This window comes from Chelon labrosus (genome assembly GCF_963514085.1).
Source record: "Chelon labrosus genome assembly, chromosome: 3".
Taxonomy (NCBI): domain Eukaryota; kingdom Metazoa; phylum Chordata; class Actinopteri; order Mugiliformes; family Mugilidae; genus Chelon; species Chelon labrosus.
Genome location: NC_140339.1, coordinates 32,564,294 through 32,636,382, shown reverse-complemented (window position 1 = coordinate 32,636,382; position 72,089 = coordinate 32,564,294). Strand labels below are relative to the sequence as shown.

The following is a 72,089-nucleotide window of genomic DNA, read 5'->3' as shown; positions in this document are numbered from 1 at the left end:
GAGCAAATCGTAACAATTGATCGTTAATCATAATAATTTCAACAATAAAACTCATTACTCCTACCTGAGCAATAGTTTAACAGTTTACGGCACAGTCTTACAGTTAGAAAAACATCAATATTAAACTTAACACATCCAGGCTGTAACAAGGAATCAGCGATGAAGTGAAGACCTTCAAATTGTCCTGTGAGTCCAGCTCTTTGTCTCATGTTGGACGTCACTGCAGTCTGTCTGGATAAGCTGGAGGAAAACTATATGCAGACAAATAGACATGTCAAATAATGTTATGTAACATACTGAATATAACTCTTATGAGTGTTCAACAGCTCATTATTTATTTCATTAAAAACATCATATTATATTAAATTACTCCAATTATATATATATACTATCATTAATGTTGTTACAAGCCATAAACGTTTCGTACTTTATGTGATGGAATAATATATTTTTCAGTTTGACACAGTTTTAGTGGCTAACCCCACTAGCCTCCACGTTAGCTCGCGGCAAACTCCCGCGGGTCTGCGGTTAAATCCCGGTTAGCTCGCGGTTAAGTCCCGGTTAGCTCGCGGTTAAATCCCGGTTAGCTTGCCGTTAGCTCGAGGCTAGCTCGCGGTTAGCTCGAGGCTAACTCCGCGGTTTAGTCTCCCCATTGTAACAGTCTGAGAGTCCCTAATGTTTTGTCAGTCTGTGTCTGTAATGCTATAGTGGGAGGGGAGGTGGGGGGGTTGGAGTGGGGGGGTCATAGTGTCAGGTTCTGGCTCCCTACTATAGTCCTGTAATGGGTTTAGGGGGTCATAATGTTTTGGCAGTCTATTACTGTAATGCTTAAATGGAGTGGAGGGGGGTCATAGTGTCAGATTCTGCAGCCCAACTATAGTCCTGTAATGGCTTAAGTGGTCATAATGTTTTGGCAGTCTGTGTCTGTAATGCTATAGTGGGAGGGGGGGTGGGGGGGGGGGGGGTGGAGTGGGGGGGTCATAATGTCAGGTTCTGGCCCCCTACAGTACTGCAGTAATGGTTTGAGGGGGTTTTAATGTTTTGGCAGATCATGTTTTCCAGCAGCTGCGTGTGTGAACGTGTGTAAGCTGGTTGGGGTCTGGTTGTCATGGCTACCAGGGTCAACTGCTCCTGTCAGAATGTCAGTTGGAAGACGGGGAGAGAGAGAGAAAATGCTGAAAAAACGCCTCGAACAGGAAGGACTTGTGGCCAAACCGTATTTCCAATCATTGAACCGACTTAACTTTGGGCATCTTGAGGCTTTCCTGAACGTCTACATATGCAATTTGTGGGTAAAATGAAGAAATGTGACCTATTTAAAGCGATTCAAAAAAGGTTACTTCTGCTTTCCTCCAGAAATTTCCCTGCCTTTTTAACATGGCAGTCTATGGAGCTGTGGATGGGTGTTGCTGGCGCATCTTTGTGTCTGACGCCAAAACTATAAGACTTACAGCTTTAGCAGACGGATATGAGTGAGAAGACAAATTTTCCTACGTTTCTATGTATAAATTATGTCTGTCGTGTGAAATTTGTGGCCATGGGAGCAGTTTCTGTACAGTTTTTTGACTAATTTTCTTCTCTCCTCCTCACTCTAGCTGATGATGTCATCCACTCTAGCACAAACATTCCGCGCAATACACACCCATTATAAACCCTGAAATTTGAGTAAAAACCTACACAACTCTGAGGCTTCATAGTTTAAAAACGGTAAAAGTTGTCGATAAGTGAAGTGAATCTCTGAAGAGAAGGCAAGAGTACCTACGTTTTAAAGTTCAAATGAAGTCTCTCGGTTAAAGTATGCCAGAGCAGTTCATTGTTGAAAATGTCTGTTGATTTATTTATTTTTTCGGGCTTCTCCATTCATTTCAATGGGAAATTTATCGCGGTTTTTCGCGAATAAATTCGCGAAAAACTCACGAATCCCTTATAAAAGTAATAGCACGGGATTCGGGATCAAAACACACGTTTTGATATATCATGTGTTGGGGTCCTCTCGCCGGTTCGGGCCGCATTAATCGGCGAAAAAGGGCGGAAAATGAATAATAAGTAAAAAAAATAAAACTGCAAAGAAACACGCAGAAGATCAATAGTGGCCTCGTGCCTATGGCACGAGGCCACTCCTCCCATAGCTTGCTATGGGAGGAGTGGCCTCGTGTCATAGGCACTCGGCACTAATAATAAGAAGAAAAACGTAGTGAAGAACAATAGTTTGCAGTGCTTCGCACTGCAAACTATTGACCCCCATAGCTTTGCTATGAGAGGGGTCAATAGTTTGCATTGCAGGCACTGCATCACTAACTAGACAATTCCCCTGCGGGAAATCGCGAGAGTGATGCAGTGGCCGCAGCAGTCTGCGATACCATGCTATATTGCTGTGATAGTACGATGCTACGATGCTACGATGATGCTACTATGCCAAGATGCTACAATGCTGAATGAATGAATGAATTTATTTATCATTGAGAGATACTCACGAGCACGAACGGGGGGACGAGCTTGAGAGCAGGGTCGGTGGGAAGGCTCCTCTCCGGCCGGGGGGGACGTCTGATGAAACATTAAGACCAAACACATACAGAACTCAGCAGTTAAGGAGAAAACAATAGATGTAACATTTCTAGAGCCATTTTCACGCAGACAGATGTCATTGTGGCACAGAAGCTTATCTACTGTGTAAATACCTCCAGGGGGGAAGGGGTGGACCTCAGCTCCTCCAGGTCGAGCCTCCTCCAGCGCTGCTTCACCGCCATGGAACGTCTGGACTTCCTAGGCATCCTGCTGACAAAAAATAGACAGAAAAAAAAAACAAGACAAAATACTTTTCAAAGCTTAACAGGCTATCAAACCTATCAAACTAACCTAAACCCTAACCTTTACCTAAACTCTAACTACCTAATGTAAAATAATCTAATCTAAGACAAATTAATGTAATATGTTATACTTAAATTAAATCTGTGTAGATGAAGGTGTGGTGAATGTATGTGTGTGGGTGAGGTGGCGATACTGCTCTGTGATGGTTGAGGGCGATGAATCAACGATGATCACTCTCAGCTGTCGAAGCACAGGAACCCTTTAATCCTATCAAAGACAATGCAAAAAAATTGAAATGTCTTTCAAATGTTATAAGTAAATGTAAGCAACAAGCTAATAACAAAGCAGACACATGTTAAACATCTGTAGTTGTCATAAAGTGTGTTTTTTCCTTATACTAAGATGCTATGATGCTAAGATACTACAATGCTAAGATGCTTTAATGATGCTACAATGCTATGATGCTAAGATGCTTTAATGATGCTACCATGCTATGATGCTTTAATGATCACCTGTTCATATAGTCATAATATAATCCTGGTGAAATTATTTGCGACTAACGTTGCAAATAATTTCATGTTTGACTACAAAAAGTAATGGTCAGGTCAAGACAGGTATGAAAGTATTCGCGACTTACGTCGCGAATGTCTTTACTAAGTAGCATGTCTTTACTACCATGAGCAGCAGCTATAACAAAAAGCACAACTCAAATAGTCATTTAAGGCCTGGTTCCTACTGACTGGATGGGTGTGAGTTTGATGTCATGCAGGGTACAACAAACCAAACAGGATGAGGAGGATGCAGTAGGCCTGGCTGAGAGAGAGAGACACTGAGAAGGGTCGTCCTTTATGCTTCGCCTTCTACAAACTGAAGGGCAGGTACAGGCAGCAGACCCCTCCCAGCTCCACCTGAAAGCCAGCATCAAATAAGGAAGAGAGTGGGACGGATCGTCACACCCCCACCAGGATTATATTATGACTATATGAACAGGTGAATTATTATGATTAACGATCAATTATTACAATTTGCTCGTTAATCATAATAATTTCAACAATAAAACTCATTACTCCTACCTGAGCAATAGTTGAACAGTTTACGGCACAGTCTTACAGTTAGAAAAACAATAATATTAAACTTAACACATCCAGGCTGTAACAAGGAATCAGCGATGAAGTGAAGACCTTCAAATTGTCCTGCGAGTACAGCTCTTTGTCTCATGTTGGACGTCACTGCAGTCTGTCTGGATCAGCTGGAGGAAAACTATAGGCAGACAAATAGACATGTCAAATAATGTTATGTAACATACTTAATATAACTCTTATGAGTGTTCAACAGCTCATTATTTATTTAATTAAAAACATCATATTATATTAAATTACTCCAATTATATATATATATACTGTCATTAATGTTGTTGCAAGCCATAAATGTTTCCTACTTTATGTGGTGGAATAATATATTTTTCAGTTTGACACAGTTTAATTTAAAAATATCTTCCCTTTAAATTGTAAAACTTCAACATTATTACTGTGATAAGCACCCGCTAGCAAGGCGGCGAATTAGCCGGCGGCTAACCCCACTAGCCTCCGCGTTAGCTCACGGCGAACTGCCGCGGCTAATTCGTGTTTAACTCCCGCGGGTCCGCGGTTAAATCCCGGTTAGCTAGCGGTTAGTTAGCGGTTAGCTCGAGGCTAACTCCGCGGTTGAGTCCGCGGCGTTAAGGTAGCGGCTAGCTAGCTCCGTTAGCTCCGCTAGCTTGCTAACATACATGAGCTATGCTGGAAGGCTAGTCGTCGGCTAAATCACTGGGCGGCTAGTCGTTAGCGTCTGTTAGCAGTGGCCCCCTACAGTACTGCAGTAATGGTTTGGGGGGTTTTAATGTTTTGGCAGATCATGTTTTCCACTGAGAGCTCTTTTCCCGCCTCTCGTCCCCTCCTGCTGCGTGTGTAAGCTGGTTGGGGTCTGGTTGTCATGGCTACCAGGGTCAACTGACGCTGAAGTCTCCTTCTCTCTCTCACCTCTGCCTGAGTCAGAGGGAAAGTGCAAACTAGGATTTGCCCTCCGAACAAATGCTCATAAATCAAAAACTACAAGTCCTATCGGGAAAACAAACACATCGTGAGCGTCAGCCAAGGGTTTTCTACAATTTAGTGTTGTTCCCACGCGCCTACTGCGAAAATTGTGGCCGTAGTCGTTTTAGAAAAAAAGTATGCGACGTGAAAAATCGTCGAAAAATCGCTCTCGCTTTCCACATACACACACATGGGGAAAAATTCGAAAACTGGTCGGCGCACTCCTCGCTCGGAGGAGCCTGCAGCCCAAACCGTACGTCCCACACAAATAAAACCCACACCATCTGAAAGCCAACAAAAATCCCTACGTTTTTACGTATTTTTTATCTCTGTACCTCAAAATCTGTGGCCACCACGTGAGATTGAACCTTTTTTTTTCAGAATATCACCGAAACTCTGAAGTTAGAGTGTCGGTCAGAGTGGGCCCATAGAGCCCCATTATAAACGCTGATTTTTAATTTTTTTCCCCAAATTTCACCAAAACGTAAACAGCGACCCTGACCAAACCGTAAAAGGTATCGAAACCCCGTTTTCAGGAAGAGAAAGCTACACTTCCCGTGCTTCGTACAAACTTCCAAGCAAGTTTCTACTACAAAGCATGGCCGAGTAATCACTCGACAAAGCCAAGCTGTAAATTTTGGAATGTTGCCGCTTTTTTCGGGCTTCTCCATTCATTTCAATGGGAAATTTATCGCAGTTTTTTCGCGACTACGTCGCGAAAAAATCTTGTTTGGAAGAACTGTATAGAAGCACACCGAGTCCGATCGAGACGCACGTTTTGATGTATTTTGTGTCTGTGTGCGACGAACGGTATTTGAGTTGAAAAGTTTCGAAAAATCGGGTGTGGAAAAAGTTTAATAATAAGAAGAAAAAACGTAGTGAAGAACAATAGTTTGCAGTGCTTCGCACTGCAAACTATTGACTCCCATAGCTTTGCTATGAGGGTCAATAGTTTGCATTGCGTAGCACTGCATCACTAATAAGAAGAAAAAACGTAGTGAAGAACAATAGTTTGCAGTGCTTCGCACTGCAAACTATTGACTCCCATAGCTTTGCTATGAGGGTCAATAGTTTGCATTGCGTAGCACTGCATCACTAATAAGAAGAAAAAACGTAGTGAAGAACAATAGTTTGCAGTGCTTCGCACTGCAAACTATTGACTCCCATAGCTTTGCTATGAGGGTCAATAGTTTGCATTGCGTAGCACTGCATCACTAATAAAGGAAAAGGTCATAATGTCAGGTTCTGGCCCCCTACAGTACTGCAGTAATGGTTTGGGGGGTTTTAATGTTTTGGCAGATACTGTTTTCCACTGAGAGCTCTTTTCCCACCTCTGGTCCCCTTCTGCTGCGTGTGTAAGCTGGTTGGGGTCTGGTTGTCATGGCTACCAGGGTCAACTGCTGCTGAAGTCTCCCTCTCACCTCTGCCTGAGTCAGAGGGAAAGTGCAAACTCGGATTTGCCCTCCGAACAAATGCTTGTATCTCAAAAACTACAAGTGCTATCGAGAAAACAAACACATCGTGAGCGTCAGCCAAGGGTTTTCTACAATTTAGTGTTGTTGCCACGCGCGTACTGCCAAAATTGTGGCCGTAGTCGTTTTGGAAAGAAAGTATGCGACACGAAAATCGTCGAGAAATCCCTCTCGATTTCCACATACACACACATGGGGAAAAATTCGAAAAGCTGGCGCCGCACTCCTCGCTCAGAGGTGCCTCCAGTCCAAACCGTACGTCCCACACAAATCAAACCAACACCATCTTAAAGCCAACAAAAATCCCTACGTTTTTATGTATTTTTTATCTCTGGACCTCAAAAACTGTGGCCACCACATGAGATTGAACCTTTTTTTTTTCAGAATATCACCGAAACTCTGAAGTTAGAGTGAGCATAAGAGGGAGGGATTTTAAATTTTTTTCCCCAGATTTCACCAAACGTAAACTGCGACCCTGACCAAACCGTAAAAGGTATCGAAACGCCGTTTTCAGGAAGAGAAAGCTACACTTCCCGTGCCTCGTACAAACTTCCAAGCAAGTTTCTACTACAAAGCATGGCCGAGTAATCGCTGGACAAAGCCAAGCTGTAAATTTTGGAATGTTGCCGCTTTTTTCGGGCTTCTCCATTCATTTCAATGGGAAATTGATCGCGGTTTTTTCGCGACTACGAATCTTGTTTGAAAGAACTGTATAGAAGCACACCGAGTCCGATCGAGACGCACGCTTTGATGTATTTTGTGTCTGTGTGCGACGAACGGTATTTGAGTTGAAAGGTTTCGAAAATCGCGTAGGAAAAAGTTTAATAAAAAGAAAAAACGTAGTGAAGAACAATAGTTTGCATTGCAGGCACTGCATCACTAATAAGAAGAAAAAACGTAGTGAAGAACAATAGTTTGCAGTGCTTCGCACTGCAAACTATTGACTCCCATAGCTTTGCTATGAGGGTCAATAGTTTGCATTGCGTAGCACTGCATCACTAATAATAAGAAGAAAAACGTAGTGAAGAACTCCCATAGCTTTGCTATGAGGGTCAATAGTTTGCATTGCGTAGCACTGCATCACTAACTAGAAAATTCCCGCAGGAAATTTTGAGAGTGCCGAGTGGGCTGTTGCCGGGGTTCTGCATTGAAAAAGCACACCTCAAATAGTAATTTTTAACATGTATATTTACACACATGAGCCACTAATTCTAGCATTAGCCACAAATGTTAGCAATTAGCATGTCTTTACAAAGTAGCATGTCTTTACTACCATGAGAAGGGTCGTCCTTTATGCCCTTCTACAAACTGAAGGGCAGGTACAGGCAGCAGACCCCTCCCAGCTCCACCTGAAAGCCAGCATCAAATAAGGAAGAGAGTGGGAGGGATCGTCACACCCCCACCTTTAAGAGGGCTGTCCTCACTAGGATCCCCAGACAAGGAACGAGCAAATCCTCGTCAGTCAAACATGACTGAGAAGTTGTCATTCAGTCAATGAGAGGAGCTATAGCTAGGAGGCCCAGCAGCTGTGTGGAAGCACCAACTGAGGAGGGAGGGAGAGAGGGAGAGAGGGAGGGTTCATGGGGTGTTCTGCCTCCCTACTGTAATGAATGTAATGCTGTGAGAGTCCCTAATGTTTTGTCGGTCTGTGTCTGTAATGCTATAGTGGGAGGGGAGGTGGGAGGTTGGAGTGGGGGGGTCATAGTGTCAGGTTCTGGCTCCCTACTATAGTCCTGTAATGGGTTTAGGGGGTCATAATGTTTTGGCAGTCTATTACTGTAATGCTTAAATGGAGTGGAGAGGGGTCATAGTGTCAGATTCTGGCTCCCAACTATAGTCCTGTAATGGGTTAAGTGGTCATAATGTTTTGGCAGTCTCTTACTGTAATGGTTAAATGGAGTGGGGGGGGGGGGGGGGGGGGTCATAGTGTCAGATTCTGCAGCCCTACTATAGTCCTGTAATGGGTTAAGTGGTCATAATGTTTTGGCACTCTCTTACTGTAATGGTTAAATGGAGTGGGGGGGGGGGGGGGGGGGGGGGGGGTCATAGTGTCATATTCTGCCACCCTACTATAGTCCTGTAATGGGTTGAGGGGTCATATTGTTTTGGCAGTCTGTGTCTGTAATGCTATACTGGGAGGGGGGGTGGGGGGGTTGGAGTGGGGGGGTCATAATGTCAGGTTCTGGCCCCCTACAGTACTGCAGTAATGGTTTGGGGGGGTTTTAATGTTTTGGCAGATACTGTTTTCCACTGAGAGCTCTTTTCCCGCCTCTGGTCCCCTTCTGCTGCGTGTGTAAGCTGGTTGGGGTCTGGTTGTCATGGCTACCAGGGTCAACTGCTGCTGAAGTCTCCCTCTCACCTCTGCCTGAGTCAGAGGGAAAGTGCAAACTAGGATTTGCCCTCCGAACAAATGCTTGTATCTCAAAAACTACAAGTGCTATCGAAAAAACAAACACATCGTGAGCGTCAGCCAAGGGTTTTCTACAATTTAGTGTTGTTGCCACGCGCGTACTGCCAAAATTGTGGCCGTAGTCGTTTTGGAAAGAAAGTATGCGACACGAAAATCGTCGAGAAATCCCTCTCGATTTCCACATACACACACATGGGGAAAAATTCGAAAAGCTGGCGCCGCACTCCTCGCTCAGAGGAGCCTCCAGTCCAAACCGTACGTCCCACACATATTAAACCAACACCATCTTAAAGCCAACAAAAATCCCTACGTTTTTATGTATTTTTTATCTCTGTACCTCAAAAACTGTGGCCACCACATGAGATTGAACCTTTTTTTTTCAGAATATCACCGAAACTCTGAAGTTAGAGTGAGCGTCAGAGGGAGGGATTTTTAATTTTTTCCCCCAGATTTCACCAAACGTAAACTGCGACCCTGACCAAACCGTAAAAGGTATCGAAACGCCGTTTTCAGGAAGAGAAAGCTACACTTCCCGTGCCTCGTACAAACTTCCAAGCAAGTTTCTACTACAAAGCATGGCCGAGTAATCGCTGGACAAAGCCAAGCTGGACATTTTGGAATGTTGCCGCTTTTTTCGGGCTTCTCCATTCATTTCAATGGGAAATTGATCGCGTTTTTTTCGCGACTACGTCGCGAGAGTGATGCAGTGGCCGCAGCAGTCTTCGATACCATGCTATATTGCTGCGACAGTACGATGCTACGATGCTATGATGATGCTACTATGCCAAGATGCTACTACAATGCTATGATGCTAAGATACTAAGATGCTATGATACTAAGATGCTACAAAGCTAAGATACTATGTTGCTACGATGCTAAGATGCTACAATGCAATTCTACTAAGATGCTATGATGCTAAGATACTACAATGCATCATAGCATTGTAGCATCATTAAAGCATCATAGCATGGTAGCATCATTAAAGCATCTTAGCATCATAGCATTGTAGCATCTTAGCATCATAGCATTCAAATAGTCATTTAAGGCCTGGTTCCTTCTGACTGGATGGGTGTGAGTTTGATGTCATGCAGGGTACAACAAACCAAACAGGATGAGGAGGATGCAGTAGGCCTGGCTGAGAGAGAGAGACACTGAGAAGGGTCGTCCTTTATGCTTCGCCTTCTACAAACTGAAGGGCAGGTACAGGCAGCAGACCCCTCCCAGCTCCACCTGAAAGCCAGCATCAAATAAGGAAGAGAGTGGGAGGGATCTCACTAGGATCCCCAGACAAAGAACGAGCAAATCGTAACAATTGATCGTTAATCATAATAATTTTAACAATAAAACTCATTACTCCTACCTGAGCAATAGTTGAACAGTTTACGGCACAGTCTTACAGGTAGAAAAACAATAATATTAAACTTAACACATCCAGGCTGTAACAAGGAATCAGCGATGAAGTGAAGACCTTCAAATTGTCCTGCAAGTCCAGCTCTTTGTCTCATGTTGGACGTCACTGCAGTCTGTCTGGATCAGCTGGAGGAAAACTATAGGCAGACAAATAGACATGTCAAATAATGTTATGTAACATACTTAATATAACTCTTATGAGTGTTCAACAGCTCATTATTTATTTAATTAAAAACATCATATATTAAATTACTCCAATTATATATATATACTGTCATTAATGTTGTTGCAAGCCATAAATGTTTCCTACTTTATGTGATGGAATAATATATTTTTCAGTTTGACACAGTTTAATTTAAAAATATCTTCCCTTTAAATTGTAAAACTTCAACATTATTACTGTGATAAGCCCCCGGCTTGCAACGCAGCGAATTAGCCGGCGGCTAACCCCACTAGCCTCCGCGTTAGCTCACGGCTAACTGCCGCGGCTAATTCGTGTTTAACTCCCGCGGGTCCGCGGTTAAATCCCGGTTAGCTAGCGGTTAGCTCGAGGCTAACTCCGCGGTTGAGTCCGCGGCGTTAAGGTAGCGGCTAGCTAGCTCCGTTAGCTCCGCTAGCTTGCTAACATACATGCGCTATGCTGGAAGGCTAGTCGTCGGCTAAATCACTGGGCGGCTAGTCGTTAGCGTCTGTTAGCAGTTAAGCTATTCACTGACCTAATAAGATGAAGGAAACGGGTCAGGGATGTTGTGTCAGGAGTTTCAGCAAAGCAGCCAGATATAATTTGTGTTTAAAATAAAGGAAAAGGTCAAACATGACTGAGAAATTGTCAGTCAGTCAATGAGAAGAGCTATAGCTAAGAGGCCCAGCAGCTGTGTGAAAGCACCAAGGGAGACAGTGATGGTTTGGGGGGTTTTAATGTTTTGGCAGATCATGTTTTCCACTGAGAGCTCTTTTCCCGCCTCTGGTCCCCTCCTGCAGCGTGTGTAAGCTGGTTGGGGTCTGGTTGTCATTGCTACCAGGGTCAACTGACGATGAAGTCTCCTTCTCTCTCTCACCTCTGCCTGAGTCAGAGGGAAAGTGCAAACTAGGATTTGCCCTCCGAACAAATGCTCATAAATCAAAAACTACAAGTCCTATCGGGAAAACGAACACATCGTGAGCGTCAGCCGAGGGTTTTCTACAATTTAGTGTCGTTACCACGCGCCTACTGCGAAAATTGTGGCCGTAGTCGTTTTAGAAAAAAAGTATGCGACGTGAAAAATCGTCGAAAAATCGCTCTCGCTTTCCACATACACACACATGGGGAAAAATTCGAAAACTGGTCGGCGCACTCCTCGCTCGGAGGAGCCTGCAGCCCAAACCGTACGTCTCACACAAATAAAACCCACACCATCTGAAAGCCAACAAAAATCCCTACGTTTTTACGTATTTCTTATCTCTGTACCTCAAAATCTGTGGCCACCACGTGAGATTGAACCTTTTTTTTTCAGAATATCACCGAAACTCTGAAGTTAGAGTGTCGGTCAGAGTGGGCCCATAGAGCCCCATTATAAACGCTGATTTTTAATTTTTTTCCCCAAATTTCACCAAAACGTAAACTGCGACCCTGACCAAACCGTAAAAGGTATCGAAACGCCGTTTTCAGGAAGAGAAAGATACACTTCCCGTGCCTCGTACAAACTTCCAAGCAAGTTTCTACTACAAAGCATGGCCGAGTAATCACTCGACAAAGCCAAGCTGTAAATTTTGGAATGTTGCCGCTTTTTTTGGGCTTCTCCATTCATTTCAATGGGAAATTTATCGCGTTTTTTTCGCGACTACGTCGCGAAAAAATCTTGTTTGAAAGAACTGTATAGAAGCACACCGAGTCCGATCGAGACGCACGTTTTGATGTATTTTGTGTCTGTGTGCGACGAACGGTATTTGAGTTGAAAAGTTTCGAAAAATCGGGTGTGGAAAAAGTTTAATAATAAGAAGAAAAAACGTAGTGAAGAACAATAGTTTGCAGTGCTTCGCAATGCAAACTATTGACTCCCATAGCTTTGCTATGAGGGTCAATAGTTTGCATTGCGTAGCACTGCATCACTAATAATAAGAAGAAAAACGTAGTGAAGAACAATAGTTTGCAGTGCTTCGCACTGCAAACTATTGACCCCCATAGCTTTGCTATGAGGGGGGTCAATAGTTTGCATTGCGTAGCACTGCATCACTAATAAAGGAAAAGGTCATAATGTCAGGTTCTGGCCCCCTACAGTACTGCAGTAATGGTTTGGGGGGTTTTAATGTTTTGGCAGATACTGTTTTCCACTGAGAGCTCTTTTCCCACCTCTGGTCCCCTTCTGCTGCGTGTGTAAGCTGGTTGGGGTCTGGTTGTCATGGCTACCAGGGTCAACTGCTGCTGAAGTCTCCCTCTCACCTCTGCCTGAGTCAGAGGGAAAGTGCAAACTCGGATTTGCCCTCCGAACAAATGCTTGTATCTCAAAAACTACAAGTGCTATCGAGAAAACAAACACATCGTGAGCGTCAGCCAAGGGTTTTCTACAATTTAGTGTTGTTGCCACGCGCGTACTGCCAAAATTGTGGCCGTAGTCGTTTTGGAAAGAAAGTATGCGACACGAAAATCGTCGAGAAATCCCTCTCGATTTCCACATACACACACATGGGGAAAAATTCGAAAAGCTGGCGCCGCACTCCTCGCTCAGAGGTGCCTCCAGTCCAAACCGTACGTCCCACACAAATCAAACCAACACCATCTTAAAGCCAACAAAAATCCCTACGTTTTTATGTATTTTTTATCTCTGGACCTCAAAAACTGTGGCCACCACATGAGATTGAACCTTTTTTTTTTCAGAATATCACCGAAACTCTGAAGTTAGAGTGAGCATAAGAGGGAGGGATTTTAAATTTTTTTCCCCAGATTTCACCAAACGTAAACTGCGACCCTGACCAAACCGTAAAAGGTATCGAAACGCCGTTTTCAGGAAGAGAAAGCTACACTTCCCGTGCCTCGTACAAACTTCCAAGCAAGTTTCTACTACAAAGCATGGCCGAGTAATCGCTGGACAAAGCCAAGCTGTAAATTTTGGAATGTTGCCGCTTTTTTCGGGCTTCTCCATTCATTTCAATGGGAAATTGATCGCGGTTTTTTCGCGACTACGAATCTTGTTTGAAAGAACTGTATAGAAGCACACCGAGTCCGATCGAGACGCACGCTTTGATGTATTTTGTGTCTGTGTGCGACGAACGGTATTTGAGTTGAAAGGTTTCGAAAATCGCGTAGGAAAAAGTTTAATAAAAAGAAAAACGTAGTGAAGAACAATAGTTTGCATTGCAGGCACTGCATCACTAATAAGAAGAAAAAACGTAGTGAAGAACAATAGTTTGCAGTGCTTCGCACTGCAAACTATTGACTCCCATAGCTTTGCTATGAGGGTCAATAGTTTGCATTGCGTAGCACTGCATCACTAATAATAAGAAGAAAAACGTAGTGAAGAACTCCCATAGCTTTGCTATGAGGGTCAATAGTTTGCATTGCGTAGCACTGCATCACTAACTAGAAAATTCCCGCAGGAAATTTTGAGAGTGCCGAGTGGGCTGTTGCCGGGGTTCTGCATTGAAAAAGCACACCTCAAATAGTAATTTTTAACATGTATATTTACACACATGAGCCACTAATTCTAGCATTAGCCACAAATGTTAGCAATTAGCATGTCTTTACAAAGTAGCATGTCTTTACTACCATGAGAAGGGTCGTCCTTTATGCCCTTCTACAAACTGAAGGGCAGGTACAGGCAGCAGACCCCTCCCAGCTCCACCTGAAAGCCAGCATCAAATAAGGAAGAGAGTGGGAGGGATCGTCACACCCCCACCTTTAAGAGGGGCGTCCTCACTAGGATCCCCAGACAAAGAACGAGCAAATGGTAATAATTGATCGTTAATCATAATCATTTTAACAATAAAACTCATTACTCCTACCTGAGCAATAGTTTAACAGTTTACGGCACAGTCTTACAGTTAGAAAAACATCAATATTAAACTTAACACATCCAGGCTGTAACAAGGAATCAGCGATGAAGTGAAGACCTTCAAACTGTCCTGTTAGTCCAGCTCTTTGTCTCATGTTGGACGTCACTGCAGTCTGTCTGGATCAGCTGGAGGATAACTATACACAGACAAAGACATGTCAAATAATGTTATGTAACATACTGAATATAACTCTTATGAGTGTTCAACAGCTCATTATTTATTTAATTAAAAACATCATATTATATTAAATAACTCCAATTATATATATATACTGTCATTAATGTTGTTACAAGCCATAAACGTTTCCTACTTTATGTGGTGGAATAATATATTTTTCAGTTTGACACAGTTTTAGTGGCTAACCCCACTAGCCTCCGCGTTAGCTCGCGGCTAACTCCCGCGGCTAACTCGCGGTTAAGTCCCGCGGGTCCGCGGTTAAATCCCGGTTAGCTCGCGGTTAAGTCCCTGTTAGCTAGCGGTTAAATCCCGGTTAGCTCGAGGCTAGCTCGCGGTTAGCTCGAGGCTATGTTGGGCACAAACACTTAACATATAAATAATTCTAGAAATTCACTTACCTAATAAAGTGATAGCACCAACAGAGGAGGGAGGGAGAGAGAGAGGGAAGGAGGGAGAGAGAGAGGGGGGGGGGGGGGGGGGGGTCATGGAGTGTTCTGTCTCCCCATTGTAACAGTCTGAGAGTCCCTAATGTTTTGTCAGTCTGTGTCTGTAATGCTATAGTGGGAGGGGAGGTGGGGGGGTTGGAGTCGGGGGGTCATAGTGTCAGGTTCTGGCTCCCTACTATAGTCCTGTAATGGGTTAAGTGGTCATAATGTTTTGGCAGTCTCTTACTGTAATGGTTAAATGGAGTGGGGGGGGGGGGGGTCATAGTGTCGGATTCTGGCTCCCAACTATAGTCCTGTAATGGGTTAAGTGGTCATAATGTTTTGGCAGTCTCTTACTGTAATGGTTAAATGGAGTGTGGGGGGGGGGGGGGGGTCATAGTGTCAGATTCTGCCACCCTACTATAGTCCTGTAATAGGTTGAGGGGTCATAATGTTTTGGCAGTCTGTGTCTGTAATGCTATAGTGGGAGGGGGGTGGGGGGGTTGGAGTGGGGGAGTCATAATGTCAGGTTCTGGCCCCCTACAGTACTGCAGTAATGGCTGGGGGGTTTTAATGTTTTGGCAGATACTGTTATCCACTGAGAACTGTTTTCCCGCCTCGGGTCTGGTTGTCATGGCTACCAGGGTCAACTGCTGCTCCTTCTCCTTCTCCCTCTCACCTCTGCCTGAGTCAGAGGGAAAGTGCAGACAAGGATTTGCCCTCCGAACAAATGCTTGTATCTCAAAAACTGCAAGTGCTATCGAGAAAACAAACACATCGTGAGCGTCAGCCAAGGGTTTTCTACAATTTAGTGTTGTTGCCACGCGCGTACTGCCAAAATGCTTCGCACTGCAAACTATTGACTCCCATAGCTTTGCTATGAGGGTCAATAGTTTGCATTGCGTAGCACTGCATCACTAATTAACCTAACGAGCATGTCTTTGGACCGTGGGAGGAAGCGGGAGTACCCGGAGAGAACCCACGCAGACAGAGGGAGAACATGCAAACGCCACACAGAAAGGCCCAGTCGGCCCATGGACTCGAACCGGTGACCTTTTCGGTGTGAGGCATCAGTGATTTATTAACCCCCCGAAACCATGACAACCCAGAGTTCAGACCAGGAGGCGGAGTTGTAGTCTTACACACTTCTCTGCCGCTTCTCTAGGACTGTATCACACCCTAAACTCTATCAACTCTATAGATGTTCTGTCTGCTCCCAGATTATTTAAACCAAAAAATAACAACAGAGGAGTTTCTCATAGGAACCTGATACAAATCAGTACAAGTTCATTGGTAGAACAGAAGAATAGGAAAATTAAATGTGGTCTTTTAAATGTCAGATCTCTCTCATCTAAATCTCTTTTAGTGAATGATCTGATAACTGATCATCAGATTGATCTATTTAGTTTGACTGAAACATGGCTACAGGATGATGAATATGTTAGTTTAAATGAGTCTACTCCACCCAGTCATAGTAATTATCATATTCCTAGAAGCACAGGTAGAGGAGGAGGAGTGGCAGCAATCTTCCACTCTGATTTATCTATTAATCCTAGACCTAAGGAGAGCTTTAATTCATTTGAAAGTCTTACTCTTAGTCTTCCCCATCCAGAACAGAAAATACAAAAACCAATTCTTTTTGTTGTGGTGTATCGCCCACCTGCTCCTTATTCTGAGTTTTTAGCTGAATTCTCTGAGTTTTTATGTGATTTAGTTCTTAGAACAGATAAAGTCATTACAGTAGGTGACTTTAACATCCATGTTGATGTTGTCAGTGACAGCCTTAGCTCCTCATTTACATCATTATTAGATTCAATTGGCTTTTCTCAGAATGTAAACGGATCAACTCACAGTTTCAATCACACCTTAGATCTTGTCCTAACATATGGCATAGAAACTGAAGGTTTAACAGTATTTACTCATAACCCTCTTTTGTCTGATCATTTCCTCATAACCTTTGAATTTGCAATAATGGATTACACAGGAACTGAAAAGACATTTCATTACAGTAGATGTTTGTCTGACAATGCTGTAACTAGATATAAAGAATTAATTCCTTCTTTATTTACCTCAGTGCCATGTACCCATGTTGTGGACGACAGCAACCACAATTTAACCCCTGCACTAATAGATTATTTTGTCGATGGCACTGCAGCATCGCTTAGTTCAACTTTAAACTTAGTTGCTCCTCTGAAAAAGAAGGTCATAAATAAGAGGAGGCTAGCTCCATGGTATAATTCACAGTTGCGCTGTTTAAAACAGGCAGTCCAAAAGCTAGAAAGAATGTGGCATTCCACTAATTCTGAAGAAGCTCGCATAGCCTGGAAAGATAGTTTAACAACTTATAAAAAAGCTCTCAGTAGTATTAGAACAGCATATTATTCATCATTAATAGAAGAAAACAAGAACAACCCCAGATTTCTTTTCAGCACTGTAGCCAGGCTGACAAAGAGCCACAGCTCTGTTGAGCCATCTATTCCTTTAGCCCTCAGTAGTAATGACTTCATGAGCTTCTTTACTAATAAAATTGTCGGCATTAGAGAAAATATTCAAGGCATCCTTCCAACAGCTGTTAAAGATGCAAGTACAGCGACATTAGAAACTTTTGTACGACCTTATCAATATCTGGAATCCTTCTCCCCAGTAGATCTTCTTGAGCTCTCTTCAACAATTACAGCATCTAAACCATCAACCTGTCTTCTAGATCCAATCCCAACTGAATTGCTCAAAGAAGTTTTTCCATTAATTAACATCTCCATATTGAACCAGATAAATTTATCTTTATTAACAGGTGTAGGAACCTGTGGTCCTCTCAATTCTCCCCCTCTCTGGAATTTAAATTTATGGAGTTGTTTTGCAGAAGAACTCTCCTAACAGATCAACCTTTTATACCTTAGCCATAAAGGTGCCATGTCCGAACGCCTCCCTGATGCTCTGGACGTCATCTGAGCCAAAAGAGACAGATTTACACTTCTTGTGGAATTTCCCACTCTTGTTTCTTGACTAATTAGTCCTGAATCGAAAGAACATCAACATGATATCAGGAACTACAAAGAATGAATTGACTCCTTTTGGATTCGAAGGACAAAGTCTAGAAGCCTTAATGTGATGTTCAATTATGTTTTAAACTTGTGATGTACTAATTGTATTTTTCAGAGACGAATGCAAACATACCATTTTAACAGGTTTTGCCCCCTCTCTTGGAATGACCAAGAGAGCGAAACACTGATAAGCCGGCCGTAAATAACTTTCTTTCCCCAGAACCAGACTCTGATATGCATTTTTCTCTGAAAAGCACCTAAGTTTTATAATATGACTATCGAAAATGTAATAACCTGGTAAGTTATATATTATTGTTCAGGAAGTGCTTACGATCACAATGAGACGATTTTGATCATTGTACGATAATGCTAGCCCAAATTCACATAATTTGTCACAGTAAGGATGGATCAACATTGCCATCAAGTGGCTATCTTTAAAAGTATTTTCTCTCTTTTAATCAATTGTTGAAGTTAAAGAATGTTGAAACTTAGATATGTTCTTATACTAATAGTAGCTATTAGTTGAAATCATAACTGTTGGAATTGTTATTTTAGAAACCTCAACCTTTTATTATTAGCAAAATGTCAATGTAAAGAGAACTTGAGTTTATTAATTTATTGATGCTTTTGAGTTACTTTGATGTGGTCATTCTGATACGTCATCTTGTCATGTTGTAATGTTGAGTGTTGTCGCATACGAAAAACATTGCTAACGAGTCATGATGAGTGATGGAATGATTAAATTTAGTAATATAAAATAGGTTAAGAAGATCAGGCAATAAGACATCTCGAAACAAAGGAGAAGGCGTTCTCTTCTCTTTCCGCGCGAAGATTATGGAAACCCGATCCAAACACGCCCTGAATAATTAACTCATAAAACCAGAGAGACGCTCCTCTTTCTCCGGACTTTCAGACTTCTTTGCTCTTTCGCCGCACTTTCTCCGGACTTTTGCACTTTCCACATTCCATTCACGTTTACTTTTATTTTAGTTTTCTTCTTTACGTACTTAGTCACGTTTGTACTTAGTAACTTTAAGAACAACTTGAATATTGACAATCCCGTCCTTTTCAAGCTCTGTTTGTTTCTGGTCGGATGTTTTTCCCGACGTACGATTTTTATAGTGACTTAAATATTTTTCTAGCTTTATTCATTTTATACTATACGAACCGAAGTACTAACCAACATCGTTTATAAATTAGCCAGCGTAGTCAGCTGGGATATCAGAGAAAGACCCAATCTCTTCGACGGATCAAGAAATCAAGAAGCTGTTGCCATAGCAACGACATCAAGAAGACGTGACGATCCGACTTCTTTCTTCAAACACAAAGACATTGCCAAGTGTCATCTGCCTTTGACTGAACACCTACAACGCTCTCAAGCAAAGCTGGGTGTTGGAGTTGCAGACCAAGCAACAAGTCCTATCTACCGGTCCCAGACAGACCTGCATCAGCTGTGCCGCTTCGTCACCATCTCGTCACACCGACGCTCACCGACGCCGAGAAGACTCTACAAAAGTAGGCTTAATCGTTCCTACCGCTTAAGACAAAGAGTTGGTGTCACTACTTTGAAACTCCCTACTAACATCTTTTAGAGAAGATTGATTAGATTAGGTATCAAATCTATTCCTTTAGTTTAGGACTTAAAACATCTCCATCTCTCACCATCGCTCCAGAAATTATTTCATACCTTATTATAGTCGTTCATTTGATTACACACCTATATTCTATTAGTCCCTCATTTATTCATAGTTGTCACTTTATTAAATAAATATTTGTTCACACTTAAGAAGTTGTTTGTGATGTTATTTTACGGCAGAGAATGACTGGTACAAATTGTAGTAAAGGATTCACTCCTTCAGATATGCAAATTATTTAATTGAGACTGATAAATTGATTTAAACCGTGTTCTTCCTACGATAACAGGAGGTGGTGCCCTAACGAGACATTTAAAAAGGTGTAGACTACCCTACACAGGATATGTGCCTCAGTCTTTTAAGATTGCTGTAATTAAGCCCTTACTTAAGAAAGCCACTTTAGATCCAGATGTTTTAGCCAACTATAGACCAATCTCCAACCTTCCTTTTATTTCCAAAATTCGAGAAAAAGTTGTTGCTAATCAGTTGTGTGACCACTTAAACAAGAATGGTCTGTTTGAAGAGTTTCAGTCAGGTTTTAGAGTTCATCATAGTACAGAAACAGCTTTGGTTAAAGTTACCAATGATCTCTTCATGGCTTCAGACAGTGGACTTGTCTCTATACTTGTTCTGCTAGATCTTAGTGCTGCATTTGACACTATTGATCATAATATTTTACTACAGAGACTTGAAAGTGAGGTCAAGATTAAAGGAACTGCGTTAGACTGGTTTGAATCCTATCTATCTGACAGATTCCAGTTTGTTCATGTCAATAATGATTCCTCTACTTATACAAAAGTAAGTTATGGAGTTCCTCAGGGTTCTGTGCTAGGACCAATACTCTTCACGTTATACATGTTGCCATTAGGCAAGATTATTAGAAAACATGGCATAAACTTTCATTGCTATGCAGACGACACCCAGCTATATTTATCTATGAAACCAGATGAAACTAATCAGTTGGTTAAACTCCAAGCATGCCTTAAAGACATAAAGGCTTGGATGACCTGTAATTTCCTACTCTTAAACTCAGACAAAACAGAAGTTATTGTATTCGGTCCTAAGCATCTCAGAGATTCATTATCTAATCACATGGTGTCTTTGGATGGCATTACCTTGGCCTCCAGTACTACTGTAAAAAACCTTGCTGTTATATTTGATGAGGATATGTCCTTTAAATGTCACATAAAGCAAGTGACTAGGACTGCCTTCTTTCACCCGCGTAATATCGTCAAAATTAGGAACATCCTGTCTCAGAGTGATGCTGAAAAACTAGTTCATGCATTTGTGTCGTCCAGACTGGATTACTGTAATTCATTACTGTCTGGACGACACAAATAGCTCTTTAAAAAGCCTCCAGTTGATTCAAAATGCCGCAGCAAGAGCATTGACAGGAATTAGCAAGAGAGATCATATTACTCCAGTTTTAGCTTCTCTTCATTGGCTCCCTTTAAAGTCTAGAATAGAATTTAAAATCCTCCTCCTTACATACAAGGCCCTTAAAGGCCTAGCTCCATCGTATCTTAAAGACCTTATTGTACCATATCATCCCAGCAGATCACTTCGGTCTGAAAGTGCAGGCCTACTTGTGGTTCCTAGAATTTCAAAAAGTAGAATGGGAGGTAGAGCTTTCAGCTATCAGGCTCCTCTCCTGTGGAACCAGCTCCCAGTTTGGGTTCGGGAGGCAGACACTCTCTCTATTTTTAAGGTCAGGCTTAAGACTTTCCTTTTTGATCAGGCTTATAGTTAGGGCTGGACTAAACCATCCCTTAGTTATGCTGCTATAGGCCTAGGCTGCTGGGGGACGATGCACCAAACACATGTCCTCCTTCTTTCTTCTCTCTCCTCTCTCGCATCCTCCACTTTCTTTTCTCTGGCACAGAGCTCTTGCCCTCTAATTTCCTATATACTACTAGTCATACAATTCTGTGCTATTACTATGTAGAATGTTTACTGCTGTGTGTGTCCCACCCCCCTTCCCCCCTCTTCCCCCCTCTTCTTGTGAGTATCTCTGGCCTGGAGTTGTGCGTTTCCTGTGGAGCTCTATACTACATCTGTTATCGTGGTCTCATCAGCCTGCCTAGTCTTCATGGAATCCTGCAGTTATCCACTCCTACCTGAATGAACAATTCTCCAACCTGCCTATGATTCCTCTTACATTTTCAAACTGTCATGTAACATCATCAGTTTGTATCATAAGATTCCACATGTACACTTTAGTCAGATATGTGTATCTATGACAGATGTATGTTTATCTTGCTGTTCTCTTCTCTTCTCTCTTTGCTGTTCTCTTCTCTCTTTCTTCTGTCTGTACCCGGCTGGCCTTAGGCAGATGGGTCCCTCCATATGAGCTGGGTTCTGCTCGAGGTTTCTTCCTGTTAAAAGGGAGTTTTTCCTTGCCACCGTTGCCTTCAGGCTTGCTCTGGGGCTTTCAGGCCGGGTTTTTGTAAAGCGTCTTGAGACGATTTGTATTGTTATTGACGCTATATAAATAAAATTGAATTGAATTGAATTGAATTGGGCTGAGCCCTCAAAAGGCTCTCTGAATCTAAGCCTGGGCACAGCTGTGTTCATGAAGTGTGAAAATCCATACTTTGTTGTAGGACTATACTAAAGATATTGTTGGAAAGGTCTCAACCTGGGGAATAAGATATGTTAGTTTGGGGATTGTAACTGACTCCTTCTTTGAACTATTGACCTTTGAACCCTGACTTTTTGAAGGCTTGTAATTCTGCATCAAAAGGGGCTATAGACATGGGACAAAGTCCTGTAGAAAGCTTATGAACTCTGCCTTTTATGCCTGTGTGACTATACCTAGTGGATATAGACAGCAAGTGGGAGCGCTGTCCAAAATGGTATCTTTTCACCCACTTGACAATTATATGCTTAAATTCTGGTCACAGAAATGTGTTTCCCACACCCTTAAACCCCCGGTTATGTATTCATTTTATTATTTATAATCTCCTATTCAAGGAAATCACTAATCGTGGTAGAAACTACAAATCCCTTGAGCTGCGACATGTAGCTTGATACCAAGTCACGTGATATTTGTAGTTTTTTCAGTTTTCAAACATATATGTTAGAATAGGGTTGTAAAAGATATATATACTGATTACATTGAATATCTAGTATTGCCGAACTAGTGATGACATTGCTTTAAGTCGATATATGTTAAGAAAAAATAAAGAGAGTTTATTTAAAATGTGTTTAGAACCGCGCAATATAGATTTACGCCAAACAGCAATGCAGTTTGGTTCTCCCGCTTCATTGAACAGTAGGCAGGGTTTGGATTGGTTTATCTGCTGAACACATGAAATATTTACTATAGCCGAACTTGTAACGGCAGTGATTATAGTTGCTTTAAGTTAAGAAATGGCACAGAACACTGCATTTCAGTCATTTATTTGAAAATATTATGTAGCTTTGCTGTAGCTTGGTTGAGCGGCAGAAACCGAAAGCAGCCAATCCACGGCGGACAGCTATAGACAGCAATCGAATGAGTCCAACTACGTCACTAGGCTTTCTGCCGATCTCATAAGATACTTTCAATAATACAGTTCAAAATGCACGTGTGGACGAGGTTTAACGAATGCATTGAGTAATATGGCATTACTAGCATTCACTTTGAGGATGTGGGTAGTATTTTCACACTAATCGGCTCGTTTTCTACCCCGGGATGACGACGGAGGTTGACCGGCCGATCACCTCAGGAGGCCGGCTGCTCGCTTCCGAGATGACACGCTGCTCCTGGTTCCACAGGTGGCGCTTCACTTATCCGAAAACATCGGAGCAAACTTCCAACCAGGCGTTATTTGGATAAACTGATTACATATTGGGGATCTACAACGTTACTTTCTAGCATGAAAAAATATTAAAACTTAATAAAGTGACGTATTAACAGCTATAGGGCGGGAATTAAAACAGCTTTTAGCCTGCTTATTACGATGCCGCTAGAGGGCACTAGCACGGCTAGTCACCCCCAAACGTAACACTGGGTCGTAATTTGGGTGCATGCAAAACGACAACTGTGGTCGTTCTGTAGAGGAGGACAGTCTGAAAATAGAATAAGTGCATTTATGGATTGACAGCTTTCTGTTTCCCTCCTGTCACCTAAATTACATGACAACTTGAGTGGAAAAATAAGTCAATCTCCTGCTGCCTTTTCCTTTTTGGTATTCCTAACACAAAGAATAAGGGGGGGGGGGGGGGGGGGGGTGAAATCACCTTGTTGAAAAAGTGGGGGTGTTGCAACACCCCCATCCCCCACGGGTGTGACGCCCTGTGTAGTTGGATAGTGACTGGACAGCCACGATGAACAAGCTCAGGGCTTCCTGCACTTGGTGGCCGAGGCGCCCTGAGCTCTGCTGCCCCTTGTGCTCCGAGCTCTCCTGCCCCTGGTGCCCCTGGGGTCTAGATCCCCTGTTAGATTAAGCATCACGGTATTTTGTGGCACAAGCTCAAGGTCTCCTGCCCCTGGTGCACCTGGAGCCCCAGGTGCCCTGAGCTTAGCCCTGGCACCAACCCCCAGCTAAACCCAGGGATCCCATACTTAAGCCCCCACCAACTATCCCAGCCAAGATAAACTGCACAGAAGCCTCTTTCCCACACTTAAGAACCCACAGCCGGCAGAAGCCTAGCGGCCCTGGTACCCCAATATGAGCATCTCGTTTCCCTGTTAGTGGAGGCTGGGAGTCTCGATCCCCTGGTAGCCAAAGCACCATGGTATTTTGTAGCACAAACTCAGGGTCTCCTGCCCCTGGTGACAATGCAGCCCCAGGTGACCTGAGCTCAGCCCTGACACTAAACCCCTTCATCACTTAATATTCAACTGCAATACATTGTCTTCATCACATTTTATTATAATAAACGTGAATGAGACATTTAATGCAGGAAAAAAAACATTACTTTTTTCCTCCATTGGAGGGAGGGCTGCTGTCGTCAAATTGATACTGTTTGTAAACAACACCCGCCCAACTGAACACTGCCCTGCCGCTGATTGGCTTACCATGAAATCTTACCCTACCTTAGCCAATCATCTTCACTAATGCAGCTGCTCTGGGGAATCACCATGTCATCCTTCTCTACATACATCAATCAAGCATAACATTAAAACCACTAACACACTAAATAATCTTATTTTAATTACTTTTATTGGGGTTTGAAACATAGACTCCATAATAGAGCATCTACGCAACACAGAAAAAATACAGATAAAGGAGCAAAGGTAACCTGGGAGCTTTAGGAAAAACAAGTACCATAATCCTCTGCATATACACCAATGTATTTAGGATCACTAGGCACAATGGCATGCACAAAAAGATGTAAGTCAATATTTCTGTGTAATCACTGTCTTGTTGTACACTCAGCATACATGACACCATATTTAGTAAACAGAGGCAGTAAAGGGTGTTATAGCTTCTCAGTGTTACAATTACAGTTTAAAAGATCTTTACATAGACAAAATGTAGTACGTATAAATGTACCACAGGATTAAGCAATGCTAGTAACATGCATTCCTCCAAGAAACCAACCAATAAATCCTCCGTGCAAAAGTTGACGATTTAATCATTCATAAACTAGTTGTAAAAGCCACAGCTTACAAGTAAATATATATATCTTTATTTGTTTTTAATTACATAAATAATTTGATTATCAAATGTGTATAAGAATCTACTTTGTAGACAAAGAGAAATTCCAACACTGCAAAGTGTCAGTAAAATGTGGGTTGTGTCTAGGATTAAGACAGGTACAAGCAAAGAGCAGAAACCTGACGGCGGGCTTTGATCAAAGTCATTGTAGGGTGACTGGCTGTGCAATACAATGCCGATATGTCAGCGGCCTGCACACATTTTTCCCTTCTAGAGATAAAATAACCTTTAACTACATTATGATTCACATTAACAAAGACACACAACTCATGCCCTTCTTACAAATGGGCCCAAAATGGCTGAGATCAATCAGAATGGTAAATGATAAATCGTGGCATATCATGGACATGGAGACATATTGGTCTGACACAACTGGTACATAACACAAACATAAAATACCAATAATAATCTTCATATGGTATCCTAGGCATGGCACTTAACAGAAACAATAATCTTCAAAGGCTGTCTTACTAATGACAGCAACATATAGGTAAAAACATGATATTATTAGCAGCTTACAGAGCATTTTATCAACTCTCCCAACAAACAACTCCACTGTATAATTTGTTTTCCCTCAATCAATGTTTAATATACTGGAACAAGGTTTATTAAATCTACATATCTATTGAAAAAATATATGACTTTCAATCCCCCAAAATGATCAGAATCCACTAATTACAACAAATACTGTGGCAATAAGAGAATTTTTTACATATACAGTATTGAAGATGCACAGACAACTTAAGTGAACAGTGGAGCTAACAAAGAAACGCTCAAGCCACAGTACAATCACCACCTTCCAGTCAAGTAGAAAGTGGCACTGGAATAATAACTAGTATGTTTTTCTCACATTGCAGTTGTGCTGAGCTGTACACATACTGGTGCTAGAAAAGTGTCTGTGTACTAATAACATTCACCATACACAGCATTTGGCACAGCCACAAGAGCAGCTGGCAATAATTAATCACTATTACACTGGTATCACACAAGCTACATAAACTACTGCTTAGTATTCCAGTGGAAACACAAAAGAACATTGACATTGTAGCACAGCATGTCCAGTATGTGTACAGTACAGTCATACTTGGCTAAATATGTGTACAGCACGACGTCTGCAGTTAGCTCAGTAGAGGGCACTGTCGTTGTTGTAGGAGCTGGAGCTGGGGAAGGTGGGACAGGGTTTATTCCAGGGCAGAGCGCCAGAGTGGTCTGCTGTGGGAAGGCTGAGGGTGCTGGCGCTCTTCAGCTTGTTCTTCAGACCCCAGCTGAGGAAAGACGACTTTTTGGTTACTTTGCGAGACTTAGGATTCTTGTCTTCGTCATCATAGGCCAGACAAATCATGGAGTAGGTCTTTGGCAAGTTTCCAGAAAAGGTGGCACTCTTGGTAGGCTGGAGAAAAAAACAAAAATGACTTTTAGTGGAAAGTGGCTTGTTACAGTCTGGATAGGGTAAGGTTTATGAGGCCAATAAGTGAGTCTTTTTGTTGGTCATTTCATTATTGTTTTAATGCAAAGATCAACAGATGAATATAAGACTATTGTGAGGTAACTGTGCCTAAAGTGAAATGTGCAGGACCTGTCTAAATAATGGAAACAAATATACAATACAATGCAGTCTTACAACTTTCTTAAATCTTAAATAGAATAACTTAAATGAAATCACTTTTTGAACAAACTCAAAATAGATATTTGTTTAATGTCGCAAAGGTAGTATTAACTGCAGATCTACTAAATGTGATTTGCATTGCTTATTCTTTCTAACATGTGTCACGTGAGTCATAAACTAATTGTTTGTAGCTCAATCCGGCTTAATCCTGATATTCAGGCTTCAGACTCAAAAGATATAAAACTACCACTGTAATCTGTTTTATACAAAGCATGAAGGTCATATTCAAGAAGCTGTTTCTCATGGGAAATTGTAAGGACTGTTTACAGAGACAGGAAACACTACTTCCAAGGTAAAAATGTGAAACTTTAACAGCACCCAGTCATCTTTTCTGTAACTATTTGCCAAACAAACAAACCCCACAGACATCGTTTCTATAAATAAATTGGGATAGAAATCAGGCATGGTATACCATGGAAGGGTTGCTGTCCATTACGCTGACAACTTGGATATTAATCCCCTCCTCATCCACATCCTTCAGAAGTCGCATCACCTCGCCAACACCCATCCATTTGCACTCTGTGTCACCCACAGAAACAATGTAGTCACCCTCTTTCAACCCGTCAGCCTGGAACAGACATGTGAGAGAAAAGGGGTGAAACATCCTGACAGTGACACTGCAGCAGACAGAATATTTATAACTGACATTTTATTTTAGCGTCAACCAAGGTAAGTGGCTGAACCATTATTTTAGTGTAAAATCTGTCCAACATGATTTCACCTATTTCTGTTTAATAACTTGATCTGTTTTCACTTGAGGCCAACAACTGCCAACCAGAGAATCAGTGAGTTCTAAATAAAATCCTGTTAAATGCAGTATTAACAGTAATAAAGAGTTTGGCCTAGTTAGACTTATGCAATACTACTAATCTGTTTCTCTGCATAGCCTGCAGTGCCTAATAACAGTGCTCTTTGTCAGCACCTCTTAAAGAGCATCAAGACTGCAAAGGATTGTTAGAGTTGATACTTTTTAATTAGGGGTCCATGCAAACAAAGTTGCAGAAACCCTACTGATTTTGTTACAATTTTTATGATTTTTCTTCTTATTATTCTTCTTCTTCTCATAATAATGATTTAACTTTTTCTGCGTAGCTTAAGTGTCTGCCCAGGACAAACTGCAAGGGTGAAAGGCATCGAACCTGGTAACTTGGTAGAAGTCCGAATGTCACATTGCCAGGGTGTCAATACACATGTCTACAGCTAGGTGATGGTATAATAAGCCAATTTATGTTTTGCCTCATATCTCGAGAACCGTGTGCCCTAGAAACAAAATCTTTTTCTCCCTCTGATTCCTTAGATAGCACTGGTTCTAATGGACTAGGCCTACCATTTTTTTCCGCCATTTTGAAAAAACTGCATCTCAAAGCAAAATCAACTCATCCGAGTCCGTTCGTCCAATTCTCACCAAACTTAGCAGGTATCATTTATGGACAAAGATAATGAAAAGTTCTCAAAATAATTTTAGCAGGATTATTGGTTACAAAGTTAATGGCTACTTCATTTTTATGGCGTGCAACAGTATAACTCAATAGCTAATATTTTGTTAAGTATATACCCAAACTTAATCAAACTTCAGATCATTGATAATAATATTTTTCTGTACAAGCACCCCTACTTTTGTGACCCTTGGTTTCTAGGGGGCGCTACAAAACTTCATGAAATTTGTCACACATTGTGTAGACATTAGGGGTGTGCATCTCTCCAATATAAGACGATACGATACGTATCTAGATACATGGGGTACGAAACGATTCAGGAAGGATACATTTTAAAAACAACCGATTCGATTCGATTCGGTAGGATTTGATCCGATCCGATCCGATCCGATCCGATTCGGTACGATTCAGTGCAATATGATGTAATCCGATGAGTCTGTGCAAATTCTCATTTGTCCAGGTCAAAGGCATCTCTAGGCAATTGAATCAGGTCAACTGGACTTGGTTTTTGTCTGTGAAGACGTTTCGCTCCTTATCCAAGTGGCTTCATCAGTTTGAGAGACTAGCAGACAAGTCTGACTAGCCCGCAGACGCAGACAAAAACCAAGTCCAGTTGACCTGATTCAATTGCCTAGAGAGTAATCCGATATAGTTCCTTGTTTAAAGTAGACATTTTACATTATGAATGATCCTAAATCAATCCTAAAAATGTGATATTGTTTACCTTCATAGTGATAAGTTTAATAGAGTCTCGCAAGATTTTTGCGGGAAAGAGAGAGAGAAAGAGAAGCAAGCGGGGCTTCCAGCTGTATTGCTGATATACCGTAAATTCCGGACTATAAGCGCTACTTTTGTCACTTGCTTTGGACCCTGCGGTTTATACAACGAATTATGGATTTTTACAGCTAACGGTCAACAGGGGCGCACTATCATGGAAGCGCAGGAGCGAGACAGACAGTTCGCGCCAGGTAACGAGAGCAAAACAAACCAAGTGTGTCCAAATGCAGTACGAGAGCTGCTTTTAAGTTAAAGGCGATCGATCTGGCTGACATTTCTGGTATAGCAGGCTGGTTATTTTGATACAGTAAACGGCCGTGTTACTGCACCTTTACTGCTGTGTTGGCTGTTTAAGAAAAAGATGCTGGTTATTTTGTTGAGCAGCCGGGTTACTGCACTTTTGCTGCCGTGTTACAGGCAAGCAGTTTTACAAACAAATTAAATTTAGCCATTTAACGTTATTGCCTCGTCAAGCGTTGTAAGCTTTGTTTTTTGTTATACTGCACTACTACGGTACTATGACTGCAGGAAGTGCGCTAGGAGCGCACCGTTGTATTATTTGTGCACTGCACGAATGCTGTTTGTAATGTCAAAGATGTGAAAGTTTGATCGATCGATTGATTGAAAGATTTACTGTGTTTCTCAAATGTAAATAAATGGGACGCTTTGCGTTTCCAAACAGTCATTTCTGTCCCGACAATCCCCTCCGTGGTAGAAGAAACCCTGACGGTAAACATTAAAACACCAGCGGCTTGGGTGCGGCTTATATGGAACAATCTGTAGTTTCCCCAAAATTTAGCTGGTGCGGCTTATATTCAGGTGCGCCTTATAGTCTGGAAATTACGGTAATAACCCGATTCATAACTTTGTAATCGGGCCATCGACCGGTTCGTGGTACATTTAGATCGGTCCAGGGGCTTGTGTATCGATGCACTCACATCTTTTAAATCAAAACCGATTTCCGATTCATATCGGTAATTTGTTACATCCCTGGTAGACATCCATCAAGTTGCATGACGTCTACAGGAGGCGCTACACGTGACACGCAAATATCATATGACTTTAAGGCCTATAACTTTTAATCATGCCAAGTTTTGTGAAATTCGGGCTGTAGGGGGCGCTACAATGACTACATGTTTATATCACACAAACCACCACAGTAAACTGCTTGAAATTTGACAATGATAATCTGTGGATGACTCCATACAAGCCCACCAAGTTTCGTGCAATACGGTCTATAGGGGGCGCTACTAGTGACTTATGCCTCCGCACCCAGTTCTTAATTAAATTAGTAGCCAGAATGGCTGAGGGGGAAAGGGGCGTTCAGATTTCATTTAGATAAGACTTTGTAATTTGAATTTATTTGATATTCTGTATGTAAACAGGCCTGAAATTTCAAGCTTTATTTTACAATTGTGGACAAAGCCACTCCCTGATGATTAAACTTTTGCATGTTTTTTGTTCAAATTTGATAGGTGAACATTGAGGATGGGAAATAGTATGTATAAAGTATGTTTTTTTGTCTACGGCAAGATGAAAATTACAGATGCATGTGGTGATGTGTTTATTAGGATCAGAGTAAATTATGTTTTAATCATAATAAGACTATACGCATGCATCTGTTACTGAAAATGTGGACCAGAACATGGTTAAAACTAGTCATGACTATGATGGATTATCTATTTCAGCTTTGCAGCATTGAAACAATTATGTAGCTCCAATTCAGAAAAGCACTGTTCAGTCAAAGGTAGTCTAGTTCTATAACTCACAGCAGCTGGACAGAGGGGGTCCAGTGAAACCACCTGGACAGGTGATTCTCCTTTCAAGGTGAAACCCAGGTCTCTGTCTTCAGGGTAAAGTTGTATTGTTCGTGGCGCTGTCCACCGCTGCTTGGCTGAGAAGACTGACAGAGGGCCCTAAGTAGACACAGAGCAGCAATGCTGGGGTTTAATATGGCTGTAGATTTTCTAGAATCTAGACAATAATATCCCCTGGAGCTAGATTTTGACAAATGCCTCGAGGAAGACTGAAAATACAGTATTCAGAGGTGGTGGATGAAAGAAATGTCACGGGGAATATATGCGTGTTTATACACATATATATACATACATATTCTACGAGAACTGTTTAATGTTTAATGCAGTGTTTTTCAACCTTTCTTGAGCCAAGGTACATTTTTTTCAGGAACACCACCAACCGAAAATGTTAAAAAAATGAAACTCTGTAGCCTATATTAACAATATAAAGTCATTCTTGTCAAAGTGTCTTGAATAGGAATCAAATAAACACAAAGAAAAAAGTCTTATATATAAGACATATATACACAGACACTTGACAATGACATATTATTTGCAGATAATAATTTGTTTTCAAAAAATGTTTTTTAGACTAATTAGGTGAAATTGGATAACTTCCCACGGCACACCTGACGATCTCTCACAGCACACTAGTGTGCCGCGGCACAGTGGTTGAAAAACACTGGTTTAATGAATGTGTTGAGTTGAGGGATGTTTATCTTTGCACACTGGTTTTGCCTTTATATATTTAGTATAATAAACGTAAGTCCAAGGAGTCCCCCTACTTTTTCTTTGCTCGGTATAGTACCTGCCATATTGTACATAGTATAATAATATCTGTAATTCTCTAAATATTTTCTTTAATCATTAATTTAATTGCCTTACTTGTACCAAGGTGATGCCATGAAAAGTTTTCACTGTCAGGATGGTTTGACAGCATATATATTTAAGGCCACATGTAATACTGAACATCTTGAAGTTAGGTAGAACTAACCACAAACATGTCCTGCCTTTCCATTTAGACTGACGCTGATGCCTGTGGCGGGTGTCATTGCAGTAATGGCATTGCAGTAATTGTAAACTTTGCTTGACAAAAGACACAAAGTTCTTGTAAATGAATGTTTCTTTTAGAGGACGTGAACAGAAGGTTCCAGTTGCAGAGAATGCCAGTGTCTCATGCCACCCATAAACTATGACAATGTGATTGTTCACATTGTCATAGTAAAGTAACATTAGATCATGCATATAACATTTGAGAAACCAAAGGAATTGAACTCCAAACTTGGAAGATGAGCAGTTGAGGAGTTACTATCAAGGGAATAAACTGAAAAGAGTCAAACTTAAATCTCGGGGGAAAGATTTAACCAGTCATGTTTATTTCCTTTGAAAGCAGCCCTAAAATGTAATAAATAAATACATGGCTTAAAATTAATACCACAATAACCAGAGCAAGGACCAAAGCACCCGTCCATGGTTAGTATTAGTTTTACATTTTCCAAGTCCAGGGGCCTCATGTACAAAGAACGTTTTTGTGTGCACGCACCCTTCGTACATGAGGCCCCAGGAAACCTGGAAACCATGAGATGACGTTGTACCGGAGAATCTAGAAACTCAGAAAAAAAATGAGCACACTTTCGATGTCTAAAATCTAAATCCAGAGACGAATAGCCATTGTACCGAAATTTCTTTTTGATGAAAATCAAAATGACAAATAAAGTCTGTCTAATGTCTAATAAACCAAACCCCATGTATGAAAACAGCAATGTGAGTGAAGAATGTTAGTAACCCACATACCAGCCTCTGGAAAAAGTCGATGACTTTCACCTTTGTAGTGGCTGGAATCTCCATCTCTGCTTTGTGCTCTGTTTTAGCTATGGAAAGGAAGGGGATAAAAACAAAGCCATCATTCTATAATGTTTACTGTCACCACCACATTTCAACTGTTGCCCTATGGAGAGGCAGGGAGTGTAAACATTACCTCATCTGTACTTGAAAATAAATTTCATTGTTGCACAACATAGCAGCCTTTTATGAACCGTTTCCTGATAGACAAACCTCCCAAATCAACACAATGCTCTTGCTTGCTATTAGTATCCTTTGTGAAGTGGTTGTTGTGGTGACACTAAGGTGACTGGTCAGTTCCTATGTCAGCCAGAGGAAGAAGAGCTCACATCTCAATCCCAGTGTGATGTTGTCTTCCCTAAAAAACTCACACATGATATCTGGGGCCTCCATGTAGTCAGTGAACTCATCCTCATTTTCATGTTCAGTCAGTTTGTGGAGTGATCGCTGGTGACTGGCTTTCAAAATTTCCTGCAGGACCTCTAGCTTTTTCAAGTGTTCACACAAACCAAGAATTCTCAGAGCCTCCTCGTGACCCATGATGGCTCGACGAATGTGAGCTTTACCTGGAGAAAGGTAGGAAGATTCACCATAAATTTCACATGGCACCATAAAAACAGGGTAATTCAATTCAATTCAATTCAATTTGATTTATATAGCGTCTCAAGACGCTTAAGTAAGAGAACTGAACAAGAGAATGAGAAGAGAGAAGGGGGACAGAGGTGAACTAGATAATCGCAGGCGATCATAAAGGGGTCCATGCCGTGGTGAAGTCGGTCGGACACGGCCTGTAAGGAGGCAAAGTGTCTGCGGAGGAATCCTTTGGCTGACATGTGATTGAGAGTCGGGCAGGTCGAAAGCAACGAAATTTGCAGTGGTTTGCCAGATATAAACATGTAGTGGTTGTAGCGCTCCCTACAGCCTAAGCATATTATAATGAGGGCTGCTAAGTTTTAGAAGGAATGGGTGAATACTTCAAAAGTTATAGTCCTTAAAGTCATATGAAATGTTTCTGTGTCACCTGTGGCACTCCCTGTAGATGTAATGTCACTTGATGGGCGTCTACACAATGTTTTACAGATTGTGTATGCCAAATTTCATGAAGTTAGCTACTGCAGTTTTGGAGATATTGAAATGTTGCTTGTGTAGCGCCCCCTAGAGACCAAGGGTCACAAAAGTTGGGGTGCTTGTACAGAATCATATTATTATCAATGATATGAAGTTTGATTAAGTTTGGGTGTATACTTCACAAAATATTAGCTTTGGAGTGCCAAGCTGTAAACATTATTTAGCCATTAACTTTGTAATCAATAACCCTGCTAAAGTTCCTTTGAAACGTTTTCATTATCTTTGTTCTTAAATGATACATGCCAAGTTTGGTGAGAATTAGATGAATGGGCTAGGAGGAGTTGATTTTGCTTTGAGGTGCAATTTTTTCAAAATGGCGGAAACAAATGCCGGGTGGAAGTGGGCGTGGCCTAGTCCATTAGAACCAGTGCTATGTAATAAATCAGAGGGAGAAAGAATTTTGTTTGTGGGCACACGGTTCAGGAGATAACATACATTTATGCCAAAACATAAATTGGCTTATTATAGCGCCACCTAGCTGTAGGCATATGTATTGACACCCTGGCAATGTGACATGCTAGGACTTCTACCAAATTACCAGGTTCGATGCCTTTTGCCCTTGCAGTTTCTCCTGGGCAGACACTTTTAGGGAAACAGAAAAAAACAGAAGAAGAAGAAGAAAAATCGCAACAAAATCAATAGGGATCCTGCAACTTTATTGCATGGACCACTAATAAGGAAAGTCTAGTGCCATGGCACTCTGTGTTCTACGGTCTTATTCTGCTTTTTGCGGAGCTCATATTACCAATACGTTCACGTTCATCCTTTTTCTTCAGGATGTCCAGAGGAGTGCGTCCTTCAGGAAGCCGATCATACACCTGGGACAAGGTTTTCTCCTGCTGGTCTTCATCATCACTGGGACTCACTGAACACACGGAGAGCTGAAAGAATCAGTGACTGAGAACACTTTTTTATATTTATATAAAAATAGGCCAGTGCACACTTACACTTTTGCAACATAATGAAATCATCTTATATGTTAGCATGGATAACAAGACAACCATCAACAGGAATTTTGATATTCTAATTATTTAATGAGTGCACTGAACAAAATGCAAACTCTCCCAAAACCTGGTCTGTCTCCTGCTCCCTTTTTCAGATTCATTGGATTTAAAAGGTAAAACAAAAGCATAACCACTCTTGTTAGGCTTCCTCTGAATAGTCAGCTTCACAGAGACATTATAAAGTATTTATTTGGCAGTGTTTGTGGTTAATCTGTAGACAACAGCAGTCTTTATCCAGGCCTGTTTCTAGGTTGAGTACTCTCTCTAGAGCCTCGGGGTTAATTGCTCTGTTTACTGCATTCATACAAGAATCTGTTAATGAGCTGCCAAACTGAAAGAGGCTTTCGCTCTGTTGTGAAGCTATTCTGTCCTGTCCCATTCACCGCTTATATAGCTTTTGCTATACTCCATTTAATTGCCTTTTCTTGTTATTCTCTTGAAATGTGCATCTGAAGCACAAAACAAAATAATACAAACACAACAACAGTTTATAGCAGTAGGAAGTTGGAGACAACATAAGAAAATACCATTTAAAATAAATTAAAAAAAATAATAATAATATTAACAATAATAATAATAGTAATGGCATTACCACCAATCCCTGAAGCGTTTTCATTCACTGATAAAACAACCTCACTCTCAGTGACTGCCTCTCACTTGCTGTCTGCCACTTGAGTCCACTTGGTGCATAGTATTAAGAGTCTACATAACTGTAATCCTCTAGTATAAACGGTACTTTCCCTCAATTCTTCTACTCAATCCAGCATCGTCTCTCTGCTTTGAACTCCCTTGTCTTTTTTAAACACTGTCCTCCACAATTCCTTGAAGTTCTGTTTACCTCAGTGAGTGCGAGTGTGTCCCCACATAGCTAGTGTAAGAGAACTGAGGCCGGCTGTGGTTCAGTCCAGACATCTGACATGACTAACCCACTGGAGCATGCATCACTTTAAACAAAGGCTCAGGTATTCCATTAATCAGAATAAAGCAGCTAAAGTCCTTTTACAATAATCCCAGAACTGGTTTACACTTTCACAGCCCACAGCCGGACTAGCACTTTAGACCAAGCATTACAAATGATAATAATTGCTCAATCAGAGAGGAGGTTGTTTATGACTACAGAATTCTACTAACATAACATCATGTTAGCTATACACCAATACAACATTTCTGTTAAGGCAAGAGGGACGATGTGTTTTTGTGGTTTGGTGCAGAAGATTTGATGTAAGATTGTTAACAAGTGTGTGTTTTAGTAGGTCCATGAAGAACACATCTGTCTCAATTTGACATACAAAGCACACCCATACCTGGTGCAATGCTGAAAAATATCTTGTGTAATGCAGGCCTAATATTAGAATAGATTTTCACCCAAAAATTCTACTCTGACATCTGAATTTACACAGATATAGCACATATCTGTGCGAAAAGCACATATTTTTTACACTGTTTTCTTACACTGATGGTCAAGCAGTGCTGAGGCTACAAAATAGTGTGCCATGGAGCGGTAGTGGTTGGTTTTGACTTGTGACATGGTGGACCAGAACAACGGGACATTGTCTTTGACTGGCGTCTGGATCATGGACTGATGAACTTGGTCATAGATTTCTGAGACCTGATAGGAAGAACAGGACAGAGTTACTGAAAAGTCATAAAAGCAGAGATCCAGATAAAATAACTATAAAAGGGAGGAATCTAACTATGGTGACATAATCACTTTACAATAACTAAGATTTCAGCAAAAGAAAAGATTGTGTGTGGCTGTGTGTGTATCTTCGCTGCTATTTACCTTTGCAGCTTCTTGGGCCATTTTCATCAGGGAGTAGAACTGGTTTCGGATCCCAGGCAGCGCAGTCTTCTCAAACAGACATTCCTGAGCCTGAGCAAGCATCATCCGAATCAGCATACTGAGCATGGCTGGACTCATGTCATAGCTGGGAGTGTGGGTGAAAATCTCCTTAAGGTGGTTCAGGATACCTTGGGGGAGGGAGCAAGCTCAAAATCAAGCTTTTCTTCCAGTGAAACAATGATCACAGTCATCAGTTGAGAGAGAGATGTGTATAAGCAGAGCTCCTTTAGTTTGTTTCGAGGAAGCATCCAGTTTGCTGGTCTACATAAAATGTGGCTCTGCCAGTACTTTGACCTAATTACTGGAACTATCTTACACAGATGTTTTAACTGATGACATGTTGCTGTTTTTACAGTATTCAGTAAAGGTAAAAACCTCACCACTACCTCTGAGTTCAATGTTTGCGTGCTTCTTTAAAACTGAGCCATGGCATGAACATACTTCAATTAGTTTTTCAAGTTTGATGGAAGCAACTATACCAGGCCTGGCCAACCCACGGCTCCCGAGCCGCATGCGGCTCTTTGCCCGGTTTCATGCGGCTCTTACGTTCATGTCGAATTCTGTGTTTACGGTACGTGCATCTGATGCAAATGACTTGGAGGGAAGAACCGTTGAGTAGTGTAGGCCTACCAAGTTCGCTCTCAAAATGGCAGGGAAAATTTTTGAAAAGGATTGTTGAGGGCAAGGAATGCCAGAAGTCTCACTAAGCAACATGCATGGTAAGAGAAAAAATGCTAGTCAGTTTTTGTCATTATCATGTTGACGTGTGACATTTACAGTAAATCTGGCTCTTTGCAGTAAAAATTGCGGCACTTAGCCTCTGACTGGTTGGTCACCCCTGAACTATACCATCTGCCTTCTAACTCAGAATGTCAGCCTCTTCTTTTTAAGACTAAAAACCTTGCAATAAAGATTTGCATACGACTTAACAGAGCACTAACGTACTTGTCTTTGTCTACACTTTTGCAATTACTGACTGGCTTCTAACATCTTATCCCTGGCAGCAGCAGTACTACAACTAGCATCCCTGCCTAACACCTAACAGTTCAGTGTACTAACAGCTCTTCATAATGGTGACAATGTTCTTCACAACAGTATAACTGTGTATAACTTTGTACAGGCATAAATTATAGCCATCAAAGCAACGTAACTAAAATCATACTTAAAGTGCAATACTGCCCATACTGCCAAGTCATAATTCCAAGACTTGTCTTATGGTTGGGAAGCCTATTCATATGATTTGTGGTTTCTGGAGCTCAGCCAAGAAGCCAGAAATTCTCAGTCATGGAACACAAGTCAAAAGGGTGGAGGGTTGGCCCTTTTTCTGAAAATAAGGCTATGCTATTTTTCCGTATAACAATGACTGCTAAGGGAACATGAGGTTTTCAGTTTCAATATGATAGATGTTGAAAATAAATTATTTTATCCATTCTCCTGAGTTTCTGAGTTGAACTATAATCATTATTTCTCTTTTTGAATCCCATGGCATCACAATTAAACCTGGTTTTACAAACTCATTTATCTGAAAACAGTTTAGCACTCTTATCTCTGCATACCTGCAGCTTTCTGGAAGGAAGAGATGGCCTCTTCCAGGCCAACTATTGTCTGTCGGTTACTACGGGTACCAATCTGAGAATAGAGGGCTGCCATGTTGAAGAGGATGCTGGCCTTCTCTAGTGACAGGTTCTGTTGACATACTGGCACTCCTGTGAAGGAGTCATACCTGATGGGAAGAGACCAGTGCTGTTACTATTAACAAGTACTAGTAATAATAGAAAAAGTAACACAGCATAAGATATTTGGAATTCATGTATGAATAAAATAGGTAAATAGTTAAGTATGCAGTGAGAGTCAAAGCTTGTTACTCACAAAGAACTTTACATTTACTCATGTTACAAGTAATAGTTAGAAATGCTCTCTAAGTTTAAACAAAGCCACCTTTATATTTACTTTTGCACAATACTGCAGACACAAGACACAAAGCTAATTTGTAATTATTATTTCTGCAGGTTCTAAATAGAAATAATTGATTATGATTGGTGTGTACCAGGTGAAGAAGATGCCAGTCTGATGAGTTGGGGAGAAGAACCGGCTCTCTATCAGTGGAAGATGGCTGGAGTATTTTACAAGGAGCTCCACCCCTGCCTCGCTTCGACTTGGTGTTCTGCATGCCTAGGCAATGAAACAAAAGAGATCTGATACAGTCTGCAGTTGCTTTTTTTTCTTTTCGTGAAAAAGCACAATCCTCTTAATGCATTTAAAGCATCTGTTTGCTTAAGTCACAGTATTTTCACTGAAAACAATGGTAGTTGGATCTCATTACTAGGCAGATTTCTGCCTTCAGACTTTGCAATTACAGTATGTGACTACAACAAAGGTGATATTTTTTTATATTGCTCACAGAAAAGTATTTTGTTGTGTGAAAACTCCAGAGAAACAGGTATGCTGTGTTCTGGAAAAGTGTATGGTGTAGCTGTTTTTCTGCATAAATTTTTAATTGTCTGAGTACCAAAGATTCCTCTGTATTTGGGTGGTGGGAACAATACCAAGACTGATGATCATGATAAAAAATAAAACTCATTCATTCATCTTCTATTCCCGCTTAGTCGGGTCGCAGGGGTCTGCTGGAGCCTATCTCAGCTGTCATCGGGCGAGAAGCGGGGGTACACCCTGGACAGGTCACCAGTCCATCGCAGGGCTAACACAGAGACAACCATTCACACTCACACCAACGGCCAATTTAGAATCACCAATTAACCTAATGAGCATGTCTTTGGACAGTGGGAGGAAGCCGGAGTACCCGGAGAGAACCCACGCAGACACGAGGAGAACATGCAAACTCCACACAGAAAGGCCCAGCCGAACCGGTGACCTTCTCGCTGTGAGGCATCAGTGCTAACCACCTCACCACTGTGCCGGCCAAATAAAACTCATTGCCTTCCTATTTATAGCAAGGTAAGAATATGTTTTTCTGTAATTCTGGTGACCTATTATATTAATTCAAAGATAGAATTTCATGTTGCTTTGTGTGACAATGCTAGCACAATAAACAAACTACCTGTCGCAAGTCCATCAGGTCAGCAATCTCATCTTCAAAACTTTTCCCATCTTCATTGTAATGTTCCAAGATGAAGTCCTGTCAAAATAGATTCAAGATTGAAATATAAACATTTACCTATCAACTGTTGTAGAGTGTTCTGGGGCTTAAACATGTCATCTTTAAGTTACAAATTAGCCTCTCTCATAAATGCTCTGCTGTGTCATATCACTTGAACTGTGTTGAGCCGGTTGGTGAGAACTGTTTTTGTCAGCGGCAGTCAGAAGTAGGAGACACATGGTCATAAAAGAGTGTGGTGTAATTACAGTGAATAAGTAGAGCAGAATTAACAAGCTTGAAGATCACCTTTCACAACGCCTGCCAATAAACCAGAACAGGATGCAACACACCATAAATGTGCCATCAAGACTTTTGAAAGAAGGCTTCCCCGCATTGGAAAATAGCTTTGTGTTAAATCTGCTACTCTCAATAACTACTGACCCACTTTCAGTTTAAAGTCAAACCTCTTCAGCATCAGGTAATATATTGTTCTTGAATGATCACCTATTAAACTGCTATGAAGGGTGTAGAAATTTTAGCCCTTATACTTGCATTATGAAGCATCTAAATCCTTACTAAAAACCTTGCATGCCAATAGCTGTTATATTGGTTACACGCAAATAGACAGCTTTTATAGCTCCCATCAAATTATTTCTGGCACATATCCCTGTAAGTTAGCTTCAGCTTGAAAGAGTCATTCCTTCTTGTCTTTGATAGTTTGAATGTATGCTGTCATGATGCTCCAAAACCAATTAACCAAATGTCAAAGTGGTATTTTAGCAGAAAATGGGATGTTAGATTTCCTTTACATTTTACAGTATGTATTGTCAGGTTATACTACCAGTCAAAAGTTTGGACACACCCTCTTTAATGTTTTTTCTTTATTTTCATGACTATTTACATTGTAGATTCTCACTGAAGGCATCAAAACTATGAATGAACACGGAATTATTTAGTAAACAAAAAAGTGTGAAATAACTAGACTTTTTCAGTAATAATAATAATAAATAAAAAAATTTGGGCTGCGGACCTGCCGACACGTCTTGTCCGTATTCAGACCGGAACTGCTAGCGCCAGCAGCTAGATGGCACCGTAGGGTTGAAGTGCTTCGGTGGTATGCAAATTTTTTTGTTTGCACAATTTGCACAAAACCCCGCTTTTATCAAGGCTTCCATTAGGTATTTTTAAAATAATTTTTGTCTTCCATCAGTCCCAGCAACCTTTTATCCGATTCCTCCATTTTGGTAGCCGTAGCCGCATAGACGGGCTGGGCGATATGGCTGAGAAATGTATCACGATATAAGTGATAAAAGACTTATATCCGCGAACATCAGTCGATATCGTTAATTATTGATTCGTTTTTTAACCTATTCTAATCAGACTTCTAAACTGTGCTGAGTGGAAGCATGTCCTTCGCTAAATGATACGCCACTGCATCCGTTATTTCTTATGTTCTGTCATGGCACTGTTGTGATCAGAGGTTGCGCTAGACTTTTTCGTTGTCTGTCATTTTGACTGACAGGGTCATAAAAATCCCGTCATAACCCATTTTTACCCATCATTTTTATTTTCATTAATTTTTAATTAATATTCAGTAGCAGTGGAAAAAAAGATTCGGCGCATATAACTGGCCATCAAAGACAACGCAAGAATCTTGGATCTAGACGTCTATTTAACCGGCTCAGTTGAGTCCTACCACGTTTGATTGATAATCAAAAAACGGCACCATTCAAACATCTTACATCTCACTCGGCAGAGTGGCCACCAGCAAACTAAGGCACTCAGACACTCACTTACGCACAATACGCAGAGAAACGAAACATAACCGACTCTTATATGGGGCCATTATTGTAGCAAAACTATCTGCAAATGTGTAAAAAAAATCCGTCTGTGTGTAACTGGATTTGAAAATGTGTAAAAAAAAATCAGTACATTGATCTGTATGCGTAGACAAATCTATGTGTGGCGTGTGAACTTATTGAAATGCGTGTGTCTCATTTGAGAGCCCTGTTATGTTACAGCACACCATCCAGCCTCCACTGCATCGGGATCGGGACCACTCTTCGTCCCAGCCACACAGTCTGTGGTAACAGCCAGCCCAGGTAGCCGGTAGCTAATATCATTGGGTGCTAGCCTAGCGCCCACTGGTGGTATGTAGCTGTATAGCTACGGAGGCACACAGACAAATCTCCACACGCATTTGCAAATCGCTGCGCGCATTTGTGGATCAGAAGTGTAGCAAAAGTCACGTGTAAGAACATCCAATGGAGAGGCCTGATATTTACAAATCACACAGTTAGAGATTTGTCTACGCATACAGATCAATGTACGCATTTGCGGATTTGTTTTTTTTACACATTTACACACGGATTTTCTTTACACATTTGCAAATCTAGTTACACACACGGATTGAAATACACGTTTGCAGATAGTTTTGCTACAATAATGGCCCCATACTCTTAACCGACTCTTACACTATTAATCAAGAGAGACGAGAGCCAATTAATATGCTCACTCGTCACCAAGTTTGCAGACAACATCGGTCTGACTCTTGTCTGACTTGAACAAAATATTGCCAAACTGGTGACGTGACCTTTCCTTTTTTTTAAACAACAATTTCCTCTCACGCTGTTGCACTCATACTTTCACTCCACGCCGTTCTTTTTTTTTTGTTGTTGTTGTTGTTGATGCCACTAACCTGGCTTAGCTGGGCCGTGATAGGTCAAGAGGCTAAAGCCCTTCCTCTGTCTACATCCCCCATAATGACTTGCAGTTCTGGCTCGGTTTTCTTCCTATTTTTCTCTAACGGAGTTCAAGTGAAATTATCGAACATTCTATCGACCGTATTTTCTATTGATATTGATCACGTGTCTATCGCGATAGATACTGTTATCGTTTTATCGCCCAGCCCTACATAGACATATACAGTCATTCATTCATCTTCTGTAACCGCTTGTTCCTGTGAAGGGTCGCGGGGTCTGCTAGAGCCTATCCCAGCTGTCATCGGGCGAGAGGTGGGGTACACCCTGGACAGGTCGCCAGTCTATCGCAGTCAGCCATGCAAACTCCACACAGGATTTGAACCCAGGACCTTCTCGCTGTGAGGCATCAGTGCTATATACATATACATTGTATGTCTATGGTTAGCCGAGCTCTGACGTGTGCGTCAGTGTAATCGGTGTACCAGGAAATCGTGCACTGACAAAAGTTCCGCGATTACAGACAAGAGCCAATTAATCATTTCATTCGCCACCAACTGGTCAGGGATGTGAATTGCTATTTGTCAAAATGACAGATGGCGTTCAGATTTTTCCGTCCCAGTTTTTAAAAAAAACAGTCAGTGACGGAAAATATTTGGTTAACGCGGCCCCTGAAATAACTCTAAATTAGGGCCGGGACTCGATAAAAAAAATTAATCTAATTAATTAGAGGCTTTGTAATTAATTAATCTAAATTAATCACATTTTAATCGCGTATAAATATTTAACCTGAGAACAGTGAGAAGTAATTTTTTTCATATGGATATTTCCCATCCACGGGGCCAACCAAAGCGGTCTCATCAGCTTCTTCGTTCATGTTCACTGTGGTTTGTTGTTGTCTGAAGTAATGAACGCTAGTTGGTGCTCCAGTATAATCGGTCCGCCGAAACTCATCCAGTGAGAAACGTTCCGCGGTGCAAAAATAAGTGTGATTAAAATGCGTAAAAAATGTTTAACGCGTTATTTTTGTGTAATTAATTAATCTTAATTAACGCGTTAAAGTCCCGGCCCTACTCTAAATATGATTCATATTTTAAAAGTAGCCAGCACTACAAAAGTAGCAGCACTGCAAACCCTTGGACTTCTCTTAATGAGCTTCATGATGTAGTCACCTGAAATGGTTTCCACTTCACAGGTGTGCCTTGTCAGGGTTCATTTGTGGAATTTCTTGCCTTCTTAACGGGGTTGGGACCATCAGTTGTGTTGTACAGAAGTCAGGTTGGCACACAGCTAACAGCCCTATCGGTCTGACTCTTGTCTGACTTGAACAAAATATTGCCAAACTGGTGACGTGACCTTTCCTTTTTTTTAAACAACAATTTCCTCTCACGCTGTTGCACTCATACTTTCACTCCGCTGCGCCAGATGACCTAGCCTCCACAGTCACCTGACCTAAACCCAATCCAGACGGTTCTAACAGTTGTCAAACTGTTAGAATTCAAATTATGGCAAGAACCAATCAAACTGGCTCACATGAAGACCGCCCCAGGAAAGGAAGACCAAGAGTCACCTCTGCTGCTGAGGATAAGTTCATCCGAGTCACCAGCCTCAGAAATCGCAAGTTAACAGCACCTCAGATTAGACCCCAGATCAATGCCACACAGAGTTCTAGTAGCAGACACATCTCTACATCTACTGTTCAGAGGAGACTGCGCCAATCAGGCCTTTATGGTCAAGTAGCTGCTAGAAAACCACTACTAAGGAAAAGCAACAAGCAGAAGAGATTTGTTTGGGCCAAGAAACACAAGGAATGGACATTAGACCAGTAGAAATATGCTATGGTCTGATGAGTCCAAATTTGAGATCTTTGGTTCCAACTGCCGTGTCTTTGTGCGACGGAGAAAAGGTGAACGGATGGTCTCTACATGCATGGTTCCAACCGTTATGCATGGAGGAGGAGGTATGATGGTGTTGGGGGTGCTTTGCTGGTGACACTGTTGGGGATTTATTCAAAATTGAAGGCACACTGAACCAGCATGGCTACCACAGCATCCTACACTATCCCATCCGGTTTGCGTTTAGTTGGACCATCATTTATTTTTCAACAGGACAATGACCCCAAACACACCTCGAGGCTGTGTGAGGGCTATCTGACCAAGAAGGAGAGTGATGGAGTGCTGCGCCAGATGACCTAGCCTCCACAGTCACCTGACCTAAACCCAATCCAGACGGTTTTGGATGAGATGGACTGCAGAGTGGAGGTAAAAGGGTCAACAAGTGCTCAGCATCTCTGGGAACTCCTTCAAGACTGTTGGAAAACCATTTCAGGTGACTACCTCATGAAGCTCATCGAGAGAATGCCAAGAGTGTACAAAGCAGTAATCAAAGCAAAGGGTGGTTATTTTGAAGAATCTAAAATATGGATCATATTTACAGTTATTTCACACTTTTTGTTTACTACATAATACCATATGTGTTCATTCATAGTTTTGGTGCCTTCAGTGAGAATCTACAATGTAAATAATCATGAACATAAAGAAAAAACATTAAATCAGAGGGTGTGTCCAAACTTTTGACTGGTAGTTTATGATAAAATGCAGTGAAAGAAGAAAGTAGTGAAACTACAAAAAATTTCTTCTGTACTTTAAATGGAGTAGAGAAGTCAACTTCTTTTGTCTCCTTCAGACCCAGAGCAATGAGGGGAATGTTGGCCGTTTCCCTGAAAGCAACACAGAAAGACAAATACAGACAATATAATCAGTATCTCATGATGAATACAATACAGCTGAAGTTTTCACACAAACCTGTTGGTAAAAAGGACAATACATCAGTAAATGTTGAAAACACATGATAGTGTGACAGCGATGAATTTCATACAAAATGGGTATTGCAGGTGTAAGAAATTACATTGTCTGTATGTTATCAAAGAAATGTAAGGACATGAGCAGGATGAGAGAGGAGGAAGGAAAATGTCATGTGCTTGAGGTGTCAGCGAACCACAGGTGGGGCACACTAGCATCATGAGAACATATAGAAATGTAGATGAGTAACATTTGCTGTCCCATCTGTTTTACATCAAAGGGTCACCATCCTGGGAAGACAGGATACACCCAAACATCAAACCATCATTGTTATGTAAAGATATCTGTTTTCCTGACTGTTGCAAATGAAGGTAACTTCCTCCCTGTTCTGTATTTAAGTGCAAACTTTTCACCAGTTCGGGAGAGAATGCTTTTGCCTTCCCTCCACGCTGCGTGTTATAAAGAGATCTGATTCATACGCTGGAGTCTGAAGTTCTTCGGAGACTTAGCAACTCTCTACCTCACAAAACGAGAATTTCCACTGCACAGCGCATATCTAATTCACAAAAAATAACTGTTGTAAGAAAGACCAAACTGAAAGCTCACAAATGAGCTGATAAATTAACAGGTTAATAATGAAGAAAAGGAGGCAGAAGTTGGAACAAACACTCAAACAAGAGACTCCCTGTGATCACAGACCAAGCCTTGTTATGTATATCATGTTAATAACACAGTAAGATCAGCAAATAATAATATGTGCTGTGCTAGATAAAGCCTGATCACAACAGAACAGATCTGTTGTCTGAGAAAGTACACATTTTTAACACATTAAATCTTTCGCACCGTTTCATAACAGGGAGGTTAGAATTAGACAAATGGTGCTGTAAACACACTCTGCAGGAGATAGGATTTAAAGGTGAATGAGGCCCTCATGCATCCTTAAATCGCAAAGCTACACAACTCTCTGCTGAATTAATCATATTAGTGTGTTAGCTCTGCCTCCTTGCCACTAGTGAATCATCTTTCACAACAAGTTTTTACCTTCAACCCACCAAAGAGTAAGTGGACAGTCCATAAAACACCAGGTTAACCTTCAGTTTTGATCTCAGCTGTAGTTATAATGATGTGGAGTTTCACTGGTAGCATGACCTTGTTAATGATACATGGAAAGCAGGTTCAGCTTGTTATCAGATTGAGGAAATACAATGATCAGGCATAACATTATGACCACCTGCCGAATATTGTAGGTTTCCCTTGTGCCTCCAAAACTGTTCCGACTCATCAGAAAATGGACATGGCAACAGCTGTTAGTGGGGGCCTTTGTGTCCTATTGGTTGAGGGGAGGGACCTCTGTGGTTCAGGCTTGTTCAAGTGCATACCACAAATACTTGATCAGTTTGGGATCTAGGGTATTTGGAGGCCAGGTTAACACCTTGTGCTGTTTTTCATGTTTTTTGAGATGTTCCTAAACCATTTTTGTGTGTGCATCCTGCAGGGGATGGCTGCTACCATCAAGGAGTGTCAGTGCTATGGGATGGGGTTGCCTGGTCTGGTCTAGGTGAGTGGTACATGTCTAAGGGCCCGTCCACACGGAAACGCAAAAACGCCGAAACGCATAAGTTTTTCATCGTTTTGGCCTTTCGTCCACACGTATCCTGTAAACGCATAGCCCTAAAACGCACTTTTCTGAAAACGGGTCCCAGGGTGGAGAAATTCGCAAACGCAGCTCTTGCGTTTCTATGTGGACGGCTAAAACGGGGAAAACGATGACGTCATCGCCACACTCCCGAGCAGCCTTCCACCTCTTACATCCCGCGAGACGTCTCGTAACAACATCAACAACAATGGCGGACTACATGCTAGTTTTCATGCTGGAGACGATGTTGAGCCTATTAGGGTTACTAGGGCAAAATATCATGCTCCTGTGCCACCACGCTGAGCAAAAAAGGCGATTTGTAAACAGCGCTCAAGCTTTATGCGCATGCTCCGCATCTTCATCTCCCTTTTTGGTGAATTTCTGAAACCGAAACAGCGCCACTTATAGGCCAGGAATAGGAAGTAGCGTTTTCGGTCGTGCTGAAACGGATCCTTGTATTTCTTGAAACGATGATCGAAAACGGAGAGGAAAAAGATCGTTTTCGTACGTGTGGACGGGCCCTAAGTAACATCCACACGACTTGCAGGTCCAAACGTCACAAGATGGTCAATGTTATTTACTTTTCCTGTCAGTAATTTTAATGTTGTGGCTGACTGGTGTACAACCTGACAGATACATGTCAAACACACGTCAAAAGCATACTGTTCAGAAGAACAACTTCTCATACTCATTCATCACTTGATGATAAGATAACATTCCTCTGACTTACTGGCTCTGTGAATTATAGAAAACCCCATTCATCAGTAACACTGACAGAGCTAGATAGAGGCTGCAGTGTAATACATTAGATCTTGGAGATGAGATCATTCTGGCCTCTGGTTTACTCTGGTTTGGCAGAGGCAGGTCTATGGGGGAGGAGGGAACTATTCTGCAGGGAATCTGAAAATAAAAGCCTCTCAGAAGTGTCTATGTGCAGGACATGGAACGGACTACTGCTATAGCAGTGACGGAAAGTTGTGATTTTAGCTACAGACAGACCAGCACAAAATCATTTGTTGAAAGTTACAAAACTATGCTGGCTCACACATTCAAATGCAAACATCATTTTGTTATTTAAGACTTATTTGATTCCATGTATAAGTTAGCAACATGCTGACTTCAGCAGACACTCATCTTCCATTAGATAATAAAGTATGTCAAGAATCAAGAATCAAAAGAATTTGGGAAAAAGTTGTGGCTGTGCAGGGGGTTCACTTTGGTTGTACACGAGGTTCACTTTGGTAGTTTCTATTATCCTAATGTTATCAAATGGACCAACAAATGTGCAGCACGTTTTACATAGATTATGTTCTCTCGTGAATGACCTCATGCCAAAAACACGTTTTACATACATTATGTTCTCTCGTGAATTACCTCATGCCAAAAACCTGCTCAACGGTCTGAATGGGAAATAACTTTCGAAATAGCTTCAATATTCAAACAGGAATTTCAGGATGAGAGAAGAAGGCTAACTCTATTGTAACTGTACAGTGTCATTCCACTGAGAATGACAGTTCACCCCAGGGAGGGCTGTCTTATATACAGTTTTCTCCTCTAAGGGTGGCCTTCTGTATATGTAGTAGCGTGAAAGTGATGATGTGAACACTTTTGAATGCAAGTGTTTACTTTTCCTCCAAAAAAACTAACAATAGTCCACAATCTAATTTAAAATATCTCCACAAAGAAAAATGAAAAAACAAACTGCCTGATACTCGCTGCTTGGTATGTAACCATGTAACCCTCACAGCTGTCACCATAGTCACACACACTGTTCGTCCCTCTCCCCTCAGGCAGGAGGCTATGGAGCATTAAGAGCAGGACCACCAGGCTGAGGAACAGCTTCTTCCCAGAGGCTGTGAGACTGTCGAACGCTGAAAGACCTCCGTAGCCCCCGTCCCCCCTCCAACAGCCACCCACGGACACATCTGCACAGATTGCAGTTGGCTTTGCACTTGTCACTTTAACTCCATTTGCACACTACCTCAATGGTACAGGACTGAATATCACTGGTCATTCACTGCAATTCATTTTTAGAGTTGATACTTTTACCGCCTATATTTATACACACCTGCTATTTTGTACAATACTTAGATAGCTAATTTTATTCTATATTCTATATTTATACTTTTTTTTTTTTTTTTACTTATGGCTTGAATCAGGACCAGAGAAACCAATTTCGTTCCTTCCCATGTACCAACATGTGTTCTAATGACAATAAAGAATGCTTGAGTCCTTGAATCCTTGAATAGTCACCACCATATAACACCCCCATCGTCTACAACCTCCCTTCCATGATTCAATGGGTCACATGACCCAGTTAACAGAAGTGATTATGTTGTGGTATGTATGGTAATCTGTATTATGCATGCATTTGTATGTTTATAGTGTGGCACACGTTTGTTGTTTCGTTATGGCCCCTGCCATTACTGTCCTTGTTGTAATGTTCTATCTCAGTTGTCAGATATTTAAATGTTCCTGTGCTGTCCCTCATCTGCAAATGGATACACATTCATTCATTAGTCATTCATTCAGTCTTAGTGCTGCAGTTTCTGTTTGTTACACTTGAAAACAATATACCTTCACAAAAAACAATTACATTTGGTTTAATGTTGCTCCTCATCCTGTAGCTGAGCTGAGTTGTAACAGGGTTATTTGTAATTTGGTATTTCTTTATGTACAAATAATACATTTGCAATTTCTTTGTGTGTGTGTGTGTGTGTGTGTGTGTGTGTGTGTGTGTGTGTGTGTGTGTGTGTGCGTAGGTGTGTGTGTGCGTGTGTGTGTGTGTATGTGCGCGTGTGTGTGTAGTTTATGTAGGTCTCCAGTGTTCTTAAGCGAGTGACAGAGTGCTTCTTCTAGATGAATATCTTGGTTAGCGTACATTCAGCTCTGCGCTTCCTTGTTGCTGTGTGCGTTGTGTCACTGAAACCTGTCTGTCTAGTTCAGGGGTGGCCAACCAGTCAGAGGCTAAGAGCCACAATTTTTACTGCAAAGAGCCAGATTTACTGTAAATGTCACACGTCAACATGATAATGACAAAAACTGACTCCCACAGAAGTAATACCATAGGCCAGTCATTTTCAACAAAGAACACTGTGTGCACTGTCTCACAAACTCTCTACAAACAAAAATATAATTTACAATAGCATTTTTTCTCTTACCATGCATGTTGCTTAGTGAGACTTCTGGCATTCCTTGCCCTCAACAATCCTTTTCAAAAATTTTCCCTGCCATTTTGAGAGCGAACTTGGTAGGCCTACACTACTCAACGGTTCTTCCCTCCAAGTCATTTGCATCAGATGCACGTACCATAAACACAGAATTCGACATGAACGTAAGAGCCGCATGAAACCGGGCAAAGAGCCGCATGCGGCTCGGGAGCCGTGGGTTGGCCAGGCCTGGTCTAGTTTTACAACAATCTAAATTTCTTCTTCCACATGCCCCTTTAATCTGCTCCTGTCATCAAGCAGCTTTCATCTGAAAGAGGACACAGTGACTTAACCAAACAGTGTCAGAGCCATCAGTCTCTTGCTGACTGCCAGTCATCACTGGGTGTCTGTGGTGATTAAAGGTTAAGATTTCCAGATTGAGAAATTATTTCCACACTGGAATGACCTTAACAAGTCATCACTTCTATAAAAAAATAAAATAAATTATAATAGAATTTATTGGTATCTACACTAGAAAATTCCGGCAAATGTTTGCAAGTTTTAACATCAAATTAATTTAATAGCCTCATCACAGGCAGTTAGCAAGACAATTACTGTATTGCTTGCAGATACAGTCTTTGTTGTTGGGGAAGTTAAAACCACAAAGCATTATCTGTGTGGACAACAAAGTAGGCCACAAAATGAGTTGCGGTCCATATCATTTTTACTTAAGGAGGTCTGCTATAAATTTCCTTTTCCACTTTTTTTAGGATTGTTTTAATATTTATCACTAGTAGCAAAAGAAAGAACATTTGATATTTGTACTTACTGGGTGTTCTGGTAAACCTCCACTGAACTGTTGAGTGCTTCAAGCTGTCCCATCAGTAGCTGCAGGTTGGAGTTAACATAGCTCAGCTCCAAAAGAACCATTTCTTTAACTTTGTTGTTGGATGTAGCTCTGCACACAAGATAGAAGATGGAGAAAGTGAGAAATACAGTCAATGAAAAAAGACCAGCCTTATTATTATCCACCCTGATTCAGTCAATCTTTCCTGAAGCAGATTATTAAAACAAATATGTCTCTCCTGGTGATCTGGACCACAAACCTGTGTCACGATTTGCAGTTGATTTACTCTGAAGCACCCAACTTTGAATCATGAATCACAGTGGCACTCCATGTGTAGCTTCACGGGCCATTCCGAGGATAAAGTCACTGATGTCACAGTTCAAAAGTCACAAAGGGACTGGTCAAGGATACATTAGCACTATATTTACTTTTTGTTAATGTGAGGATGATCATTGCACTGAATAAGTTTTGAGTATATCTTTGGTTAAGCAGAATGTCGATAAGAAAAAAACATAGATAAGGAGTAACGAGTCACTGCACAGCAGAGATAAGGCCATACTGATGCCTGTGTGAGTGTGTGTTTGTCAACATAGATCTACAAAGTGGTTGAATGCTTTGTCAAGCAGAATTTACAGCCTGATACACAACCGGAATTCAAGCACGCACGCACGCACGCACGCACGCACGCACGCACGCACGCACGCACGCACGCACGCACGCACGCACGCACGCACGCACGCACGCACGCACACTAATGCGAATACTTTTAGTCATAACTAACATGACCCACAAGTACACATTCCTGCACAAAACCTGTGAGTCAAGAGACGTCTCAGTGTCTGCTTTTGTCACCTGATCTCGCTCTACCCTGTAATTGCAGAGGATGTCATTTTTAAGAAGAAAGGGTGAGGGAGGAAGTTCTGGCCAGGAGGAGTTAAATAATAAATCTGTTAAACTTGCAGGCATATAAATATTATTCAACAGTTTGTTAAATCTCCTTAATTGGTCACAGTATGTTGCCTTCAGACTACATATACACAACACTGTAACATAGCATGGATCTCTACCCAAGCTTAAAATTCATACCACTTTGGAGGAGGTTTTGTCTGGAGAACATATAAGCGTAGACGAGGTGGAGGTGCTGTGGTTTGGCCAGAGAAGATTCCAGATCCCAGAGGCTGTAATTAATATATGATCCTACAGTACGTGGGAAAGAGTCAGCAAGTAAGTGTGGTTTAAATGAGGTTTTCCTCATTCTTTTCTCTGGAAAGTCTGCTTTATACTTTTGGCATGATGACAGTTTTGTTGTATTTTTTTCACTCCTTTTGATCTGCAAAAAGATAGTTGGTACTTATACTTAATGGAGTTTCTGTGTGACAGAGAGAATAAATGCCTATTAAAAAGATTTTGCTATTACTGTAGATACAAATCATGTTACTCTCTATTCATCTATTAAACCTCTGTTGCTTTAGAGGACCTTTCTAAAGTCTGAAACTATGTTCTAAACAGAACAATAGAATCAATAGACTCTTTGGAGCTTGACCTATAATTTCTACTCATGTTTTTTTCTTTATCTGTCTTAAAGACATAGAACGGCAATACTAAAATCACTGCAGAGCATTTTAAAGCCCCATGTGTTGGTTTGAAATTTAGGTGTTTTCTTGTTTTCCTTCTACCATGTTGTGTTGAAAGAAAAGAAAAGAACCAGAGAACCGGTTTGACCAGACTGACTCCACCTGTTGCTGATAGAGAGAAGAATGTAGAACGTACTAGAAAAAGAATAAAGGTAGGTAAGAGAGGTGATGGCACCAGAGACGCACATGATAATCTTGCTATGCACGCACACGCACCCACACCCGCGCACACACACACCCACACGCACACACACGCCCAAACACACACACGCATATGGAAGATCACAGGCAGAAGTACAGCCAGCCTGCCTGCGATTTAATGCCTTAAAATAAAGCTGAGACCATACATGAAAAATACATCTAGACTATTTTCTGGGCTGCAGCTGGGTTGGCAAAGAGGGAAGCACAGACAGAGACACACAACACTGTCCATTTACCCCTAGTGTTGGCTGGGTAGGCTATTTGAAGAACTAGAGGAATGCAGAGGCATCTGGGGCGGACAGCAGGCTTAGATAGACTACTGAAACATACATGGATCAGGCTTAACATTATGACCACTGACAGGTGAAGTGAATAATATTGGACCTGGTGTCCGTGTGGATGTTACTTAGACATGCACCACCCACCGACACGAGACCAGGAAACCCCCACCCGATAGCAATGACACTCCTCGATGGCAGCAGCCATCCCCAGCAGGATGCAGGCTGACACAGACACACACACAAAAAACATTTAGGAACAACTCAGAAAACACCAAAAACAGCACAATGTGTTGACCTGGCGTCCAAATTCCCTAGATCCCAAACTGATCAAGTATCTGTGGTATGCACTGGAACAAGCCTGATCAACAGAGGTCCCTCCCCTTTCATAGCTTTTGTTTTTAAAGAAGCTTCCCCATCTGTAGCTTGAAACTATTTGTCACCAGATCATAAACAGTTAACTTAACCTGCCACCATCTATTCTGTTACACAAATCATTATTCCTGCCAAAGGTCACAAAGAATATAATATGGACACAGTCACAGAAAGAACTGTATAATCTATTGCAATCATTCCAGTTAGTACGTAATAAAAACTGCTTTTATAAAGTGCATGATACTCCACTCTGTATTTTTCCTGTAGAAGATATGGCCCTCCTATGTTAATCTCACCCAGCAAGTAGCTGTTGACAGACCTGTTTTTTTCCAGTATAGCAGGTTCTGGTCATGAAGCAATTAAGTCTTTAAGAAGACACACACTCCTCTGTCCTGAATCAGACAAACCAACCAGAAAATCTATTGTATGTAAAAGAGAAAATGTATCTGACAAAGGATTTAAAAAAGTGCACTCATCAGAGGAAACCTAATCTGGCTCTATGTCAGTGACACTATGCTATATGGACCCCTCTCGCTGTCAGTCCACAGGTTGAAAATCTGTATGTCTGAATGACAGAGGGGGAATTTTGATTTTTTTTTTTTTTTTTGGGATACTGGCTGAAAAATATTGATAAATCTGGCCGGGAAAATTTAAGTGCTGGATATACAAAAATGGCCTGCTTCCCAGACTTATGTGGCATCTCATGGTCTACGAAGAGACCAACAATTTCAACAACTGTTGAAGGAATGGAAAAGAAGTGCAATAAGTACCTTCGTAGATGGCTGGGAATACCCCCAAGTTTAACATCTGTCGGGCTCTACATAAGGCTGGGTCAGCTTAAGCTTCCCTTGTCTTCTGTTGTGGAAGAGTTTAAAGTTGCCAAGTACTGACTCATTCTAACATATTGTGACTGCCAATTTCAGGTGATCCGAGAGTCTGTAATGACAACTAAGTCAGGGAGGAACTGGGCTGCCAGCACTGCATGTTGACCAAGCTAAGAGCTAGCTCAAGATCAAGGAAATTATTGGCAACCCCTGCATCAGAAGGCAAGGCTTAGAAAGTTCCCATTTTCAACACTGGTCCAACTCCACTCCAAAGGAGAGGAGGACTCTAATTCTGGAGGAAGTTCAAAACCTGGAGGAGGAGAGAAGAAGAGCGAAGGCAATCGAGCTTGGAATGCAGGGGGCTTGGACCAGATGGGATCTTCCTAAGAGGTCAATCACATGGGCAGAGCTGTGGCGTCTGGAGCCATTTCGTATCTCTTTCATGCTCAGAGCCGCGTACCCTACCAACGCCAATATACCTGCACAGGTGGGGAATGAGGGAGGACCCATTGTGAAGCTTTCGTGGAGCTAAAGGCACCATGGCTCACATACTATCAGGGTGTAAAACAGCACAGATGCAAAGGAGATACAGGTGGTGTCATGACAAGGTATTAGCAAAGCTTGCAGCCACCTTGGAGCAGTACAGAAGAAACAGCCAGACAAAATGAAACCACTACTCAGCACTATTACCTTCATAAAGGAGGGGTAACAGCCAATGGTCAAGAGCAAAACAATAAACATCTGAAGTAAGCCCATTCGTGGGAAATGAAGGTGGACCTCGGAAAGAAGCTTCAGTTCTTCAGAGGTGATCCTGTCCGCAACACTAAGACCTGATGTTGTTATGTGATCCCATGAGAGGAAAAAAGCTATTCTTCTTGAACTAACCGTCCTGTGGGAGGAGAAGTGTGAAGAAGCACAAGAAAGAAAATGGGCAAAATACGAACATCTGTTCCAGCATTGTAGGGAAAAAGGGTGGCTTATTCCCTGTGGACGTAGGGTGTCTGGGATTCCCAGCCAAGTCAGTTTGGAAGCTGCTGACCAAGTTTGGGGTCAGTGGTCGGATGAGAAAGACACCAGCTCGAGAGGAGGCAGCAAAAAAAAATAATAGGGAGTATATTAGCTGGACGCCTGGAGGAGAGGGGCAGTGACTTGGCCACCACTGCCGACCCACCAGCTGGAGAGTGTTGTGGTTAAGGGTCAAAACACTTAATGAGGGCTGGGTACCACCTGATGACCTCCGGGCCAAGGCTATATGATGTTTTATAAAGTAAATCCTCATGTAGAACTTGATCAGTTCATGTAAATCACTAATGCAGTAACAAGGGTTTACAATATATCAATGAAGCTACATTAGATGTTTTACAGGGTCAGTGCAATACTAGTAAACCAATACATGCAACCCACTGATAATTTTCAGTAGTAAGAAAACTTTCCTAGATATGTATTTTTGTAGTATTCCAAAAAATTACAAACTGAACAGATTTAGTACAAACTCCCCTTTTAATTTTAAAACCACAGAAGTTTAAGTCTGTCCTGCAGAGCAAGCACTACAGCTATGGAAAAACAAATGCAAAATCACAAGGCAGTAGGGGTTGTACCGACTAGACTACTTTACTGCTGTGCCATGACACTTTAAGCAGGAAGTCGACTAGTTGCCAATCATGTGACAATAACAACACGGACAGAGAAGACAGGTGAAGAGCCCAGTCAGTAGTTGCAGCAAACTAGCAGTGTTCATTAAGTGTGTGGAAGAACTTCACTAAAGATGAAGCCATTCTTCTGTCACATTCATAATAACGCCAGCAGAGGAAAGGTCCAAATCCTCTCAGTGGCAGTCAGTTAACAACTTCACCAAGCGTCCTGTGGTAACAGAGAGAACGAGGCCAACTAAAGTTATTAGACCTTTAGCTGCAGAACACAGAAAAGGCTTTGGAGATTTACCTTTTTTGTTTTGTTTTTGTTTTTTTATCCCGGCCACTGTATACACTGCCTGGCCAAAAAAAAGTCACCAACAAAAACAAAACAAAAAAGGTCACACACTCTAATATTTCATTCAACTGCCTTCTTCCATTGCTCCAGAGTCCAATCTTTATGCTTCCTTGTAAACTGAAGACGTTTTTTCCGGTTAGCCTCACTGTAGTGGTTTTCTTAAGGCTGCACAGGTGTTCAGTCCTAATCCCTTGAGTTCCCTTTGCATTGTACATGTGGAAATGCTCTACACCTTCACTATTAAACATGGCCCTGAGTTCTGCAGTTGTTTTTTCTTCGATTTGATTTCACAAAACGTTTAAGTGATCGCTGATCTCGGTCAATCAGGGGTTTTTACTGACCACATTTCTTCCTCGAAGACAATGGTTCCCCATAATCCTTCCAGTTTTTAATTACATGATGTGAAGTACTATTAAATGCTATTGACTGTGCTGATTTATATAGGCTATAAATATCTGCAGCCCACAGTATTGATAAGCTCATGTGTCTATGTTCAGTTCTGTTGTGTTCTATTAGTTGACATTGTCCATGTGGATGTTGACTCTAAAAATTATGAAGTTGTTCAACCCCTACAAGGCACACACACATCAAAAATTGTGAGAAGCTAGGGTTGCAAAGGGGTGGAAAATTTCCGGAAAATTTCCGGTAAATTTCCAGAAACTTTCCATGGGAAGTTAAACTGGGGAATTTTGGAAATATTCCAAATTAGAAACTTTCCATGGGAATTATTGGAATTATGGGAATTATTGGGAATTTATGGGAATTAACTGGAAATTGGAGGTAATTTAAACAAACTGTATCATATCCAAACATAAATGTAAATATTTTTTGTCATAAGCAGACATCCATGCAAAATAATACAAAAACATGACATTTCAAAAATAGCTTTCATTTAGCACCTAACTTACCAGATAGTTAGCTACTGTATTAATACATTTTTATTTAATATTTGCAAGTTAAACATTAATAACGTTATAGATCAAATATATTTACCCCATGATATTATCAAAACTTACTTGACTTTATATAGTCCACGGGCTCAAATGTGTGGCTTCAATAGTCTTGTGCTTTGAGCTCAAAAGTGTGGCCTCCAGGCTTCATGTAGGGGGCGTGGCCTCAATGCTGTGTGCATGTGATTGAGGAGTGTACTTGCATTAAATCTGGTTGTTTTAGCCAAGACTATGCTACAATATATTCCCCCCAACTACATTTAAGTTCCCTGTTAAGGGCCAACCTTCAATTTTGTAAATTTCTCATTTATTCCTGTTTATTCCCATATATTCCCGTTAATTCCCGTTAATTCCCATATATTCCCGTTAATTCCCATGGAAAGTTTCCAACTTTGAAAATTCCCAGAATTTTGCAACCCTATGAGAAGCTAATTTACCAAGATATTCAAATCAAAAGGCTCAATAACAAAGAAAAGCCTACCGTATTTTCCGCACTATAAGGCGCACTTAAAAGCCTTTAATTTTCTCAAAAAACGACAGTGCGCCTTATAATCCGGAGCGCTTTATATATGAATTCATTCTGGTTGTGCTTCCTGACCTCGAAGCGATTTTGTGTCGTACACGGCGCTCACGGCGCTCAAAGCCGCACCGCTTGCAGCAGTACGGGTACCGTAGTCAGGAGAATCACGGAGCAATGCTCAGCAATGCAGGACGAAGGCAGAAGCATCAAACGAGGTGAAAATCATTATAAATCGGGTCATGTCAAGAGCTGTAGTTACACGAAGGGAGTTTTGGTCGGTTCTGTACGCGCCAGCATGCGGGACTTGTAGTTCGTTTAATTACGTATTTTCCATAGCGTTTTACTTAACTATCTGGCGACAAACTGTGACATTCTTGACATGTAAAATCATTTTTTATTCTGAAAAACAACATATGTATAATCCAAGGCACAAGTCGATCGGGACCAGAAAATAATTTATCTTTTGCCATAGACTGCCGTTCATATTTTTTCAAAAGATAGGTCCCATAACCCGGAAGTAGAAGGGGCGGGACTTCGGCTCTCTTAATGCGCCTTATAGTCCGGTGCGCCTTATATATGAAAAAAGATCGAAAATAGACCATTCATTGACAGAGTGCCTTATAATCCAGTGCGCCCTATAGTGCGGAAAATACGGTACATGGAATATTTGACATGGCTATCACAAAATATCATATATGGGAAATACAGTAAATGTACATACAAATTGGCAGCATATTCATCCATTATGTTGTATGTATGGATTAGTCTGTTCTTACTTCAGTAGATTTTCAGCTCCAGCCCTCATCCTCATTTGTTTGATGATCTGCTGGTTCAGACTAGCTCGCGTATTCTGTAGTTTGCTTCGGCCAGTCTGTGCGAACGGGTTACAACCCTGAGAGAAGGAAAGATAGTAAGACATGTCACCAGAACATAAGCCTTCCTTAAAAAGTTGGAAATGCAAGAAAACTACATTAAAGGCGAAATAAGTTGTAGGCTACTGCACATGAAATGGTGGTAGCAATCATAAAATAACTCTTTATCATTTAAACTCGATGCTTGTCTGTCCCAAGCATTTATTTCCATATGAAACTGTAGGTGCGAGCAGCAGCTGCACAGGCAGGAAAAAGGTAAATAACTTAACCAGTGTATTTGTTCGGATTTAGGGGATTCATAAAATAGCTTAAATCTCGACATAACATCAGTTCAGTCGAGGCAAAACCCACCTCTCACTTTGTTTTTGAATCTTTCATCTATTCACTACAACTGCAGTATTCTGGTAATTAGGGGTGTAACAGTACACACACGTGTGGGGGTCACAGTTCAGTACGGGTTCGGTACAACGGGAAAAAAGCAACAAAAACTCACACATCTATAAGACCAGAGGTTGCGTTAGACTTTTTTGTTGTCTGTCCCGTCACTTTAACCCATTGACACAGAGTGTCGCGAATTCGCGATGCACTGTTTCCGCTCAGACTGCAGCCGAGCTAGCATGTAATCCTCCAATGTCGGTTTGTGCACATTCAATATACCTAGGAACCTTTTGCAGTTTCTCGTAGGACCAGTCGGAGTGGGAACTACATCCGGTTAATGGAAGCTCATTTGTGAATTAACGCTTTAAAGTTTAGAAGTCCTTAGTGAAACGCTTGAACTTCAAATTGGATTATAATAGTTGGTGTTATAGTGTAGTGTGTAATTTGAATTTTTAACGTATTTGTACATATCGATTTTGTAATTTCAGTAAATGTTTTATCGTTTTTGCCTTTCATGCCTGTTGTCCAAATTGCATCATACCCAAAATTATATCTATACTGTGTACTATAAAAAAAATTAACAATCTCCACTTAATTTAGCATCAGCTTCACAGCACAAACACAAATAATACATTTTTTTTTTTTTACATAATTGTAAATCAAATCAGGCGTCAAGGGGTTAATTTTTTTTGAATGATGACAATTACATATTCAATAGCATTTAATTTTCATTCATTTTTAATTAATATTCAGTAGCGGTGGAAAAAAAGATTCAGCTCATATAACCGGCCATCAAAGACGACTCGAGAATCATGAATCTAGATGTCCACATAGCCGGGTCAGTTGAGTCCTACCACGTTTGATTGATATAATCAATAAGTACCATTCAAACATCTTACATCTCACTAGACAGAGAAACAAAACGTACTACCTGACTTGACCACTAGCAAACTAAGGCACTCAAGACACTCACTCATGCAAAATACGCAGAGAAACGAAACTTAACCAACTCATAACCGCTGCTCGTGGATCCCTGCTTAACCGGGAGTTTGCAGCCACTCACTCGGGCGGCAGAAACAAAACTTAACTGGCTTCTTCATGAGTCCGCTGCGGATTCGCTACTAAATAAACGGCGTTACTAACGGCGTTATTTTTTTCAGTAACGAGTGATCTAATTAATTATTATATTCTCCGTTACAACGCTGTTACCGTTACCGACACTGACAGGTGGTGCGTTACGTTGCGCAGTCAGCCAGCCACAAGAGCTGCAAAGGTGTTTTTTTTTCCCCTCTGGGTGGGCGGGGGCGGGGTAGCTGCCAGGGGTCACGTTAACCGAATATTTTCCGTCATTGACTGTTTTTTTTGTTTTTGTTTTTTTTAAATGTGACGGAAAAATCTGAAGGCCGTCCGTCATTTTGACAGATTGCAATTCACACCCCTGACCACTTGGTGGCGAGTGACCTTATTAATTGGCTCTTGTCTCTCATCGCAGTTTGCGTTCCAAACATCGCGGAACTTTTGTCGGTGCACGATTTCCTGGTACACCGATTACACTGATGCACACGTCTGAGCTCGGCTAACCGTTGACCACAATATATATGTTAATATGTCTATGTCTACGCAGCTAGGCTACCAAAATGGAATTTGCATACCACTGGAGCACTTCAACCCTACGGTACCGTCTAAGAGCTGTTTACGCTAGCAGTCCCGTTCCGAGTACGGACAACATGTGTCGGCAGCATTGACTGTAGGCAGCCAAAACTTTTTCTTTTTTTTTTGATACCATTTAAAGTCAATACTGTTCTGAAAAAAAGTACTTAAAGTTAATGAAACTTTAATGAAAATGAAATGCTATTGAATATGTCTTTATTATCATTTTAAAAAATTAAAGTGACGGGTAAAAATAAATTATGACGGGATTTTTATGACCTTGTCAGTTAAAATGACCGACAACGAAAAAGTCTAGCGCAACCTCTGGTAGTGATGATGATTACCTAAGGTAGATTTCATGGTAAGCCAATCAGCGGCAGGGCAGTGTTCAGTTGGGCAGGTGCACATAGCAGTATCACACAAGCGTTTTTTTTTCCTGGTAACTAGTTACTTTTATAGTGGAGTAATTCAGTTATACTTTTTGGGAGAAGTAACTAATAACTATAATTAATTACTTTTTAAAAGTAACGTGCCCAACACTGCTCATGAGTTCCTGCGGATTCGCTACTCACGATTTTTTTTTTTATTTTTTTAACACAGCCTAATTTTGAGCTTTAGGTTTAGGCTTATGTAAGCTACTTGATATGATTTTCAGTGGCTATGTATCACAACTGATAAATGGCAACAGGTAACTGTAATAATCCTGCAATCGGGCCATTTTGGGTCAAGTGACACAAGTGACTTGCAAAACCCGACTCATATCAGTGAGTGACTCAGACTGATCTGAATCCCTCAAAAGATCCGGGTTTTACACTACTGCTCTTAACCAACTCTTACCCTACTAATCAAGAGAGACAAGAGACAATATGCTCACTCGCCACCAAGTGGTCTGGGGTGTGAATTGCAATCTGTCAAAATGACAGATTGCCTTCAGACTTTTTCCTCACCATTTTAAAAAAAAATGGTCAATGACGGAAAGTATTCGGTTAACGTGACCCCTGTATAAGACTAGCTTTTTAGGGAGGGGTCCCTGCAAACAAAGACTACATGTTTATATCTCACAAACCACCACAGGCACCTGCTTGAAATTTGACAATAATAATCTGTGGCTGACTCCTTACAAGCCCACCAAGTTTTGTACAACACGGTCTATAGGAGAGGGTACTGGTGACTTATGCCTCTGCGTCCCGCTCGGGGACAACTTCGCCACAGCATGGACTCCTTTATCATCTAGTTGTCATTTATTTTGAACAGAGTGAAAAAAATAAAAACCACCTCCTGTTATAAAAGTAAAAAAATAAAAGTAAAAAATAGAATAAAACATAAAACGATGCATTAGGAGGGTTCTCATACCATTCATTACAGAGGAAAAGAAAAAGCCCAATTTCTTGTAGGGATAAACTGAGGTAGTCAGGTAGCAACTGGCAACTTCGGTAACTTCAATATAAGAAACTAACATTTTCAATGTTGTATTACACAGTAAAATGTAAACTGTGAACTTACTCTCACATTAGCAATATTGTCAAAGAAATATTTCAAATAGTACAAAACTGAAAATCTCTTGAAAATATTACAAAATAAATAATGTGTGTGTCTTATGTGCGTTAGCATGTTTGATGTGTATCCAGTGACGTACCGCACCGCGAAACATCGTCGGCACCATAGACACATAGACGCCTCATTAAGCAGGTTGGCCCGTTGTTGCGATACGTCAACGTCGCCACCATATTGGAGGAGGCAGCTCTGTCCCACTTTATTAAGCGTCTTCAACAAAATGCTATAAGTTAATACCTCTCATTTACACATTCACACACGAACGTATTTTCAGGAAACCGATATGAACCAAAAACAACGTCTATAACATTCTGAGCAGTTAATGTTACAGACGTTGTTTTTGGTTTGTTATATGTTCTTGTACCGTGTTCTATGTAAACACATGTTCTCACATTCCACATTTACATGTAATGAACTGTACTGTGGTTGGATGCACTACGTGTCCTTGTCCCTATCATGGCCACCAGTGTACCCGCCTTACTAAGTCAACAGGTTGCCACTCACGACAGTGCAGATAATGTGGCGCCAGACATTCATTTTGACTGACTCACAGTGCAGCAGAGGTGTGGTCTACACTTTCCTTTGGATGACAAAAGAAAAACATGAAACACAGAAACCTGTCCGCACTGTAAAACCAGTTACTTAACAGTCAACAACATGGGACATCTGACACTGTACTTACTTATCGAATTGAGTTAAACAGAATAAGCTTCAGTCTCATATGTATCGGAAAGAGGTTTCAGCCCAGAGAAAAATATCAGTGGAATATACTGAATATTATGTTCATAATCTGGATAAAAGTTAACGCCTATCCATAAGGCTTTTTAACTAAGTTTAAAACCATAAAACGACAGGAAGGAAACTTAAGACAAAAGAATACGGTTGAAAAGTCACATCTGAGAAGAATATTGCTTGAACACAGCAATCAGTCCTTAGCGCCAGAGATGAAATCTAAAATCTAAAAAATAACTCAGGGCCTGTTCAGACCTTGCATTAAGATTCGATTTTGCGAGAGCCGATCTCTAACAACATTTGGAGGTCTGGTTTGCACGTGTCTGCATGTGTTGAGTTTTGCCTCATTCACTCAGAAAAAAACATTATAAATGATCACCTGAAAAAAATATTCTGTCCTTGTATTGTTAACAAATCTATAAATTAAATCTGAAATAATTCAGTATATAAAGAATATAAAAAAAGTAATAATTTGCAAATTAAAGTATTTAATATGAGTACACCAGTGTTATTCTGTGTTAATTATTGATGCGGTCATGTTGATGTACGCAGAGCTGCTTGTGGTTATGTATTTCCTCAATCACAGATGTCTTTATTTACCTTTATTACCGGAGTTTATGGTGCATATGGAAACTTCCAGGGTTGGAGTTATAATCTGAGTTTTGTGCAGGTCTAACTAACGTCAGGGCGGAGATCAATAAATAACTTAATGTTACGCACACAAATAAAACAGCACTGTTCTCGGTTCTGGAGAAGCTGTAGTGATCCAGTTGTTAAAAAATTCTGCTGCGCCTCAGATGATATAGGGGTTTATTTGCATACAGAGCACGAAACTGAGATCGGACCCGGGGACACATTTGGAGATGCATGTTAATGCCAGGTCTGAACACACGTACCTAAAGCTGGTCACTTGCGACTGGACAACTCATATCGTGTCCTAATGCAAGGTATATAGAAAAAATCAAACGACCATTTCTTATATACTGCTCACTTAATACTCATCTAATGGCAGCCACTCCAAAGTCTTCTTAAATCTACTTAATAAATATCCAAAAACTACAGACAAAAACTACACTTTCTTTAGACCACAAGGCTCTAATAGATTAGATAAATGCTGAACAAACAGCCCAGTGGTTTAGATGTCATGTATTATATATGTTGGGCAGAATAGTACAGAGGTATTTGTCCTTCTCAGGTAGAAATTACTCCAACAAAGGTAACATTTAACATTACATTTCAGTTACAGCATAATGCACACTGTAAATACCCTGCTGTAGTTAATCAGCTGATCCTGTGAAAACACTTTAATAACCTGCAAGTGTAATGATTAACCATTTATACAGATGAAAGCCTCGTTAATTACACAACAGGGCTGTGTCGAGGCTGTCAGGGATGAGGTGTGGCTGTATAAAGCAGCAGCTATTCTTAGAATGAAGACAGACGCTCACGACGGCCATTACATCAAAGGTGTATGTGTAAGACCAAGGCAGTGACTTGTATTTGATAGTAACCACAGCAACAAGTTTCCATTTTAAATGTAGAACACCGTCAAGGGTAACGGCACTACTTATGACCTTTTTCAGTCATAAATATTGCCATCACCCTTGTCACTCTGCTATTTGACATTGTTCATCACACAGCCACTAAGCTTGGCTGCTTGTCTAGCTACTGCCTTTACTAACCCATGGATGTGTCACATTCTCTTAGAGTGCACAAAACACTTTATTAGAGCAAAAGACAAAGACAGTTCACTCAATTATCATATCCACCAAATAGCAAATCGGTTTTGTGCTGTAGAACTGAAACTTTATAAAGAAAAAGGGGACCTCAGGCCACCTTAATTTCATTGTACCACAATGACAAATAAAGACATTCTATTCTATTCTATTTCCAATGACAGAGAGGATGTGTTGACAGATGGGGGCTGCGTTTCAGTCAATCCAAAGACACACATTTTTATCAACTATTGTATGTGTATTGACACATACAGTATTTTATCAAATCTGCATCTCTCATTTGTCTTTTATTCAGACACCTCTGGGACTCTACATGTGTCTCTAAGTTGAGGGAGCTTGTCTGGGCTGTGAACCAGGACACATGTTGTCAATTTGAGTATGTGGTCTGAGTGAAGAACAGCCTTAGGCCAGATGCTACGTCAATGCTCTCACTGGTTGAGAAGGATAGAGGGAGAAGCACACTGATTCTGCTTTTTGTTCTGCCATCTTTCCATCGTGCAGCCATCCAGTGGCACCTCAGGCAGGTAGAGTTGAAACAGGGAACAGCTGGGAAGGAAGCCCTGAACCACAAAAGCTCCGTGGAGCATCTGTCAAACTCAGTTAGGTCTTGTAAATCATTAAGCTCATTTTCACCCAAGAGAAAGAGGGGGACAAAAGTTGCAAATCTCATTAACTAAATGAGAATGCAGAACTAATTGCTTTGTGGTTTCAATGAATGTCAATACAGAGAACAAAAAGAAAGGTAGAGACAGTGAGAATGATGAAGTGGGTTCAGTTAGGCTCTACAAAGCGTTTTTTAGTAATTCAATTCAATTCAATTTTATTTATATGATGTCAATAACAATACAAATTGTCTCAAGACGTTTTACAAAATCCAGTCTGAAACCCCCAGAGCAAGCCTGAAGGTAACAGAAACCTTGAGCAGAACCCAGCTCATATGGAGGGACCCATCTGCCTAAGGTCGGCCAGGTAGAGACAGTAAAGAGAGAGAAGAGAGAGGCGAGGAGGAATTAGGGCTGGGCGATAAAACGATAACGATATCTATCGCGATAGACACGTGATCAATATCAACAGAAAATACGTTCGATAGAATGTTCGATAATTTCACTTGAACTCCGTAGGAAGAAAACCCCCGAGCCAGAACTGCAAGTCATTCTGGGGGATGTAGGCAGAGGAAGGGCAGCCACTCACTGCCGGCCGAGTGAGTGGCTGCTGACTCTCGGTTAAGCAGGGAACGGGACCGGTTATGAGTCGGTTAAGTTTCATTTATCTGCGTATTGTGTGTTTTGTTTCTCTGCCGAGTGAGATGTAAGATGCTTGAATGGTGCCGTTTATTGATTATATATCAATCAAACGTGTTAGGACTCAACTGAGCCGGTTAAATAGACGTCTAGATTCATGATTCTTGAGTCGTCTTTGATGGCCGGTTATATGAGCCGAATCTTTTTTCCACCGCTACTGAATATTAATTAAAAATGAATGAAAATTAAATGCTATTGAATATGCCATTGTTATCATTAAAAAAATAATAATTAAAGTGACGGGTAAAAATGGGTTATGACAGGATTTTTTTTTACCCTGTCAGTCAAAATGACAGACAACGAAAAAGCGCAACCTCTGATCAAGAGGTACACGGCAGCAGTGCCATACGACAAAACATCAAAGCAAAATAAAGAAATAATGGGGTTCGGGGGATTGAAACATGCAAAGGCTGTGCTCCCACCTAAACAGACATGTCTATAAAAACAGTTGAGGAAACCAGCGCTAATGCAGAGGAATGAGACACGGACCACAGATGGCAGACAGTAAAAATTAGACAATCCTTCATCCATTGCCAACTGCCTTTCTGTTTGCCCCAAACTAGACAAACTAGCTCTTGAAAATGTAATAGTCGCAGGTACAGTCAAGCTCTAAACTCGTTAGAGAGGTTTCTCTGCTTGTCCACAAGCAAAGTGAGTGCTCCCACATTTACATTTCAATCGTTCAGATGATTGACTGTATCTTATAGTCTCACAGAAGGTGCTTGGGAACGTTTTATTCAGGTTATGAATGCTACATTACGTGACACGGTAAAAGATGACACACTAATTCAGACAACAGACACTAAAATTACCTGACTGGCTGATACTGTTTTCCCAAGCACCTCCTACATGTGAGACTATAAGATACAGTCAATCAATTAAAAGGTCAAAGGTTTTAGAGGGCTTTCAATGTCCCTTTAAGATGATTCGCCCGTACAGGCAAATGCCATTTTTGTGGGAGCTGTGGAGTACTGATTAAATAAGCAGCCTTGGGACCTAAGGGTCACAGGTTCCCTTTCTCCCATCTAACGGACTCTGAAAAGTCAAAAACTATAAAACATCTTTCAGAGGGATGAAGTACTCTTGAAATTGCCAAGATATCAGGATATGACCACAGAACCATCAAAGTTTTGTTGCAAATAGCCAAAAGGGTCGCAAGAAACGTATTGAGAGAAAAATAGGCATATTAACTGCCAAAGATTTGAGAAGCTACCAGGAACCCATTATCCTCCAGTTCTGTCATATTGCAGAACTGCAACCTACCTGGAGTACAAGGTGTTCAGTGCTCAGAGACATGGCCAAGGTAAGAAAGGATGAAACCCGGCCACCACTGAACAAGACACACAAGTTGAAACGCCACGACTGGGCCAAAAAATATCTGATGACAGATTTTTCAAAGGTTTTATGGACTGATGAGAGTGACTCTTGATGGACCAGATGGATGGGCCCGTGACTGGATCAGCAATGGGCACAGAACTCCACTCCGATTCAGATGCCAGCCTTTGCAGGTTGAAGATGGACTCAAGCTCAACTCCCAAATCTACTGCCAGTTTCTAGAAGAGTCTTTATTGACACAGTGCTGACCATGATTTTTATGCAGGAAAATGCTCCATCTCATGCATCAAAGAACTCTACCGCGTACTTAGCACTAAGAGTAATGACATGGCCCCCTTCTTAACCTGACCTAAACCCTACTGAGAACATGTGGGCCCTTCTTAAACGTGAAATGTACAGTGAAGGAAGAGAGTACACCTCTCTGAATAGTGTCTGGGAGGCTGTGGTTGCTGCTGCACAAAACGTTGATGGACAAGTGATCGAGAAACTGACAGACTCCATAGATGGAAGACTTTCAGTGTTATTGAAAAGAAGGTGGCTATATTGGTCACTGATTTATTTTTTAAAATGTCAGAAATGTTTATTTGTAAAGTTTGAGTTGTTTGGTTATTATTCTGACTTTAAAAGATTAAGAAGTGAGGTGGGAATATTTTTGTTTTTCCTTTGAGTTGCATAATAATAATGTAAATATAAATAATTCCTTTTATTTACATGCTTAATTTATTTCTATTTTATTAAATCAAACACATTACAAAAAAAAAATAGCTTAGAAACCTGTCACTGTGAATGTTTTGGCGACATGTACCGGCTAAAAGTACAAGTAGCTATAATAGCTGGTGAGGAATGGGGAAAGACTACAAGCTGGATATAAAATATTAGCCTACATTAGCCCTGACTTGGGATTATTACTAAAAACAAAATTCTTAAAAGCGCTAATAAGACCAAAAGCCTCTAATTTTCCCGGTATCGACTGTAACAATGAGGTCATTAGGAGGACCAACACAGTAGACGGCTGTGTACCGTTTGCTGCCTAAGTGAAGTGACGAGGAACAAAACTCACCTTTTTGAAGTAACTGCTGTCTCTTCCGCTGTCCTTGATGCCGTCCGGTAAAAGAGTGTCCGTCATCCTGAAGGCACACACTCAGAGAAGAAGGAAAGTGAGTTAAAATATCAATGAAACCAGAGCGCTGCTATACAACAGGTGAGTATCCGCTCAACTTCTACGAAGTGTCTGCTTTTCTGAGTACGCTCAGCCAGTCAGTCTTTTTCCAGCGGAAACCAGAGACTCCACCCATAATAGAGTAAAAATAAGGACACGGTGGTGCGTTCACAACCTGAAGGAAAAGAAAAACTCACCGGAAGACACGTTTTATTCAGGTTATGAACGCTACATTACGTGACACGGTAAGAGATGACACACTACTTCAGACAATAGACGCTAAAATTACCTGACTGGCTGGCCCAAAATAAAGTTAAACACTGTATGCTAATAGCGTGGTGGAGTTAACTTAAGGCCAGCAGAATTTCATCAAAGAAACTGTCATCCAAATATACACTATAATACCAAGTGACTCAGCACAGTAATACACATAGCACATGATACTTTAAATCATTCATTCATTCATTCATTCATCTTCTGAAGCTTGTCCTGTGAATGGTCACGGGGGGGGGGGGGGGGCTGTCACCTGTATCCCAGCTGTCATCGGGCTAGAGGCAGGATACATTCTGGACAGGTTGCCAGTCTATCGGAGGGCTAACACAGAGAGACAGACAACCAATCACATTCACATGCACACCTACAGCCAATTTAGAATCACCAATTAACCAATCTGAGCATGTCTTTGGACAGTAGGAGGAAGCCGGAGTACTCGGAGAGAACCCCCGCAGACACAGGGAGAACTTGCAAACTCCACACAGAAAGGCCCCAGTTAGCCTGCACTTTAAATCAAATATCAACAACTATACAATTCATTTCTTTATAGACACACTATATGATACATGTGGAGAAAAAAACAGATGCCATTAAAGATAGACGTGCGACATCAGTAAATCATAAAATACTAAACTGCAGGTTTATTCGGTTGTCGAGCAACAGCAGCAACAAGCAGGATTGACTGAAATGCTGTTGATTTCTGATTAAGATCCCAGTGAGAGGGTTTAATTTGTGTCACTGTCTGATTTAAAGGCATCTCAACAGTCTTATCAGAGACAAACTTTAAAAAAAAAACAAAAAAACGTTTTTTCAACTAAAAATGGGCTAGACACGCCTAAGCTGTACATAAGTAGTAAGGCTGGATAAGGCCCAGTTTGACTAGCTCCCGTTCAGTCAAGATCATTTGCGTCAGTTCCCATGAATTCCCTCCAGACTGCCGTCACCATGGGTATTTTTAGGGTTTGCTTTGTGGCTAACCCAGAGGACGAGAGAACGAATGCATGTATATAATCATGCAGACCACTAGATGGGGGTGGAGGCTTATATTTCTGCATTACTACTGTTGGTTATTGATTGACTCTTTGTTTAGCTTAGTTTTGCTTTCTTCATAATATTCAACACATTTCCACTGACCAACAGATTTATATGTTAACCTGATATCTCTAGTTTCCTCACATGGTGCTTTTGTCAAATGATGTGTTACATCACAATACCAGAAACCTAGAACTGTAACACAGTTGCTTTTAATGTTATTAATCATACTAATATTTGAAGAATCTCATATCTCCTTATCACAAATATTTGACTTGTTGTAGTAGGAAAAGTGTAAATAGATCAAATATTAATATTAAAAATGAACTAGAGAAAATTAGTACTGCAAATGTGTATTTAACATCCCTCATTTTACTGACTGACCATTCACTATGAGAAAGAATATGCCTGTGTTTTACTTGTGAGCTGTTCCAGTAAGTTTTACCATTGAGCGAGCAAACAGTGCTCATGGGCATTTACACCAACAAGGAATCCAGCCTTATTACTCAGCTTTTATCATATAATTTTTTACTGATATGTTAGGTTATGCCAATTACAGGCATTCCTTTCCTGTACTTCTCATGAGTCCACATTTCTGTCCATAGGAACATTTGAAATCTAACTTTCCATTGACATGACATATGATGCCAAGAAGGCTTTTGTGTGTGTTTTGTTGCTGAAAATATGCAGGGCACACTTTTCACCAACACTGTAATCTGGTGTTTCAGATGTTTATCCCAAGGTAAAATTTCCTCCCTGAGAAGACTGGATATTTCAAGTCCTCTTCTATACCCGGCTGGTCCTGTTAAGGGTCACGGGGGTCTGCTGGAGCCTATCCCAGCTGTCATCGGGCGAGAGGCAGGGGATATTTCAAGTAAAAACTCTAAATTGAATGTACTATATACCACAAATAATGCTCAGCTGTCAGTGCAATCATTCCAAGAATTTGAATGCGGGCCTTCAGAAGTGCATATTAGTTATACCCTGTAGTGGTCCCTGCCTGTCAAAAAGTTCAGTAAACTGAGGGTGTTTTGCCTTTCTGCTCATTTCTCTACTCCTCACAATGAAGCACAAAGCTGATTGTAAGTGAACTGCTTCCTGGCTGCTTTTCTGAAGGCAGAGGGGACATGGCAGTAAACAACGGGCACCGGCGTTCAACCCTCGGCCCAACAGGAAGAGCTGCACGGTTGCTATGCAGCTTTGCTCCCAAATCGCAAGAACTCTGGGTTTCCTGTTAACAAATGATGTGTGGGGTGGGCCGTATGGTAAACTATTAGAGCAAGCACTCCAGAAGCTCTACAGTAAGAATAGATAAAGAGTGGAATGAAAAAGAGAATGAGAGAGTGTGATAGTTCATCCTTGGCAGCAAGGTGTTGTTGTGGTTGTGGCCTTTTCTCCTTTTCTCCTCTAATCCCTCTTTTGTCATCCTTCAATTGTTGTTACAGCCCCTCACCCCTCGCTACCTTTCTTGGTCTCTACTTTTGTCACTACTACCTTTCCTTTCTCTGTGACTCTTGTCTCCCTCATTTAATCTTCTTTCCTTTCCTTTCAAACTACCATCTCCCTTTCCATCATGGTTGTTTTCTCTTTTTGTCCCTTTCTGCTGCTTAAACTTGCTCCTTACTAATTGGTGTGTCCACATGCAGGACAAGATGATACAAGACAAGATGAAGTAGCACCTATAGGTGCTACTTATTTACTGAATCATCTTTATATATCATGCTCATATATGAGCATGATATATGAGCAAATATATATGAGCATGATATATAAAGACCATACTACAGTAAAAATGGATAAAACTGATCCTTCCAACACTATTCTACCGATTTAAATAGATGACTGCTCAGTAGGTAGAGCAGGTTGTCCACGAACCAGAGGGTTAGTGTTTTGATCTCCGGAAGACACTGAACCCACAGTTGCTCCCAGTGCGTGACACTGGTGTGTAAATGTGTGTGTGCTTGTGTGAACGAATGGGTAGTGTGACTGTAACGCGCTTTGAGTACCAATAAGTAGAAAAAAAAAGGCCAAGGACCAAAAACTCAATTAAAACCTCAGATGTAAACAAAATGGAGGCTTTAGCCAATGTCTTTGAATATAATAGCTGTTATGTCACTATAAGCATTCTTTTTTAATCGCTTAACAATATTTGCCCCAAAAACCAACATTTTTTAATTTAAACGGATTTTAGTGGACAACTGAATCAAATAATGGACACAGATATGGCTACTGTATTCAGACATCAGTATTGTAAACTCAAGCTCTTTAAATGTCTGGAAAAATGCATTTAATTGCATTTAAATTCAAAACAGTAGAAAAAGAAAGAAAATATCCCTGGCCAAAACCGAACAAATCTAAAATTAAAGTGCCATTTTAAGTACTTTAAGTGCTTTTTCAGGAAAGTATTGACTTTAAATGGTTAAAAAAAAAAAAAAAAAACTAGATGATC

At 41.1% G+C, this 72,089-nt stretch overlaps 1 protein-coding gene across 2 annotated transcripts; it reads right to left on the bottom strand.

The window, feature by feature from the left end:
* Positions 1-24,624: 24,624 nt before the first annotated feature.
* Positions 24,625-68,810, bottom strand: rhpn2 (rhophilin, Rho GTPase binding protein 2). 2 transcript variants are annotated; one of them, XM_084541971.1, is made up of 15 exons: positions 68,237-68,810; positions 58,395-58,510; positions 50,830-50,958; positions 45,058-45,133; positions 39,677-39,754; positions 38,666-38,790; positions 38,175-38,341; positions 36,559-36,746; positions 36,228-36,384; positions 34,517-34,636; positions 33,015-33,209; positions 32,596-32,672; positions 30,775-30,921; positions 27,205-27,360; positions 24,625-26,516 (listed from the first exon to the last, which is right to left on the bottom strand). In XM_084541971.1, exons 1-15 carry the CDS (start codon positions 68,300-68,302, stop codon positions 26,250-26,252), a joined length of 2,064 nt encoding a protein of 687 aa, XP_084398097.1. In that variant the 5' UTR covers positions 68,303-68,810; the 3' UTR covers positions 24,625-26,249. The 2 variants fall into 2 exon arrangements, with proteins under 2 accessions (XP_084398097.1, XP_084398098.1); XM_084541972.1 differs by having other exon boundaries at positions 32,626-32,672; positions 68,237-68,809.
* Positions 68,811-72,089: the final 3,279 nt, after the last annotated feature.

Coding starts and splice junctions, on each gene's coding strand:
- rhpn2 (XM_084541971.1), bottom strand. CDS start 68,302: ATGACGGACACTCTTTTACCGGACGGCATCAAGGACAGCGGAAGAGAC. Junction 38,342..38,665: donor ACTGGCATCTTCTTCACCTG/GTACACACCAAT, acceptor TCTTCCCATCAG/GTATGACTCCTTCACAGGAG. Junction 32,673..33,014: donor GGAGGCCCCAGATATCATGT/GTGAGTTTTTTA, acceptor TCCTTTCCATAG/CTAAAACAGAGCACAAAGCA.